Source organism: Lithobates pipiens, unplaced genomic scaffold, assembly GCF_037356315.1.
Source record: "Lithobates pipiens isolate NorthernLeopardFrog02 unplaced genomic scaffold, aLitPip1_a1.2 Scaffold_18, whole genome shotgun sequence".
NCBI lineage: Eukaryota > Metazoa > Chordata > Amphibia > Anura > Ranidae > Lithobates > Lithobates pipiens.
In genome coordinates, this window is record NW_027507758.1 from 607,649,243 (window position 1) to 607,721,331 (window position 72,089).

Below are 72,089 nucleotides of genomic sequence, written 5' to 3' on the forward strand. Positions count from 1 at the left end.
AAAGTGCTAACCACTACACCACTGTGCTTCTTAGTAGCCCATGCATTGCCTGGATTGCCCATTTGTAACCTTTTCTAGTTTTTAAAATTGGCAGGGTTGTCCCTTGGTAGCCCACTTATTGTCAGGATTGCCTGCTGCCTCCCACATATTGTAAAGTCAACACCATTTATTTAGTTTACCATATTTTTGCAATTGAATCCTTTACAGGCTTATCAACCCCTCAAAACTTGAATATTTTGGCCACACTCTCTATTGGTTACTTCACACAACACAAACCCTAACCAATCATTTTACCCCCCTTCCAACTTTCCCCAAAAAATTCCACCTACTCCCATTGTGCGCCTTCTTATACTTAGGAGATGTGAAAGTTCTGGGGTAACTATCTATCTGTGTTTCCACAACAGAAAATTCTCTGAGAAATGTAGTCATATTATTTTCCCCTAATTACATTTTATCTGAATAATAAAGGGACTTGAAAGAAGGTTCTATTTCACAGCTTTGTGAAGCTCTGATTATTTTTATGGACTTTGGTGGTCATTCTTCAAGAAAAAGTTGGAGACTATGGATGGTAGGCTACAATTCTCAGGTAAGTTGTGCCATTTGTTAAGGAAGAGCTTTCGGTTATTTTGTTTAGAAAAAAAAAAAAAGGGCAATCGTGACTTTTTTAATGGAAGTAACCATAACTTGAATACCTGTAATTGAATAATTTTATTAACTAGCCCCTTAACATAAGCGCTGACAAGAAGCAGAATGACCGTTCAGCCAATCTCTTGATTTTCAGACAACCATGACATGTTTATGGCATATAAGCTGAAAAAAGGACTCCAGAGTGAATCAGGAATTCCATATCTCTTTAAGTTCGGTGGATTTGGCAAATATTTTTGACTTGTTTGTCAACTTACCTAGACCAATAACCTAATGACCATTGAAATAATCACTCATTGTTGGGTTACTAACCTATTGAGAAACCGAGAGTTTTATTAAAAAATAAAATTTTGTTTCAGATACTAACCGGTCCTAATTATCTGGTTATAAACTCCATTTGCAGAGCTGATAATCAGAGGTATATTCCCAGCAGATGAAGGTGATGGTGGCATCTCTATCCCTTATTATGGGGGCAGTCCTGCTCCAGGCAGTGACCACAGGTAAGTGAATCTGTTCCATGACTACTATTCCTTTTCTAAGCCTCTTCTTTTATTCCTCTCTCCTTCTATTTATAAGTGTGTGTTTAATTCTTAGCCCTTGTACACACGGTCGGACATTCCGATGGACAATGTCCGATAGGACCGCGTTGTCGGATAATCCAACAGTGTGTGGGCTCCATCGGACTGTTTCCTTCGGAGTATTCGATGGACCAAGTTTTCCAGCTGGGCTATAAAATTTTCCGACAACATGATCCGATTGGACTTTGTCCGATCATGTGTAGAGAATTCCGATCGGACAAAGTGCCACGCATGCTCAGATCAAATTCCTAGACCAAAGCTATTGGCTACTAGCCTGAATGTAGTCCCGTCCTAACGAAATAACGTCATCACGTTAAGTACGATCGGATTTTCTGACTGTGTGTATGCAACAGTTTCGGACAAAATCCGTCGGACAAAATCCGACGGATTTGGTTGTCGGAATGTCTGACCGTGTGTACAAGGGCTTAGAAATGTATAATAAATGATGATTTTTTTTATTTTTTATTTATATCAGGAAAGAGGTCCACATGGACCACAGCATAACAGTGTAGTAAAAATATAACAAGCGTACAAGTATAGGTGCATGAACATGTGTTACATGACTTAATCATATTCGGTGTTATTTGCATCACGGTTCTTGTTAATATTTCGTCAGGGAAACATAGAAGATGTAATGGAATTGTGTGCCAGAGTTTTCCGTAGAGTGGCTCTAACAGGCCTCCTGCATAATCCCTTGTTTCCATTATGTCCTGTACATACGTTTGTAAATTCCGATGGAAAAGATTGAATTATATCAGACTTTTTCCATTGGAAACTCCAACTGAAAAAATTTGAGAGCTGGATCTAAAATTTTCCGACAAAATAATCCGATCTGACTTTTTCTGATCGTTTGTAGAGAATTCTGACGGACAAAGTGCCACGCATGCTCAGATCAAATTACGAGACCAAAGCGATTGGCTACTAGGCTTTATGTAGTCCCGTCGTACGTAACGAACGTCACCTCGTTCCGAAAGATCGGATTTTTTTCGACAACTTTGTCCGACCGTGTGTATGCAACACAAGTTTCGGACAAAATCCGTCAGAAAAAATCTGACCGATTTTGTGGTCGGAATGTCCGACCGTGTGTACAGGGCATAAGAGTTTAACCTGTTTTCTTGTGTGTGAAATGAAAAGAGTACTATAGTCCTATGGGCTCAATCCCTTTTCTTTTCTAGAAAAGATAGAAATAGTAGGAAATAGAGATATGTCAGACAATGGGTAGGGTCCCATTATATAGAAAGGCAAAGGGTAGTAAAGGAAAGGGTGTGAAAGGGGAGAGGTGGTTGGGGGGTGGGCTCACAAGCATGGATCTATAGGTCTTCTTAATTGAGTTATTTTCTTTCAAATATTTTGTTTCTCGTCAAGAGCATATTCTGCAGTTGACTTGTGTTTTCTTTTTTTTTTTTTATTAAAGCCTCAGGATTACCTTCTCTGAGAGCCTGGCCCTCTTCTGAGTATTTAAATATATTCCATAGTTTCCAGCTCTTGGAGTATGTTTCTTGTCTGTCTTGACTTGTGGGAATCAGGTCCTCCATTTTATTGATGTCATCTATTTATTTTTAAGCCAATGGTCAATGGTTGGTGGGTGTGGGATTTCCAATGTAGTGGAATACAGGCTTTCGTAGCATCTCAAAGATGACGTAACATTGATTTCTTGTAGATGCCTTTGGGAATGTCATTCGCGCGTAGGAGAAAAAATGCGGGGTTGTCTGGGATTATGCGGTCTGTAAGCTTTTGTGCTGCTCGGCGAACCTCTTTCCAGAAGTCTGAGATCTTGGGGCATGACCATAAAAATATGCAGCATGGTTCCTCACTCTTTTTGGCAGTGTCAACAGGGGTCAAAATCTTAGCGGGATGGTATAGAACCCCAGCTTTATTACATAAATTCTTCCATGAAAGATCCGAAACAGCACTAGGAGACAATCAGAGGTGATGGATCCACATAAGCCCCTGTACACACAGTCGGAGATTTCCACAACCAAATCCGTCGGATTTTGCCCTTCGGATTTTGTCCTTCAGATCTTGTCCGAAACTGTTGCATACACACGGTCGGGCCAAGTTGGCGAAAAATCCGATCTTTCAGAACGCGATGACGTAATTTCGTTACGATGGGACTACGTTCAGGCTAGTAGCCAATAGCTTTGATGTAGGAATTTGATCTGAGCATGCGTGGCACTTGGTCCGATCAAAATTCTCTACACATGATCGGAATATGTCCGACCGGCCCAGTTGGTCGGGAAATATTTCCAACATGTTGGAAAATTGGGTCCAACGGAGATTCGGACGGAATCAATCCGATGCATACCACACACAGTCGGATTATCTGACGACACGGTCCGATAAGACACATTCCGACGGATTCTTTGACCGTATGTACGCGGCATAAGAGTGCATGGAACCTGCAGAGAGGTAGAGAGAGCAGAGGGAAGAGCTCATTACCTTGCTGTTGCTCCTTCATTATCCAGTCACAGATGAGAGTCGGGAAGGTGACTAGGCTACATTGTATAACTGCAGAAAAGAAAAATCCGTAATCAATGCTGCTCTGGAAATGCTCTCTTTTCCCTAATCATCTGATGGCTATTGGGTGCCCACCTGAAACCATGTCCCTGCTCTACAGGATAGTGTCAAGAGGAATAAACGTCTTCATACCAATGATGTCACAAATGCTAAAACTTTTAAATTTAATAAGAACAGTTCACAGCATGACTTCCCACCTACCATCCACCCTCCCCAACGTGTTTTGTCCAAGGAAAGGACTGTACATATAAGCAGTGCCCATAGAGGGTGCACACAATCTCTTGTTCAGGGCATACATCAGGTGATGGTGTACACACCAAAGCAATGGAATACCGAACACTGTATAGTGTGTATAGCAAGGGGTGTCAAACATGTGAAACCAAATAGAAAAAAATAATACTATTAAGGTAACCTGATAACGGAGGGAATTAGTAACCTAGTCCGCTGCCTCACCACATTAATTGGTGTGAATCTAAGTACCTAAAGCATACTCAAATAAAAAAAATCAAGGAATAGACTATTGGGGGAAAAAGAAGCACTACTGAAGATCCAGGTAGTGGAACTTAAAGGGGTTGTAAACCCTTGTGTTTTTTCCCCTTAATGCGTCCTATGCATTAAGGTGAAAAAACTTCTGACACTGACCTGCACCCCAGCCCCTCCATTTTACTCACCTGAGCTCTTCGTTCCCTCGGCGGAGATGTGCTCTTCCTCTCTGTTTGGGATTCTCAGCTCTTGATTGGATAGATTGACAGCAGCACAGCCATTGGCTCCCGCTGCTGTCAATCAAATCCAATGACGGAGGGGGAGGGGCCGAGTCCGGTATTCTGTGTCTATGCACGCAATTGCTGGACTCGGGCGCCCGCCCACAAAGGTAACCCCAAGGGAGAACGCTTCTCCCCAGGGGTTTACTGATGTGGGGAGGAGCCACCAGTGCTGACGGGGGGACCCCAGAAGACTATGATGGGGGGCCACACTGTGCAAAACGAACTGCACAGTGGAGGTTAGGCTCAGTTCACACTACCGCGACTTAGGATCCGACTTGCCAGACCTCAAGGTGCCCCAAGTCGCTTGAAATTAGGAATTACATTATAGTCATTGAGAGCCGTCTTAATGTACACTACTGAAGTCGCTCCGACTTCAGAAAAAGTTCCTGTACTACTTCAAGGCGACTTCTAGGTGACTTGTACCCGTTGATTTCAATGGATGTCGCCTCCAATTCGGACCTCCATCGATATTGAAGTGACTTTACAGGAAAATAAATTTGTTTACCCAGGCGAACCCCTCCCAGAGAGCTGATTATTCTGTGATTGGCTACAGCCAAAGTCAGCTGGCCTGGCCTGTCTTGAAGTCGTGTTGTAAATCACTCAAAGTCGCATTGAAGTTGCGCTGAAGTTGCCTCCAAGTTGCCTTGCTAAGTCATGCTGTAAGTCGCGTTGCCCCAGTGTGAACCGGCACTAAGCACGATATGTTTGTTTTTAAAAATAAATAAATAAACAAAGGTTTACAATCACTTTAAAGAGGAAGTAAACCCTGATGCGTTTACTTCCTCTTTGATTCCCTGCAAAGGTAAAGCATAATGGACTACTATGCATCGCATAGTAGTCCATTATGTGTCACTTACCTGACACAGGAGCCAGCGAAGTCACCGCTGTCCCCTGTAGTCCGGAGCATCCATCTTCTCGGTGGGTCTCACTGCTCTGCCGCTGTCATTCGGCGAAGCCGCGATGACGTCACTCCCGCGCATGCGCACGGGAGCCGCCACTCGCGGCATATCGCCGTTGACAGCGGTGCCTGTCTTTCGGCAAATATCTCCTAAACCGTGTAGGTTTAGGAGATATTTCTTAGACCTACAGGTAAGCCTTAATCTAGGCTTACCTGTAGGTCAAAGTGGTTTGTAAGGGTTTACAACCACTTTAAAGCGATACTATGTGAAGGGGAAGAGAGGGGAGAATAGATCAAGCACTGTGCATGGCTGCATCTCTTCTCCCCTCTCTTCCTCTTTACACAACACTTGAGCAGCAACAGGGGCCAATGCAAATGTGCTGAGAAAGAAGTGGGGGGGGGTTAAGTCCCACTGTGTAAGTCTATGGAGCCCAGCTCAGGAGCCCATAGACCCTGAGGGGCTGATTTACTTAAGGCAAATCGACTATGCACTTTGCAAAAGCAGTTGCCCCAGAGCTTAGTAAACGAGCAGAATCTCTGCTGACATCCATCATCCAATCATGTGCAAGCAGCCATTTTTTTTTTCTTGCACGTGATTGGGTATTCTTTGTAAAGTGCAAAAAACTTTGCAAAGTGCACAGTCTATTTGCCCTTAGTAAATCAACCCCAGTGTGCCTCCATAGCAAACTGTTTGCTATGGGGATACAGGTAGAAGACGAGGAAACAGGAGTGCCTCCGCGGGACCTGAGAAGAGGAGGATTGGGACTTCTCTGTGCAATATCAGAGCAGGTGAGTATAACATGCTTGTTATTTTTAATTAGATATATTTTTTACTTTAGTAACACTTTAACTATCATTATCTTCTTTATTAATAATATAAAAGTAAAAATAACAAGTATATCAAATGTAGCAACCCAATACATACCTCCACCCTACACCATAAAAATGACAAGGCTGTAAAGATTCAACCTATTTGGAGACAGGTAATGATTACCTATATCAATAGACTCCTTAACCCTCATGAGTAATAAGGCAGGAGCTAAAAAGATATCTCATATACAGTATCTGCTTGATAACTGACTGTGAGTGATAGCTCTCAAAGTTGGTGAGCAGCATAAACAAAGCCAAATCAGAATATGAAGCTACAGGTTGCTAGAGATATAAACTTTTTTCAAAACTGACAATGGCTAATGAATAAATGTAGCATAAGATATGAGCAAGCCTATAGCAGAGAACATCAATAGCATGTAAAAAAACATCCTGATGATGACAAATGAGCATGATATATAGATGGATTGTATGCTCATAAGTCAAAAGATCCTAATCGGGGACTAAATGTAGACCACCCAAACAGGAGTCATTTTTGCATCCAGTCACTGATATTTATCATTTAAGGATATTTCTTTGGAATTTTGTGAACTAGTAATCCAGTTTCATAGCAGGGTAGAGCTGAGTGCCATATGAGGCTATTTTAGCCAGGCAGGATAGTATTTAAAATTGTTGAAAAGAAAATGAGTATTAAATGTATAGCAAGAAGCTGAGAGCATACAAGCAGGATAGCATGGACTGTTAGGCATGCTCTTCACCATGGAACACTGAGATACTGTTAGGCCGCGTACACACGGGCGGACTGTTCGCCCAACTTTGTCCGCTGAACAGTGTTTCGGCGGACAGTCCGATCGTGTGTGGGCTTCAGCGGACAGTTTCAGCGGACAGTCTGACGAACAAAGTTTTTCGGAATTCCCGTTAGACAGTCCGCTGAAACTTGGTTTGAGCGGACAGTCCGCTCGTGTGTAGGCTTGTTCGACAAACTAAGTTGCGCGCATGCTCAGAAAGGATTTACACGGCGAAGGTTGCATTGCAGTGTATTGGACGTCGAATTTCTCGTCCCGTCGTACGTGCCGTTCACGTCATCGCGCAAGTTTTCAGCGGACTGTTCGTTCGTCGTGTGTGGTCAAGTCCGTTCATGCTAATTTTGAACGGACTGTTTGTCAAACTGTTTGATGAACCTAGTTGGGCGGACAGTCCGCCCGTGTGTACGTGGCCTTAGGCCGCGTACACACGGGCGGACTGTTCGCCCAACTTTGTCCGCTGAACAGTGTTTCAGCGGACAGTCCGCTCGTGTGTGGGCTTCAGCGGACAGTTTCAGCGGACAGTCTGACGAACAAAGTTTTTCGGAATTTCCGTAAGGCCGCGTACACACGGGCGGACTGTTCGCCCAACCTTGTCCGCTGAACAGTGTTTGGGCGGACAGTCCGCTCGTGTGTGGGCTTTCAGCGGACAGTTTCAGCGGACAGTTGGACGGACAAAGTCTTTCGGAAATTCCGAAAAACTGTCCGCTGAAACTGTGTTTGAGCGAACAGTCCGCCCGTGTGTGGGCTTGTCCGCTGTACTTTCGAAATGAGCGGACTGTTCCCGCTCGGAAAGTCCGCCCATTTCGAGCGCGTGTACAGGTAGGCGGGGCCCGCGAAGGAGACGTCGCGGGCTCCGCCGCCTGGAATGGGCTTAAAGGGGAACCCCAACGCCGAAAAAAATCGGCGTGGGGGTTCCCCCAAAGTCCACACCAGACCCTTGTCCGAGCACGCTACCCGGCCGGCCAGGAAAGGGGGGCGAGCGAGCGCGCCCCCCCTCCTGAGCCGTACCAGGCCGCGTGCCCTCAACATGGGGGGTGCCTTGGGGAAGGGGGGGCCGCGCGGCCCCCCCACCCCAAAGCACCTTGTCCCCATGTTGATGAGGACAAGGGCCTCTTCCCGACAACCCTGGCCGTTGGTTGTCGGGGTCTGCGGGCGGGGGGCTTATCGGAATCCGGGAGCCCCCTTTAAGAAGGGGGCCCCCGGATACCGGCCCCCCACCCTATGCGCGGCCCCCCCTTCCCCAAGGCACCCCCCCATGTTGAGGGCACGCGGCCTGGTACGGCTCAGGAGGGGGGGCGCGCTCGCTCACCCCCCTTTCCTGGCCGGCCGGGTAGCGTGCTCGGACAAGGGTCTGGTGTGGACTTTGGGGGAACCCCCACGCCGATTTTTTTCAGCGTTGGGGTTCCCCTTTAAGCCCATTCCAGGCGGCGGAGCCCGCGACGTCTCCCTCGCGGGCCCCGCCTACCTGTACACGCGCTCGAAATGGGCGGATTTGCCTCCTCCTTACGTGGGCGAGTCCGTTCATTTCAAAAGTTGAGCGAACTGTTTGCCCAACCTTGTTCGTCAAACAGTCCGCTCGTGTGTGGGCAAGTCCGCTCATGCAAATTTTGAGCGGACTGTTTGCCGAAACTGTTTGACGAACAAGGTTGGGCAAACAGTCCGCGCGTGTGTACGCGGCCTAAGACTGTCCGCTGAAACTTGGTTTGAGCGGACAGTCCGCTCGTGTGTAGGCTTGTTCGACAAACTAAGTCTCGCGCATGCTCAGAAAGAATTTACACGGCGAAGGTTGCATTGCAGTGTATTGGACGTCAAATTTCTCGTCCCGTCGTACGTGCCGTTCACGTCATCGTGCAAGTTTTCAGCGGACTGTTCGTTCATCGTGTGTGGGCAAGTCCGTTCATGCTAATTTTGAACGGACTGTTTGTCAAACTGTTTGACGAACCTAGTTGGGCGGACAGTCCGCCCGTGTGTACGCGGCCTAAAAGTTCTGAACCTGGAAGCTCAACGCTCTTTATTGCACCAGTCCGACAACAAACTGTACTCTATCCAGCATATATATGGGCACAGAAGCAGAATGCTGGGGCATAAAGTAAAAAACTATGTTGCGGCCCCTTGTGATCCGCCCAGCGGCTTCGGATGACTCAGTCCTGGGGCGTAATATTATTATGTCAATGCGTTTAACTCCCATCATGATTGCAAGCTTTGTTGGGTACCCGATGTAGCCTTTAATGATGAGGCGGGCTAAATGCATTGACATAATGCTATGATGTCATCATATCCGGACAGTTTGACTATCTACACAGCTGCTGTATTAAAAATAGCAATTGAGCCTGTCTGGGCTTGTGTGGTATAATGCACAGAATGTAAACTAGGACTGAGGACCAAGGTACCAGCGGATTGGTTCTCTAATTCCTAATTTTTACTGACAGTCTACTGACTGGAATGGTACCAGCTGATTTGAGAAAAGCCAATGTAGCACCAATATTTAAAAAGGGCCCAAAATACATCCCAGGGAATTAGACACCAGTTAGCCTAACATCAATAGTATGTAAACTCTTGAAGGGGATTGAAAACTGTATCATTAGCAGTAATCAGCATGGATTCATGAAGAATCGTTCTTGCCAAACCAATCTACTAACCTTCTATGAGGAGGTGAGTTGCCATTTAGATAAAAGAAGGCCCGTGGATGTAGTTTATCTGGATTTTGCAAAAGCATTTGACACAGTTCCCCATAAATATTTACTGTACAAAGTAAGGTCCCTTGGCATGGACCATAGGGGGAGTACATGGATAGAAAACTGGCTACAAGGGCGAGTTCAGAGGATGGTGATAAATGGGGAATAATCGGAATGGTCAGGGGTGGGTAGTGGGGTCCCCCAGGGTTCTGTGCTGGGACCAATCCTATTTAATTTGTTCATAAATGACCTGGAGGATGGGGCAAACAGTTCAATCTCTGTATTTGCAGATTATACTAAGCTAAGCAGGGCAAAAACTTCTCCACAGGATGTGGAAACCTAGCAAGAAGAGCAAAGCAAACAGAATATTGGCATTCAAAAGGGGATCAACTCCAGAGATAAAACGATAATTCTCCTGCTCTACAATACTCTGGTCCGGCTGCACCTGGAGTATGCTGTCCAGTCCTGGGCACCAGTCCTCAGGAACGATGTACTGGAAATGGAGCGAGTACAAAGAAGGGCAGCAAAGCTAATAAAGGGTCTGGAGGATATTAGTTATGAGGAAAGGTTGGGAGCACTGAACTTATTCTCTCTGGAGAAGAGACCCTTGAGAGGGGATATGATTTCAATTTACAAATACCGTACTGGTCACTAGGGAATGGGCAAACGATTTTCTGATGTTCTGCAAACACCAAACAATATGCGGTGTTTGCGGCAAATTCGAAAGCCGCGGAACCCCTTTAAAGTCTATGGGACACAGCGGGGAGCAGTACAGTGTCACTATGGCGAAATGACACTGCTCTTGTGACAATATGTAAAAAAAAAAAAATTGTAAAGGAAATTATATTATTTTTAACCACTTAAGGACCGCCCGCCATCGGTATACGTCTACTTTGAAGAGGAATATCGTTGTTATGGCAGAGCTAGCTGCCGTAACCCCGGTATCCTTTTCTTCAGTGGGCGGTCCGCTTTCAGATAAAAGTGATCTTTGCATCGGATTTGCCGCAAGATCACTTTTATCGGTGTTAGCGGCAGTGGCGTTGGATCCTTCTCTTGGCTTGGTATGGAGACGAGTGAGGGGAAGATGGCCCCCACCCGTCTCCATACGATTGCAGGGCGGACGCAACGTCAAAGCGTCACTTCCGCCCATAACGCTTAAAGGGACATTTTTTTTTTTTCAAATGACAACATTTATATAGTTATATTGTCCCTGATCACCTCCACACCAGTTATATTGTCCCTGATCACCGCCACACCAGTTATATTGTCCCTGATCACCTCCACACCAGTTATATTGTCCCTGATCACCTCCACACCAGTTATATTGTCCCTGATCACCTCCACACCAGTTATATTGTCCCTGATCACCGCCACACCAGTTATATTGTCCCTGATCACCGCCACACCAGTTATATTGTCCCTGATCACCTCCACACCAGTTATATTGTCCCTGATCACCTCCACACCAGTTATATTGTCCATGATCACCGCCACACCAGTTATATTGTCCCTGATCACCTCCACACCAGTTATATTGTCCATGATCACCGCCACACCAGTTATATTGTCCCTGATCACCTCCACACCAGTTATATTGTCCCTGATCACCGCCACACCAGTTATATTGTCCCTGATCACCGCCACACCAGTTATATTGTCCCTGATCACCGCCACACCAGTTATATTGTCCCTGATCACCTCCACACCAGTTATATTGTCCCTGATCACCTCCACACCAGTTATATTGTCCCTGATCACCACCACACCAGTTATATTGTCCCTGATCACCTCCACACCAGTTATATTGTCCCTGATCACCTCAACACCAGTTACATTGTGGCTGATCACCTCCACACCAGTTATATTATCCCTGATCACCTTCTCACCAGTTATATTGTCCCTGATCACCGCCACACCAGTTATATTGTCCCTGATCACCTCCACACCAGTTATATTGTCCCTGATCACCTCCACACCAGTTATATTGTCCCTGATCACCTCCACACCAGTTATATTGTCCCTGATCACCGCCACACCAGTTATATTGTCCCTGATCACCGCCACACCAGTTATATTGTCCCTGATCACCACCACACCAGTTATATTGTCCCTGATCACCTCCACACCAGTTATATTGTCCCTGATCACCTCCACACCAGTTATATTGTCCCTGATCACCGCCACACCAGTTATATTGTCCCTGATCACCTCCACACCAGTTATATTGTCCCTGATCACCTCCACACCAGTTATATTGTCCATGATCACCGCCACACCAGTTATATTGTCCCTGATCACCTCCACACCAGTTATATTGTCCATGATCACCGCCACACCAGTTATATTGTCCCTGATCACCTCCACACCAGTTATATTGTCCCTGATCACCGCCACACCAGTTATATTGTCCCTGATCACCGCCACACCAGTTATATTGTCCCTGATCACCTCCACACCAGTTATATTGTCCCTGATCACCTCCACACCAGTTATATTGTCCCTGATCACCACCACACCAGTTATATTGTCCCTGATCACCTCCACACCAGTTATATTGTCCCTGATCACCTCAACACCAGTTACATTGTGGCTGATCACCTCCACACCAGTTATATTATCCCTGATCACCTTCTCATCAGTTATATTGTCCCTGATCATCTCAACACCAGTTGCATTGTGGCTGATCATGGATACACTAGTCCCACTGTCCCTGATCACCTCCACATCAATCATATTGTCCCTAATCACCGCCACACCAGTTACAGTGTTCCTGATCATCACTACACCAGTGCAGTATTACCTCTGCCTATTGCCCACCTTTACTGAGCCTGGCATGTTTATTGACCATGTTTCTATCTGAACTGATCCTTTACTTGCTTGCTGACCATGTCCTTGCCTGTGGCCTGTGGCTCTGCACTCGGTTTCTTCTGTCTGAAACCGGTGCATGCGCAGTAGCGGCAAGTGATACTGAATTTCATGGGATACTGTATTTATTGCTACACCGTAATTGCTTAATCCATTGAAGCCAATTTGAAATGGTACAGCAGGGATCATTCTACCATCCTTATACAGAGACCCGGAGCTGGGGAAAGAGCCACATGCTTTTGAGATCTACTTAAAAAGATATCTTTTGATCTGGTAAGCGGCAGCATTATTGGTGGTGGAGGATCTTTTCTGTCATACCCTGTCACTACTTCTTGGGTGCTTAAAGCGGGGCTCCACTGCCCTAAACGTTTTTTTTTTTTTTTTGGTACAATCACAAAGATTATGTCCTTAACATTTATAACTCACTTGTTGCATGTTTTCAGTCTTAAAGATGTCCGTTTTCTATAGCAATATCAACTTTTAAAAATTCTTGTAGCCGGGTCTCATCTTACCTGTGGGCATATGAAGCCCACAGGCATCCTCTTCCAGGATACAGTGCCCCTTCTCGACCAGGAGGCACTGCGCCTTGTATTCCCGATCTCGCACATGCGCAGTAACTGTAAAGAGGAGCGCCGTCAACAGCTAAGGTTGCCATCGCAACGGCGGTGGCGTCGGAAGTCCCGCCCCGTTGTGATGGCAACGGAGCTGTGCAAGTAAGAAATCACGCGATAACTCGTGTCAGCGCGCCGCCGCACTGTCTCCTGGGAACTATGACACAAGCTCCCAGGAGACAGTGCGGATTGAGGATATTATGAACTATCCACACTATCCCCGCCCATATCCGCACTATCCCCGCCCATAGCCGCGATCACCATAGATAGGAAATGGACAAGATAAAAAAAAAAAAGCTAATGCTGAAAAAAAAAAAAAGTTTTTAAAGGATGACATGTATTTAATCAGCTTGAGATATTATGTTAAAATCGCGTGGCGCTCCACTTTAAGTGTTATGTCACTATTGAATAGAGCGCTAAGGACCCTTCATTATAATATTCATCACTTGGTGGAATATTGAACACAGTTATTTTGAAAACCATTGGACTTTTTGGACAATAATATTCATTTCTTTTTATCATGGGTTCTTGCTATTATTTTGGCACTATTATTAATATTAATTTTAATAACTGAGTCACTTGTATACTTCTCAGTCTAGTTATTTGGTATCATACATGTTTCTTCAGCGCAGCAAATTTTTTTCCCATATATGACTCTATATAAGGGACATTTTTGTATTTAAAACATTTTTTTAATTCCTTAACAAGCCGCAAGTTAAAAAAAAGTAGTTATTGTCCTTATGTGGGGCTGCTGGGTACTGTCATGCTGTATAAATGTCCATCTGTCAACACAACTGTCTGTGTGAATGATGTGGACTGCGAATGTCACCAGATGTGCTGCAGCGAGTTTTGCGTCAACAAGTACCCGGACCCTGTGGGTGAGCCAACCTTAGGTAGGCCTGCCATGTGCCATACAGAGATAAGATGGTCTTAGGATGGAAATATGGTCACAGACTGACCACCGTACAGTATGTGATGATTTATCAAGAAGACATTTGGGGGTTTCAAATATTTTTCTAAATCCCAGAGCTAAAGTTAAGTGACTCCATGCCAAAAAAATGTTTCTGTTTATTCCAGCTGAAAAAAGTGGGCAGTGTCCTCTCTTCGGGCTGCCTGGCATTATAATGATGTTCAAATGTCCATCTGTCAACACAAACGCCTGTGTCAATGATGTGGACTGTGAAGGTACCCAGAAGTGCTGCAGCGAGTACTGTGTCAACAAATGCCGGGACCCCGTGGATGAGCTGAACTAAGCTTAGGTAGGTCTGCCATGTGCCAAACAAAGATAAAGATGGTTGTCTGATGGAGAGATGGTCATAGATGGATCCTTATGCCCTGTACACAGGAACGGAATTTCCGTGGGAAAAATCTTAGCCCTTGTACACACGGTCGGACATTCCGACAACCAAATCTGTCGGATTTTGTCCGAAACTGTTGCATACACGCGGTCGGACAAAGTTGTCAGAAAATCCGATCGTTCAGAACGTGATGACGTTATTTCGTTACGACTGGACTACGTTCAGGCTAGTAGCCAATAGCGTTGGTCTAGGAATTTGATCTGAGCATGCGTGGCACTTTGTCCGATCGGAATTCTCTACACATGATCGGAGTATGTCCGATCGGAGCATTTTGTCGGAAAATTTTACCAACAAGTTGGAAAACTTGGTCCGTCGGATACTCCGACGGAAACAGTCCGATGGAGACCACACACAGTCGGAATATCCGACAAAACGGTCCGATCGGACACATTCAGTCGGAATCTCCGACCGTGTGTACAAAGGCTTAGGTGTTTTTTCCAATGGAATTCCACTGAAGCTCGGCTTGCATACACATGGTCACACAAAAGTTCTCTGAACTTTCAACCGTCAAGAACGCAGTGACGTACAACACTATGACGAGCCGAGGAAATTAATTTCAATGCTTCCGAGCATGTGCCGAATTATTTCTGAGCATGCGTAGGAATTTTGCACGTCGGAATTGCTGCAGACAATCAGAATTTTTTCGACGGAAAAATAGAGAACCTGCTCTCAATCTTTTACTGGCAGAAATTCCGCCAGCAAAAGTCCGATGGAGCATACACACGGTCGGAATTTCCAACCACATTGGACTTTTGCTGCTGGAATTTCCGATCGTGTGTACGGGACATAAGGCTTGTAGAGTATATATTGTCTTTAGTAGGCTTGGACCTGACTGGTAGGCTAGCACTAAGAGAAAGGAACAGCATAGGACAGTGATGGCGAACCTTGGCAACCCAGATGTTTTGGAACTACATTTCCCATGATGCTCAAATACACTGCAGAGTGCATGCGTATCGTGGGAAATGTAGTTCCAAAACATCTGAGGTGCCAAGGTTCGCCATCACTGGCATCGGGCAATTCCTGAGCAGCAATGAGTTTTCTCTTATGGTGGACCTTACATAATCATTGTGTCTTTTTTTCAGTTAATTTTTTAGCTCGCCTCCTCCAGCATCAGTGCAGATAATGTACCTATCAGGTCACTGGTGCTATCACTGACAGGATGTTAGTGGACCCTATGGCCCACAAAGCTAAGGAAGCACACCATCTTTGAATGTAGGGAAGACTTCCAACTACCTTTGATCCCTAGAGGGGTCTTGCATAGCTTTCAGGGAACCCCAAGGCAGTAGCAAAATTAATGGGCAGAAGAGATTATCAAGCTTGGACAAGCCATTCACTTGAGGTGGGGGACTGATGAGTCAGTTACCAAATATCTATCTAGGATCTTTTCATGAGCCTGAACGATTGTTTTAACAACACATGAATGTGTATGTCCTGAGCAAATAAAGTTTACGGAAATCCATTCCAAATGAAAAATTTTCTCCTAAGATTGGTTGGCAATGTGATGTCCACAGAGGTGGTACAACCATTTCCTGATATGAAGGTTATTGGGTAGCCAGGGCTGTCTTTAATACTGATTGGACCCTGGGCAAAACTTTTCTTGCCCCCCCCCCCCCCCCCCCATGCAGTTTTGCTCTCCACCTCTGAGACATACAATAAATAGCAACTAGACTCAAAATCAGTTTACTGAATCAGATCAGGCAGCTATTGCCATTGGTTGCCAAAGGTGACAGTGTATCATTACCACTCACTGACTGGTTGCTAGAAGTTACAGCACACATTACAGCTCACTGATTAGTTGCTAGAGGTTACAGCACATGATTTCTGCTTGTTGAGATTACTGTACAGTAATTCTGCTCACTGATTCGTTGCTAGAGGTTACAGCACATCATCTCCTCACTCCAGGGGTCATGCTATACATATGGATGACACCTTTATTTATATATCTATGTTGCTATTTACATATGAATGCCGGTTATTTACATGTAGGTGGGTCATCTGTACGCAACAATAGGGCAGAGCTGGAGGGCATTAGTAGCAGCACTTCACACTGAGATATCAGGACACAGCAAGAGACAAGGAAATTTAAACTAGGATAGTTGGCAAGTATCAGCTGCTTTGGGCCCCACAACAATGACAGGGCCCAGGGCAGCTGCCCCTTTTGCCCTGCCTTAAAAATGGCCCTGTGGGTAGCCATAGGTGGAGATTGACCAAAACTAGTGCTCACAGAATCTGGTGCAGCTGTGCCAATCAACCAATCAGCATTTAACTTCAACTTGTTCAATAAAGCTTTGACAACAAACTGTAAGCCCTTATTCACGTTTGGTATTTATTTACTCAGAGTAACATCATCTTTTATATTTTTCAAAAATATTAGGTTTTATATTGTGTTTTTGTGCATTAAGATTAAAAAAAAAGTGTATACCGTGTGACATAAAAAATTTCAAAACACACCAATTTATTTTAAAGTCCCGGCTTTAAAAAAATATATAATACATGGAGGGTTCGAAGAAATTTTCTAGCCAAAAAAAAAACTGATTGTTGCAAAAAGTGCCAGAAACAGCCTGGTCTTCAAGTGGATATAGTAAAATGGTTTAAAAGTGGTATTGTACCCAAAAATGTAATAAATAGAAAGTCCACGGAGCTGCAGCGGAGGGACGGCATGACAGTTGCTATGACTGCATTGTCGCCGTCTTAAATAATAGTATTGGGCCGCTTTAAGAGTGCACCGGAAGGCGGGGCTGTGGGCGGAGCCGGCAGTTTTGCCGGGAAGCCAAGCGGAAGCCAGGGGCAGTAGGAGAGCGGAGGAGGATGAGATTCCCACCCACCCTCCCTTACTTTTATTGAGGGTTGTTTTGGGGGCTCGTTTACTGGGGGTGGGCAGTTTTTTGGGGTCAGTTGAAAAGGTCAAGTGGTGCAGGTGGAGAATATGTTGTACCCATCCATGGTGATGGGGGTGGTTGGATCTGTACTTCCTGGTTACATGGGGTTAACCGGGAAGGGTAAAAGGGGTAGGTCACTGCACTGGTTTGGGTATAGCCTCCAAGACAGGGGATTCCGTCTGGAGGTCAAGAGGTTAAAGATATGACTGATGTAATGTGCAGTGACCAGTAGGGTCTTGGGTATGCTATGACCCATGATACAGTATTAATGGAAAGTTGTTTGCATTTTAATAAAAGTTATTTATTGGAAAGTTTATATTTGATATATATATATATATATTTTGGTTAATAAATCAAGGCCTGTTGGCCATTTACTTCAAACATAGCCTGGTCTTGTCATTGGGGGGGATGGGTTTGAAGGGGGGGGGGGTTTGTGGTAAGGTTGGATATTGGGGGAAGTGTCAGTCAATACAGATGTCATGCAGCAATCATTAGTTAGTATGGCTGCATTCATTTTCTCTTTTTTAGGCTTTTTCCCCCCTCTGTTGTCTCCTGGTTATTTGGATGGTAACACACCACCTGTATTATGCCTTGTACACACGGTCGGACATTCTGATGGAAAAGGTCCGATCGGATTATATTGTCGGAAAATCCGATCGTACGTGGGCTCTATCGGACTTTTGAGAGCAGGATCTCAAATTCTCCGGCAAAAAAAATCTGAGAATCTGATCGGACTTTCTCCGATTGTGTGTAGAGAATTCCGATCAGACAAAGTGCCACGCATGCTCAGATCAAATTATGAGACCAAAGCTATTGGCTACTAGCCTCAACGTAGTCCCATCGTAACGAACAAACATCATCACGTTCCGAACGATTGGATTTTCCAACAACTTTGTCCGACCGTGTGTATGCAACACCAGTTTCGGACAAAATCTGTCAGAAAAAAATCCGACAGATTTTGTCGCCGGAATGTCTGACCATGTGTACAGGGCATTAGAGCGTCCCCACTCTAGATAAAGGGGCACATGAAGCACAGTAGACTGCAGCATTGACAGTCTGGGGGGGTGTTAGATGTATTAACAGTAATTGGTAAGCAGAAATATCTGTTGCCTGGGCCAGCACGTGGGTGTGCAAGTGGGCCAGCGCATGGGTGTGCAAGTGGGCCAGCGCGTGGGTGTGCAAGTGGGCCAGGGAGTAGGTGTGCGAGTGCGCGTGGGCCAGCGAGTAGGTGTGTGAGTGGGCCTGCGAGTGCGCGTAGGCCAGCGCGTGGGTGTGGGCCAGCGCGTGGGTGTGCAAGTGGTCCAGCGCGTGGGTGTGCAAGTGGCCCAGCGCGTGGGTGTGCAAGTGGGCCAGCGCGTGGGTGTGCAAGTGGGCCAGCGCGTGGGTGTGCAAGTGGGCCAGCGAGTAGGTGTGCGCGTGGGCCAGCGAGTAGGTGTGCGCGTGGGCCAGCGAGTAGGTGTGCACGTGGGCCAGCGAGTGCGCGTAGATCTGCTCGTGGGCCAGCACGTGGGCCAGGGAGTAGGTGTGCGAGTGCACGTGGGTCTGCTCGTGGGCCAGCGTGTGGGTGTGTGAGTGGGTCAGCACGTGGGTGTGCCAGTGGTGGCACCGCCCCCCCCTCCCATGTATTAACAGTAATTGGTAAGCAGAAATATAATAAATGTTTGCTTTTGGGTTTAATGCCAGTTTAATTTGTTCAATTTAAGGTCCTTGTAAAGGACATGGGGCCAGTTTTTGTACCTTGAGAAAAAGAGTTTAACCACTTGCTTACTGGGCACTTAAACCCCCCTCCTGCCCAGACCAATTTTTAGCTTTCAGCGCTGATGCACTTTGAATGACAATTGCGCGGGCATACAACACTGTACCCAAATGAAATTTTTATCATTTTTTTCCCACAAATAGAGCTTTCTTTTGGTGGTATTTAATTACAGCTCGGAGTTTTATTTTTTGCTAAACAAACAAAAAAAATGCAAAAAAAAAAAAAAAAATCATGTTTAATAGTTTGTTATAAAATTTTGCAAACAGGTAATTTTTCTCCTTCATTGAAGTGCGCTGATGAGGCGGCACTGATAAGCTGCACTGGTGGGCACTGATAGGCTGCACTGGTGGGCACTGATAGGCATAGTTAAGGCGGCACTAATAGGCACAGATAAGGTGGCACCGATAGGCACAGATAAGGCAATACTGATGGGCACAGATAAGGCGGCACTGATGGGCAAAGATGGGCACAGATAAGATGGCATGGATGGGTGGCACGGATGGGTGGCAGGGATAGGTGGCACTAAGGGGCACTGATAGGTACCACTGATAGATGGGACTGATGGGAACTGATAGGTGGCACTGATAGGTGGCTCTGATAGGTGGCACTGCTGGGCACTGATGGGCGGCACTGATGGGCACTAATGGGCACTGGTAGATGACACTGATGGGCACGGATATGTGGCACTGGGGTGCAGCACCGTTGTTGAGGCAGATTGTGGGTGGCACTGTGGGCACTGATGGGTGGCACTGTGGGCACTGATGTGTGGCACTGTGGGCACTGCTGGGTGGCACTGATGGGGGCACTTATTTGTTCCTGAGGGGGGCAGGTGGGCACTGGTAAGCTGGCCGTGATCGGGACTAATGTCCCGATCATGGCCGCGGTGATCGGCTCTTCTTTTTTCTCCTCGCGCTGTCAGCGCGAGGAGGAAAAATAGCCGATTACCGGCTCCGTTGTATCACATGATCAGCTGTCATTGGCTGACAGCTGATCACGTGGTAAGGGGTCGGGATCGACCCCTTGCTCGGATCCGTGATCAGGCGAGTCTCATAGACTCGCCGGATCACAGAGCGCGTCGTGCGTGCCCCTCAGAGGGCGCGCAGGCCGCTCGTGCACGGGACGACGTCAATAGACGTAGTCCCGGCAAAGGAGGTCCACGCTGTAGCCATCATTTGGCTATAGCGTGGATCTCTAGTGGTTAAGCACACATGGAAAGGCTTCTTTACAGTAAGTGTAGATAGACTTCCAGAGGAGCTAGCTTTTGACATTTGCTTTACAAAAGGGCTGGGGATGTGTTTCTAAATACAGAAAATATAACTGGCTAATACTGTTTATAAGTAGGCTGTTGATCTAGTGAGTGTCTGATTTGCTTTAGCAGACCACAAAGGAATTTTTCCCTATAAATATGAGAATGCTTTGCTTTCCTCTGGAATAAGACTACGGAAATTGCATGGACAAGACCAGTTTACACAAAATCAAAGGCACCAACATTCCTTTAGGGCCAGTTCACACTTGTGCGATGCGAGAACCCTGCGAATCCACTGCGGGTTCCCGCATCGCACCTGACGTGCACGGCAGTTCACACTGCTATATGCGAACTGCTGGGGAGTGTCATTATATGTTAACGACACCCCATTTCAGCTGGCGTATCGCACTGCGAACTGACAGTTCAGACATGAATGGGATCGCATATGTGTGAACACACATGCGATCTGATTCTGGTCCGAACAGAAAAAAAGGGTCCTGTGCGTGTTTTGGACCCAATGCGGTGCGATATCATCCAAACTATCTGTATGGCTGATATCGCACCGCACAGACATCGCATGTAATATGAACAGCAGTGGCGCTGCGAATTACATGCGATGTCTGGCATCGCACAAGTGTGAACCGGGCCTTATAAAGAACTAGAGGCAAATGGGGGGAATATGGGACTTTTCAGGTGCATGAACACTGACTGCTGGCTGGAAGCCAAACAGTGGGGACCTTGAGTGGAGAGTGAACAAGTTTTGCTTTTTGACTGCTGGTGATTGTTGGGTTGCATTTTTAGGTTCTTTTTGGGGCTTTTCCTTGTTGCTTTTAACACCTTTTTCTGACACTTTTTAAACAGCTTTTTTTTTTCTTTGCTCCCTTCAGCCGACTAATTAAAGGGAGTGGTTAATTGGTCACAGGTGCTTGAGGCCTATATAACCTTGTGTAGAAATCATTGTGAGCTTGCTGGAACTTAGACCAAGTGCAACTGGACTAAGTGGTGAGTTAAAAACAGGAGGTTATAACAGGGGTTGGTGGTGTGCGTGCGTGCGTGCGTGCGTGCGTGCGTGCGTGCGTGCGCGCGCACGTGGGCCAGCGAGTAGGTGTGTGCGTGGGTCTGCGAGTGCCAGTGGAGGCCCGTCCATAGGGGGTGACGCCCCCCCCCCCCCATGTAGTAAAAAAAAAAAAAATTTTTACTTTGTTTTTTTTTTTTTTTTTTTTAATTTCCCTCCCTATGTGCACGGGCGCAGTGCAATATAGGAAGCGCCACATCTATGCAATCACATGATTGCAGACGAGGTCCTTCATTTGCCCAAAAAGAGCGCTCTGTGGTGCAGCCGATCGTGCCACAGCTTCCAGTGCGATTGACTGGCTGAGCAAGTGCATAGACTTGAGCGGTGGGCGGTGCTTCCGACGTCACTCAAGAAAGTGACGTTGGCACGGCACTTCTCCCTTCTGCCCGCCTGAGAGGATCAGGTAAGGGGCTGCCGCATGGCAGCTTACGGAATCTTGATCGTTTATTCCGCCCAGCTGCCGTTACCCCCTCCACATCAATGTAACTTACGGTGGTCGCACTCGGCAGCATACCCCAACCCCCCCACCCCCTGCTAAACAAGATTTAAAGAAAGTGTTATCAGTGACTGGCAGCATACCCCCCCCCCCCAAAGAAGCTTTAAAAAAAGGGTTAATAACCCTTTTTATTTATTTTATCTTGTCTAGGAGGGCGGGGTGGGGGTTAATGCTGCCGACCACCGATATTAACCCTTTTTTAAATCTTGTTTGGGGGGGGGCAGGTATGGGGGTTAATGCTGATAACTTTTTTTTTTTTTTTTAATCTTGTTTGGGGGGGTATGCTGCCGACCACAGCAGCATACCCCCAAACAAGATTTAAAAAAAGGTTATTATCGGTGGTCGGCAGCATTAACCCCCATACCTGCCCCCCCAAACAAGATTTGCAGGTTGTAGATATGTGCAATCTGCAGAATGCTGTGCACAGTTTGCAGAATGTAGATGTGTGATTTACAGGTTGCAGAATGTAGATGTGTGATTTACAGGTTGCAGAAAAGGTGCCTGATGTGGTTATACACAAGATAGGCATGATTCATCTGCTTTAGTAGAGCCCTGTGTATAATATGCAGCCTGGTATATGATGTTGATTCGATAAGGGGTGTGGCTTGTGAGAAACGGGAGGGGCCAAATCTGAGGGGGCGTGGTCATGCACCCCCCATCCTAAAACTCCACTGGTGAGTGCATGTAGGTCTGTGCGTGGGCCAGCCAGTGCACATGGGCCAGCGAGTGCACGTAGGGCTGCTCGTGGGCCAGCGAGTAGGTATGCGAGTGCGCGTAGGTCTGTGCGTGGGCCCGCGAGTGCGCATAGGCCAGCAAGTGAGCCTGCACGTAGGTCTGGGTGCGGGCCTGTGAGTGCATGTAGGTCTGCTCATGGCTACACCCCCCCCCCCCCCATAGCAATAACTTAAAATACAATTGCATAATTAACATGTTAATTAAGGCAGCCTAGGTGACCAGACAGCCCGTCTCCGGAGGTCAATTTGATCAGCCCATCTATTGTTCAGAATTAACCAAGAATAGTCTTTGGGCAAATCCAAGAAAACCTTCTCACAAAGAGCACCGTTCCCCCAAATGCCAGGTCCCATGATCGATGGGCAAGAGGTTATCATTCAGTCCCCTCCAAAAGCCTCTGTCCTGGCTAGGTCTGTCACATTAGTTAATTTGGACAGGATATAATCCCCAATCCTCATTAAATTTTAATAGGTATGATGGCTGGCAGATGTGGAGAGGCCACTCTCTGTATATCTTGCGACATGTATGCGTTCCTTGATCATCGATGGAGGGTGAATATTGCTGTGCAAAATGTTTCCCTGGAAGCCCAGGTTCTGAATCTGGGGAAGCAACTGTGAGCACTGTGAAGTCCCTATCTACTAAAGGAGAGCTGGGACCGTATGCGGCAGGTGCCAGCACAGAGGCGGATGGAGACAAAGAGGTGCAGACATGGGCGTCCGCAGCAGGGGGCAAGGGGGGTCAAGTGCCCCCCCTGGAATCCCCAAGGTGTTGCCGCCGCCATGCTGCATCCTCCGCTCTCTCTTCTGGTTCACAGTGCTGGCTCTGTGTTCGGCGGCCGTCTGTAACACAGTCCCGCCCCCCCCAGACCTGCTCGTGTGATAGTAAAGAGAATCACGTTCCGCCTATCACATGAGCCGGTCTGGGGGGGCGGGACTGTGTTAGAGTGGCCGTCGAACACAGAGCCAGCGCTGTGATCCAGAGGAGTAGATGCCCATCCGTACCACAGTGCCTGGATAAGAGGATTGAGGGGGGCTACAGTGCTCTCCTCCACCACCACACTCTCCTGCCCCCCCCAGTGCTCTCTTCCCCCCCCCCAGTGCTCTCTTCCCCCCCCCCCAGTGCTCTCTTCCCCCCCCCCAGTGCCCCCCCCCCCAGTGCTCTCTCCCCCCCCCCCCCCCCCCAGTGCTCTCTTCCCCCCCCCCCCCCCCAGTGCTCTCTTCCCCCCCCCCCCCCAGTGCTCTCTTCCCCCCCCCCCCCCAGTGCTCTCTTCCCCCCCCCCAGTGCTCTCTTCCCCCCCCCCCCAGTGCTCTCTTCCCCCCCCCCCCAGTGCTCTCTTCCCCCCCCCCCCAAGTGCTCTCTTCCCCCCCCTCCCAAGTGCTCTCTTCCCCCCCCCCCCCCCCAAGTGCTCTCTTCCCCCCCCCCAAGTGCTCTCTTCCCCCCCCCCCCCAAGTGCTCTCTTCCCCCCCCCCCCAAGTGCTCTCTTCCCCCCCCCCCCCAAGTGCTCTCTTCCCCCCCCCCCCCAAGTGCTCTCTTCCCCCCCCCCCAAGTGCTCTCTTCCCCCCCCCCCAAGTGCTCTCTTCCCCCCCCCCCCAAGTGCTCTCTTCCCCCCCCCAGTGCTCTCTTCCCCCCCCCAGTGCTCTCTTCCCCCCCCCAGTGCTCTCTCCCCCCCCCCAGTGCTCTCTCCCCCCCCCCAGTGCTCTCTCCCCCCCCCCAGTGCTCTCTCCCCCCCCCCAGTGCTCTCTCCCCCCCCCCCCAGTGCTCTCTTCCCCCCCCCCCCCAGTGCTCTCTTCCCCCCCCCCCAGTGCTCTCTTCCCCCCCCCCCCCAGTGCTCTCTTCCCCCCCCCCCCCAGTGCTCTCTTCCCCCCCCCCCCCCCCCCAGTGCTCTCTTCCCCCCCCCCCCCCCAGTGCTCTCTTCCCCCCCCCCCCCCAGTGCTCTCTTCCCCCCCCCCCCAGTGCTCTCCTCCCACCACCGCACTCTCCTGCCCCCCCCCCCAGTGCTCTCCTCCACCACTGCACTCTCCTGCTCCCCCCAGTGCTCTCCTCCACCACCGCACTCTCCTGCTCCCCCCCAGTGCTCTCCTCCACCACCGCACTCTCCTGCCCCCCCCCCCAGTGCTCTCCTCCACCACCGCACTCTCCTGCTCCCCCCCAGTGCTCTCCTCCACCACCGCACTCTCCTGCTCCCCCCCAGTGCTCTCCTCCACCACCGCACTCTCCTGCTCCCCCCCCAGTGCTCTCCTCCACCACCGCACTCTCCTGCTCCCCCCCAGTGCTCTCCTCCACCACCGCACTCTTCCCCCCCCCCAGTGCTCTCCTCCACCACCGCACTCTTCCCCCCCCCCCCAGTGCTCTCCTCCACCACCGCACTCTTCCCCCCCCCCAGTGCTCTCCTCCACCACCGCACTCTTCCCCCCCCCCAGTGCTCTCCTCCACCACCGCACTCTTCCCCCCCCCCCCAGTGCTCTCCTCCACCACCGCACTCTTCCCCCCCCCAGTGCTCTCCTCCACCACCGCACTCTTCCCCCCCCCCCCCAGTGCTCTCCTCCACCACCGCACTCTCCTGCCCCCCCAGTGCTCTCCTCCACCACCGCACTCTCCTGCCCCCCCAGTGCTCTCCTCCACCACCGCACGCTCCTGCCCCCTCAGTGCTCTCCTCCCACCACCCGCACGCTCCTGCCCCTCAGTGCTCTCCTCCACCACCGCACGCTCCTGCCCCCCCAGTGCTCTCCTCCACCACCGCACGCTCCTGCCCCCCCCAGTGCTCTCCTCCACCACCGCACGCTCCTGCCCCCCCCAGTGCTCTCCTCCACCACCGCACGCTCCTGCCCCCCCCAGTGCTCTCCTCCACCACCGCACGCTCCTGCCCCCCCCAGTGCTCTCCTCCACCACCGCACGCTCCTGCCCCCCCCAGTGCTCTCCTCCACCACCGCACTCTCCTGCCCCCCCAGTGCTCTCCTCCACCACCGCACTCTTCCCCCCCCCCCCTCCACCACCGCACTCTTCCCCCTCCCCCCAGTGCTCTCCTCCACCACCACACTCTCCTGCCCCCCCTAGTGCTCTCCTCCACCTCCACACTCTCCTGCCCCACCCCCCAGTGCTCTCCTCCACCTCCACACTCTCCTGCCCCACCCCCCAGTGGTCTCCTCCACCACCACCACACTCTCCTGCCACGCTCTCCAGTGGTCTCCTCCACCACCACACTCTCCTGCCACGCTCTCCAGTGCTCTCCTCCACCACCACACTCTCCTGCCCCCCCCCCCCAGTGCTCTCCTCCACCACCACACTCTCCTGCCCCCCCGTGCTCTCCTCCACCACCGCACTCTCCTGCCCCCCCAGTGCTCTCCTGCCCCCCCCAGTGCTCTCCTGCCCCCCCCAGTGCTCTCCTCCACCACCACACTCTCCTGCCCCCCGTGCTCTCCTCCACCACCGCGCACTCCTCCTCCCCAGTGCTCTCCTCCACCACCGCGCACTCCTCCTCCCCAGTGCTCTCCTCCACCACCGCACTCTCTCCGCCCCCCCAGTGCCCCCCCAGTGCTCTCCAGTGCTCTCCTGCCCCCCTCCCGGTGCTCTCCTCCCACCACTGCACTCTCCTGCCCCCCTCCCGGTACTCTCCTCCACCACCGCACTCTCCTGCCCCCCTCCTGGTGCTCTCCTGCCCCCCTCCTGGTGCTCTCCTGCCCCCCTCCTGGTGCTCTCCTGCCCCCCTCCTGGTGCTCTCCTGCCCCCCTCCCGGTGCTCTCCTCCACCGCACTCTCCTGCCCCCCTCCCGGTGCTCTCCTCCACCACCGCACTCTCCTGCCCCCCTCCCGGTGCTCTCCTCCACCACCGCACGCTCCTGCCCCCCCAGTGCTCTCCTCCACCACCGCACGCTCCTGCCCCCCCCAGTGCTCTCCTCCACCACCGCACGCTCCTGCCCCCCCCAGTGCTCTCCTCCACCACCGCACGCTCCTGCCCCCCCCAGTGCTCTCCTCCACCACCGCACGCTCCTGCCCCCCCAGTGCTCTCCTCCACCACTGCACTCTCCTGCCCCCCCTAGTGCTCTCCTCCACCACTGCACTCTCCTGCCCCCCCTAGTGCTCTCCTCCACCTCCACACTCTCCTGCCCCCCCCCCCCAGTGGTCTCCTCCACCACCACCACTCTCCTGCCCCCCCCAGTGGTCTCCTCCACCACCACCACTCTCCTGCCCCCCCCAGTGGTCTCCTCCACCACCACCACTCTCCTGCCCCGCTCTCCAGTGGTCTCCTCCACCACCACACTCTCCTGCCACGCTCTCCAGTGGTCTCCTCCACCACCACACTCTCCTGCCACGCTCTCCAGTGGTCTCCTCCACCACCACACTCTCCTGCCACGCTCTCCAGTGGTCTCCTCCACCACCACACTCTCCTGCCACGCTCTCCAGTGGTCTCCTCCACCACCACACTCTCCTGCCCCCCCCCCAGTGCTCTCCTCCACCACCACTCTCCTGCCCCCCCGTGCTCTCCTCCACCAGTGCTCTCCTCCACCACCGCACTCTCTCCGCCCCCCCAGTGCCCCCCAGTGCTCTCCTCCACCACCGCACTCTCCTGCCCCCCTCTCGGTGCTCTCCTCCACCACCGCACTCTCCTGCCCCCCTCCCGGTGCTCTCCTCCACCACCGCACTCTCCTGCCCCCCTCCCGGTGCTCTCCTCCACCACCGCACTCTCCTGCCCCCCTCCCGGTGCTCTCCTCCACCACTCTCCTGCCCCCCCAGTGCTCTCCTCCACCACCACACTCTCCTGCCCCCCCGTGCTCTCCTCCTCCCCAGTGCTCTCTCCACCACCGCACTCTCCCCGCCTTACCCAGTGCTCTCCTCCACCACCGCACTCTTCCCGCCCCCCCCCCCAGTGGTCTCCTCCACCTCCACACTCTTCCTGCCCCCCCCAGTGCTCTTTCACCACCGCACTCTCCCCGCTCCCCCCCCCCAGTGTCCCCCAGTGCTCTCTTCTACCGCCGCACTCTTCCCCCCCCCCCCCCGTGCTCTCCTCCACCGCCGCACTCTTCCCCCCCAGTGCTCTCCTCCACCGCCGCACTCTTCCCCCCCCCCCCCAGTGCTCTCCTCCACCGCCGCACTCTTCTCCCCCCCCCCCCCCCCCCCAGTGCTCTCCTCCACCGCCGCACTCTTCCCCCCAGTGCTCTTTCACCACTGCACTCTCCCCGCCCCCCCCAGTGCTCTTTCACCACTGCACTCTCCCCGCCCCCCCCAGTGCTCTTTCACCACCGCACTCTCCCCGCCCCCCCCAGTGCTCTTTCACCACCGCACTCTCCCCGCCCCCCCCAGTGCTCTTTCACCACCGCACTCTCCCCGCCCCCCCCAGTGCTCTTTCACCACCACACTCTCCCCGCCCCCCCAGTGCTCTTTCACCACCGCACTCTCCCCCGCCCCCCCCAGTGCTCTTTCACCACCGCACTCTCCCCGCCCCCCCCAGTGCTCTTTCACCACCGCACTCTCCCCGCCCCCCCCAGTGCTCTTTCACCACCGCACTCTCCCCGCCCCCCAGTGCTCTTTCACCACCGCACTCTCCCCGCCCCCCAGTGCTCTTTCACCACCGCACTCTCCCCGCCCCCCCCCCAGTGCTCTTTCACCACCGCACTCTCCCCGCCCCCCCCCAGTGCTCTTTCACCACCGCACTCTCCCCGCCCCCCCCCAGTGCTCTTTCACCACCGCACTCTCCCGCCCCCCCCCCAGTGCTCTTTCACCACCGCACTCTCCTGCCCCCCCCCCGTGCTCTTTCACCACCGCACTCTCCTGCCCCCCCCCGTGCTCTTTCACCACCGCACTCTCCTGCCCCCCCCCGTGCTCTTTCACCACCGCACTCTCCTGCCCCCCCCCGTGCTCTTTCACCACCGCACTCTCCTGCCCCCCCCCGTGCTCTTTCACCACTGCACTCTCCTGCCCCCCCCCCCCCCCGTGCTCTCCTCCACCGCCACACTCTCCTGCCCCCCCCCCCTAGTGCTCTCCTCCACCGCCACACTCTCCTGCCCCCCCCCCCTAGTGCTCTCCTCCACCGCCACACTCTCCTGCCCCCCCCCTAGTGCTCTCCTCCACCGCCACGCTCTCCTCCACCGCCACACTCTCCTGCCCCCCCCTAGTGCTCTCCTCCACCGCCACACTCTCCTGCCCCCCCCTAGTGCTCTCCTCCACCGCCACACTCTCCTGCCCCCCCCTAGTGCTCTCCTCCACCGCCACACTCTCCTGCCCCCCCCCCTAGTGCTTCTGCCCCCCCCTAGTGCTCTCCTCCACCGCCACACTCTCCTGCCCCCCCAGTGCTCTCCTCCACCCCCCCAGTTTTCTCCTCCCCTGTTCTTGCTGCTCTCCCCATCCTTCTCTAGCCACCATCCCAGTGCTCTCCACTCCACCCAGTGCTTCCCCGTTCTCCTCCCCAGTGCTCTCCACTCCCTCCAGTGCTCCCCCCAGCGCTCTTCCCCTATTCTTTCTCCCCCCCCCCCCCCCAGTGCTCTTCAGCTCTCCCCATCACTCTCCAGCCCCCCCCCCAGTGCTCTCTACCCTCCGTGCGCTCCACCCCTGTTCTTTTTGGCTCCCCCCCAGCACTCTCCACTCCCCATCCCTGTACTCTCCACTCCCCCTGCATTTTGCCTCCACCCATGTGCTCTCCAGTCCCCCATGCTTTCCATCCCTGTTCTTTCTGGCCCCCACTGGTGCTCTCAAGCTCCCCCCTGCTCTTTGTACCCCCCCAGTACTCACCAGCCCCCGTGCTCTCCACCCCTGTATTTTTGCCCCCCCAGTGCTCTCCACCACCCCACACTCTTAGCCCCCCCAGTGCTCTCTGCCTACCGTACTCTCTATCCCTGTTCTTGTTGCCCCCCCCCCCCCCCCCAGTACTCTCAAGTTCCCCTCAGCGCTCGCCGCTCCCCACCCCTGTGATCTCCACTCCCCCTCGCTCTTTGCCCCCACCCATGTGCTCTCCAACCCTGCCAGTACTCTTTGATCCCCCTTCTCTCCAACTCCCACTCAGTGCTCTCCACGTCCCCAGGACCAGAGGGCAGGCTGACTGGGGCCAGAAAATGACAGCTGAAGGTGCAGGTGGCCAGGGACCACTCCATCTCACAGCAGACAGATCCTCTGGAAGGAGCACCGTCCCCATCCAAAACGAGAACAGACCCTGCCTGCTGCTGGCTGTCATGGATATCCTGCTGGCATGCAAGGTACTGTACCGAACATCAACAACACACCTTCCCACTGACAGGGACTGCAGACTGGGACATGGGGCACAGGAGGGGCTGCATTTGGTGGGCACAGGAGGGGCTGCATTTGGTGGGCACAGGAGGGGCTGCATTTGGTGGGCACAGTGAGGCTGATTTTGGTGGGCACTGGTGAGGCTGCATTGAGCTCTTGCATCAAGTCTGCAGTCTGTCCATCTCCTGTAGCATATCTGCAGTCTCTGAGGGAGTCTGAAGAGGAGTCAAGAGTGGGAGCAGCGCCGGGATGGGGGTCATGGGAGAAGTCAGACTTGTGTGGACTGTGGACAGGAGACTATAGGATAAAACCTCCAAGCTGGAGCCGACTGACTGAGCCCTGCACAGTGCACCTGAGAGGAGGTCAGTGAAAGCATCGCCAGGCCAGTCGGGGGTCACTGATGTAAGGGGGGAGTGAATACAATAATGTAAGGGGCACTGATATAAAGGGTTTCCTCCTTATATTAGTAACCCACCCCCTTACTTTAGAGTATTTCTGCAGAAGGTGCCCCCCCATGTTCTGAGTTTCTGGGGTCCCCTTGATGATTGATCACTTACCACTATTAACTGGAATGTCTCTGTCTCTGTCTCTGTCATGCTGTTATGAAATTTTTTCCAGGGCTGGTTTTTGAAAGCATGGGCGTCCGCAAGATTACTCAGGTGGCTGGGTACCATGCCCATATAGCCTAGAGAATGTACATCTTTTTACATTGCAATACATCTGTTGTTGCCATATTTTTATCTTGATGAAAACAGCCTATACAGTGACAGTATGAGATCAAAATATGGTCACAACAGATGTATTGCCATGTAAAAAGATGTACAGTCTCTAGGCTATATGGGCATGGAACACAGCCGCCTGAGTAACTTCCAATACAAAGTGAAGATGAATTATCTGTTATATAACACATGTATTATCAGTGGAAAGATTTTCATGAGATTGTTGAAAAGGGGCGGAGCATGAGTGGCCTTGAAATGATGCCCCCCCTTGGAAAATGTTCTGCGGACGCCCATGGGTGCAGGCACTAGCAGAGTAGATGGGTGACAGTCAAGAAGGGTAGAGGGGAAGTGCCAGGGATGCCGATCCAGGGTTGGAGAATCCCAATAAGTACACTCAATTGAGTGACATTGTTGAAACCAGTCAGGGACCAGCACTGCTGGAGCTGAGGGACTCTCCTAGCTGCTGGGGGGAAGAACTCCTCGTGTGTGGTGGGAAGGGAAAGACAGATTCTCTTGGTAGGGGACTCAATTCTTAGGATGGAGAGGGCAATCTGTAACAAATATCTGGCGCGCTGAACAGTATATTGTCTTCCAGGTGCTCATGTTCGGCACATCACGGATCTGGTGGATAGATTACTCGGAGGGCCTTGGGAAGACCCAGCTGTCATGGTGCAAGTTGGCACCAATGACAAAGTCAGAGGCAGATGGGGGTGTCCTAAAGAACGATTTTAGGGACTTATGCCGTGTACGCAGGATAGGACTTTTTGTCAGAAAAACCTTGGATGGTTTTTCTGACAGAATTCCGCTCAAGCTTGGTTGCATACATACGGTTACAAGTCCTCTGAGCTTTCGCACGTCAAGAATGCGGTGAGGTATGATGGCACTAGAAAAGGGAAGTTCCATACGTAGCATGCCACCCTTTGAGCTCCTTCTGCAAATCTCGTGTTAGTAGAAGTTTGAGAGATGGTTCGTGCTTTGCAGCCTCGTGCTTTTAAGATCATTACTGCTCTTCAGTTTGCTTGTGGGTTCGTATCTGTTCTTCAGTGCATGTAGTCAGTTTGCATCTGTTTCAGTGTGTATTATTATAGTATGTATTTGTTTTCAGTGCATTCTTGTCTGCTCGTTTCAGCTTGAGGAGCACATACAAGGAGTGTAATAAGGTCCTGTAGTCTGTGGTACTACAACAAAATGCGTTTCCCGAAAGACCAGACTGAAGTGAGGCCATCACTTTCCACACTTCCGTCCACTAGGTTTTCCATCCAGGGAGAAGTGGAGGAGCCCAGCTTGAGGCAGGTATAGTATTTTTCTACATATTTATTTTCCTAAAATTGATGTTGACTAGATGTTCTTGATGAGAAATGAATGATTGAACAAAAAGTGTCTTGCATATCAATAGACCGTAGTGGCCAAAAAATGTGTAGTGGACAAGAATGAAGAATGAAAAATGCTGGTCTTTTCTATTTGGTAACATTCAATTTGCAACAGTCATGATCTGAAAATTGTGTGATTGATGAAGCTAAAACTATGTCCCTTTTTTATACACAGGAAAGCCTCAGCCAGGATGAGGATCTGGAATGTGGCACACAGGAGGTGGCAGGAGGAAGTGGCAGGCAGGAGGTGGCCGGGCCCAGTAGACTGACCCAATCCCAGGTCCCACCCCTAATCCTTCCACACAGAAGGCCCAGGAAGGAGAGGAAAGTGGAGGAGGCAGCACTTGCCCTCATTCGGGATGCTCATGCGACCCTGAGAGAACCCCCAACTCCCCCCAGCGTTCAAGAGGGCTATGCCTGCATAGTAGCAGCAAAAATGCAGGAAATGGAGGAGGGTCAACGCCTCATCTGTAAGAATATCCTTTTACAGGCCCTAAATAAAGGGTTGCGTGGCCAACTGACAGAGAATACACGCCTTTCCGAGTTCATCCATCCTCCTCCACCTCTACCTCCTACCGCAACTCGACGAAGGAAGCATGCAAGTAAGACAAGAATGTGATGGCCTGGGCTTCAGTCTGGTCTGACAGAAGACGCAGGCTGTTGTAGTACCACAGCCTGGGGACATATGTGATCTGCTGATGCTCTTGCTGTCTTTCTCCAGCATTGCCTTCTCTCTTTCTGTTATGACCCAGAATAAATGGTAATTTTTGTTTTCAGCAAATACTTGCCTATGCGTTTTTATTAAAGGACAGTTTGAGTAGGCAGGTACATTTCAAAAATACAATGTCAAATTAACAAGGGACACCAACCTCCTTGAGGTTAAATACAAGATAATATCGTAACTTGACGCACACAAAAAAAAATGGAGATCACTAGATGGTGATGGCGAACCTTGGCACCACAGATGTTTTGGAACTACATTTCCCAAGATGCACTGGCACTCTGCAGTGTAGTTGAGCATCATGGGAAATGTAGTTCCAAAACATCTGGGGTGCCAAGGTTCGCCATCACTGAACAAAAGAATGACCTGCATTAAAAGATCCAAAAATGTACAGCGCAACGAATGTGCCATCTCCATTACGAACTTTAGTTTTACCAAACCGAGCGATTCCGTCTCGTACCCGATTCTGGGCATGCGTAGGTTTTTTTTTTTTTTGCATCGGAATTGCATACAGATGAACAGAATTTCCGATAAGCATTTTTTCAAAGGAAAAATTCCTAACCTGCTCTTTTCTGGCGGAATTCCAACAGAGCGCAGACACTTGGCATTTCTGACCAAAAGTTCACATCGGACTTTTGCTGGCGGAATTTCCAATCGTGTGTGTTTGCAGTATTAGCAAATAGGAAGGCCTGCAAAAAACAATGTTGAGGGATCATCGGCATTCAGACTTTATAACGAATGCAACAAATGTAGGGATGGCTAAGATAACATGAAAGACGCATAGTGGAGGAGAGCAAAAACAAATTCTTCAAAGAGGTTGTATACTCATATATATATATATATATATATATATATATATATATATATATATATATATATATATATATATATATATATATATATATATATATATATATATATATATATATATATATATATATATAATAAAAATTTCCCTCTACAGGAAAGCCTATAATAAGGCTTTCCTGTAGGTAAAACAAACTCCTAAACCTGTATGGTTTAGGAGATATTCCCCTCGGTATGCGCCGCACAAGCAGATTCTCGGCTGAAAGTCCAGCAGTGGCCGGGATGAAAACTTCCGTGCGGGAGTGACCGGAGCCGCGATACCTGGAAGAAACAGAGGAAGCATGTCGGCTCCCTCGGCGTGGATCAGGCCAGATGTCGGGGCCTCGTTCTAAGGTAAGTATTTCATAATGAGCTAGTATGCGGTGCATACTAGCTCATATGCATTTTGCTTTGCAGGTGGTAAAAAAAACATTAGCAGGTTTACTACCCCTTTAAGTATGTAAACAGTAAAAAAGACAGACCGTTTTTGCCCCATAAAGAATGAGTGCATCTGGTTACAAATGATGGGGGAGATGGCTTAGGTATTGAATTTATTTGTCTTTGCGAGGGAATCGGGGGGGGGGGGGGGGGGGGGGGCTTCAGTAACCAAAACTTCAATGTTTATCTTCGTGACACATCACAGGAAGCACCTCCATGGTTAACAGAGGACAGAATTAGACTTGTTAAACTTTTAACATTATAAATCACTGGGACCAGATGGCTTGCACCTGAGGGTACTTGGTCAAGTAATACCAGACCATTGTTCCTAATTTTTACTGACTGGAATGGTACCAGCTGATTGGAGAAAAGCCAATGTAGCACCAATATTTAAAAAGGGCCCAAAATACATCCCTGGGAATTACAGACCAGTTAGCTAACATCAATAGTATATAAACTCTTGGAGGGGGTGATAAGGGACTATATACAAGATTTTAGTAATGAGAACATTATCATTAGCAGTAATCGCATGGATTCATGAAGAATCGTTCTGCCAAACCAATCTATTAACCTTCTATGAGAAGGTGAGCTGCCGTCTAGATAAAGGAAGGCCCGTAGATGTGGTGTATCTGGATTTTGCAAAAGCATTTGACCCAGTTCCCCATAAACGTTTACTGTACAAAATAAGGTCCGTTGCATGGACCATAGGGTGAGTTCATTAATTAAACTGTCTACAAGGGCGAGTTCAGAGGGTGTTTATAAATGGGGAGTACTCAGAATGGTCAGGGGTGGGTAGTGGGGTCCCCCAGGCTTCTGTGCTGGGACCAATCCTATTTAATTTGTTCATAAATGACCTGGAGGATGGGGTAAACAGTTCAATCTCTGTATTTGCGGACAATACTAAGCAGGGCAATAACTTCTCTGCAGGATGTGGAAACCTTGCAAAAAGGTCTGAACAAATTAATGGGGTGGCAACTACTTGGCAAATGAAGTTCAATGTAGAAAAAAAAAAGTACAATAATGCATTTGGGTGACAAAAATATGAATGCAATCTATACACTGGGAAGAGAACCTCTGGGGAAATCTAGGATGGAAAAGGACCTGGGGTCCTAGTAGATAGGCTCAGCTGCTGCTACCAAAGAAAACAGAATATTAGCATTAAAAAGGGGATCGACTCCAGAGATAAAACGATAATTCTCCCGTCTACAAGACTCTGGTCCAGCACCACCTGGAGTATGCTGTCCATTTCTGGGGCAAAAAAAAAAGAAATCAATGTTTTTACCAAAAATATGTAGAAGAATACATAAACTAAACTTAGGAAAATAAATATATATATTTTTTAAATGTGGGATATTTATTAAAGGAAAAAAGTAAAAGATATTGTGTTTTTTTTTCAAAATTGCCGCTCTTCTGTTTATAGCACAAACAATAAAAACCGCAGAGGTGATCAAATACCACCAAAAGGAAAGCTTTGTGTAAAAAAAAAGGACGTCAATTTTGTTTGGGTACAACATCGCACGACTGCACAATTGTCAGTTAAAGCAACGGAGTGCCATATAGCAAAAAATGGCCTGGTCATTGAGCAGCCAAATCTTCTGGGGCGGAAGTGGTTAAAAGCATAATGTACAGTCCTATACCATTCATCATGAAAGTTATTCAACATGTTTCGCCTATTCAGGCTTCTTCAGGAAAATGTCTGGTGATACTACTGACAAAACTAAGCAGAAATAAATCAAAACAAAATCACATAAACATTGTTATAGCCACATAGTCAGGTTGAAAAAAGACACAAGTCCATTTAGTTCAACCACACATAATTTGTTTACTGTACATGTATGACAATAAAGACTCCGTCCACCTATCGAAAAATAGTCTCCCACAAGAGTATCCCTACCTCCAAATGATGAAGAGGCTAGGAGTTATCGCAACAAATGTAAAAATGAGATGTGTCTAGCTTTTGGGGCTATGGGGGGTAAAAATGCACCATTGTCCTAATGAGTTGGGGCACCATTCAAAATTAATTGCAGTGTAGCACAGTAATGCATGTTACTGCAACTCGGAAGATTATATGGGCCCTTAAAGTGATTGTAAAGGTTTGGGTTTTTTCCCATAAAAATAACAAACGTTATACTTACCTGCTCTGTTGCAGTGGATTTGCACAGAGCAGTCCAGATCCTCCTCTCGGGTCCCTTTTCTGTGACCCTGGCCCCTCCCTCCTGTTCAGTGCCCCCACAGAAATCAGCTTGCTATGGGGGTGTAGTGTCACATTATGCTGCCTATCACAGGATGCTGCGGAAGTGACGTTTCCGCAATAAATTGCGTACTGCGCATGCGCCATGCGTTCCAAACGATAGCGCCGTGCGTTCCAACATATTGTTCGGCAATACAGTTAAGCAAAAGCATCACAGAATGTTACGGAAGTGACGTTTAACTTCTGCACCAGCGAAACCATCACATAATGTTACGGAAGTGACTGTGCAGACAACACAAACTCTGGCCGTTAAAACACCAATACTTCCCTTGTTACCTCGTATCAGTTTTTAAATAACCATGCTGAGCTACGTGTGCTGTTAGGTTATGGAGTGCTGGGACTTGTAGTGCCTATGCTGAGCTACGTGCGGTCTTCGGTTATGGAGTGCTGGGACTTGTAGTGCCTATGCTGAGCTACGTGCGGTCTTCGGTTATGGAGTGCTGGGACTTGTAGTGCCTATGCTGAGCTACGTGCAGTCTTAGGTTCTGCATTGATGGTACTTGTAGTGCCCATCCTGAGCTACGTGCGGAGTGTTGGGACTTGTAGTGCCTATGCTGAGCTACGTGCGGTCTTCGGTTATGGAGTGCTGGGACTTGTAGTGCCTATGCTGAGCTACGTGCAGGCTTAGGTTCTGCATTGATGGTACTTGTAGTGCCCATCCTGAGCTACGTGCGGTCTTATGTTATGGAGTGCTGGGACTTGTAGTGCCTATGCTGAGCTACGTGCAGTCTTATGTTATGGAGTGCTGGGACTTGTAGTGCCTATGCTGAGCTACGTGCGGTATTCGGTTATGGAGTTCTGGGACTTGTAGTGCCTATGCTGAGCTACGTGCAGTCTTAGGTTCTGCATTGCTGGAACTTGTAGTGCCTATCCTGAGCTACGTGTGCTGTTAGGTTCTGGATTGCTGGGACTTGTAGTGCCTATGCTGAGCTACGTGCCGTCTTAGGTTATGGAGTGCTGGGGCTTGTAGTGCCTATCCTGAGCTACGTGTGGTGTTAGGTTCTGCATTGCTGGGACTTGTAGTGCCTATCCTGAGCTACGTGTGCTGTTAGGTTCTGGATTGCTGAGACTTGTAGTGCCTATGCTGAGCTATGTGCGGTCTTAGCTGGGACTTGTAGTGTCTCCAGAACTGACAGCTGTCCCTATAAACCCTAAAACAACCTGGAGTGTTAGGTTCTGCAATGCTGGGACCTGTAGTGCCTCTAGAGATGCTGTCCTTGTACAGACCAATACAATCCAGGGAAAGCAGTGCAGATTATCCTGCCATGCTGGGACTTGTAGTCCCTCTAGAGCTCTCAGCTGCCCTAATACAACGGCAGGGCAACCTGTGGTGTTAGGTCCTGCTATGCTGGGACTTGTATTACCCCTAGAGCTTGAAATTATATATCATCTACAGAACACATAGGATGAAATGGCACCCCCCCGAACCTGAACGTTTAAATTTGCATTCATTGTGTTTGCACATAAATTGTGATTACATAGCATTTATTAAACACACACAATGTATTACAAATAAACATCTGATCCGTGTATCGCTGCATATATACTACAAACACCTGGTGTTACCATTTCATTTATCACAGTACCATGGTTGTTTTGGTGTCAGGATGTTTGAAGCCCATAAATTTACTTATTATATTGTAAGATAAAATTAAATAGTTCACCTCACCATAATGCAGAATCAGCTTGGAGACCTGAGCGTCTCACTTGCCACTCTCACCTGCCACCAGATGCCATCAGGTGGCCCTCTTTATGTCAGGTGTTTACAGTGGATTCCCTCATTACATTAGGTGTCCCCCCCTCTTCATCACCGGTAGCAACGCCACTGTTGATTTTGTCTCTGAACCATTTACAGAAGAGTGGCTCATGGAGGCCGAGCCTGGGTTCCGGGTTTCTTGTTTCTTCCTCACAACAGCTGGTCTTCTGTAAAATAGTGGCGGGAGGAAACTGTTAACGAATGTTGGCTGCGCACCTCTAGCGGAGGTTGAGAGAAATCATTCAAACTCCAAATTCATGGGACAAAACCCCGTTAGACCAATTATAATGTCTAAATACCAGTAATGTGGGACAGTTGGCAACTATGCAAGAGCTTCATTTTTTTTCCCATTTATGACTTACAGCTCTGGGGTTCTTGGTGTGAAACATGATTAGCATGCTATATGCATGGAGTTTGCATATTCTCACTGAACTTGCATTGCTTATCTCTGGGTACACCACTGTTCAAAGACATGCTAGTAAGATAGTTTTCCCAAATCTACCCTGTGTTTGGGGGTCCACAATTTAAAATGTCCATAGCATCCATATCCCTTTGTCTATCCCCTGTCTGTAGCATGTACGTCCTATGATTGGCTGAGAGCTGTCAATGTGTTGGCAGTGCCATGCGCACCGCACTTAGGTTGCTGTGTACTCATATTTATGGCAGATGCATGTTGTGTGGTTGACTAACAATACAAGACTGAACAAATGTTGCTTTGCTTTCGAAAGGAGGGTCTGTTTAGATGTAAAATTATAATTGTAAAAGCTTTTTGGTTCAATCACATAAGCTTCTCAACATAGTTTACAGACACCATAGTTTGTCTCTCCACCATTGACATCGAATCAGCCTAAGGATATGGAGTGGTTTGTATCTTGAACAACTTTTTTACTTCTTCAGTTCTTGATCGGCCTCTTTGGGGCACCATTCTATTCACTGACACCAATAATGGAGGCCTAAGTTTAGTAAACTGGCCCATTGTTTGGGTACCCCTGTCCTAGATGAACGACAACATTCAGACAGTATGTATTGGAGTACTTTATTTTTAGTTATTACAGGCAGTAACGCAAAATACTTTTCTTTATTTTTGCATTTTACAGTCAAAAGTAAGTAACAGTAAGCAGGCGGATGTACAGTCTTGTCTGATATTGCTCACAAACTTCTAGTGAGCAACGATAGTTGAATCCCCTTTCACAGGATCAGATTCGCCTGTCCATTTTCTGGCAGGTACAATTGGCCCAACCATTCATTTCTATGGGAAGGTGAATGTCATGTGTCTGTTGATACCCGCCGGGCATCCGTTTCAACAAGATCCACTAAAAACAGACAAATGGCAATACATTCACCATCCGTCCAGCATGTCAGACGAAAAAAGGACAGTTGGTCCTTTTTCATCCAATCTCCCCATAGAGAAGAGCGGGTATGAAGTGATATGATGGGAGGAGGGGTGTTGTGGATGGATACATTTGATGGAGGTATGTAGTAGATTGGGTGAGATTGAGGCTTGTAGTGGACAGGGAGAACCCCCAACTGCAATAGATTGAAGCCTCTATCAGCTAGCAGACACAATAGGTCTTAATTTACAATGGGACTGCATCCGACCGGCATACAATGGGAAAGACATTTGTCTAGTGTATCCTAATAGAACAGTCATCAGTAAAGAATACATGTCCCAGCTAGGTCATCGACATGAATCACGGTTCTTGATTTCCAGAGTCTGTATGTCTAAGGTTTTCCCAAGTCACCCATCTCCCAGAGAAGTGGGTAAGAGGCTTGATCCTTAACTTTGGCCAAATTACCTGTCCTGGGTAGGTCTGTCACAATGATGGTGCCTTTAACACAAAATGTTGATATTATGCACACAAATGGAACACCGTTTTTGGTTAACCACATAATTTATACATTTACTGAGGTTGGTTGAATTGGCACATGGATTCCCATGTGAGCAGTAACGCCACTTCAAGGCTTCAACCCTTGTTACTGACCATTCACTCAACTTTCACCCACAGCCACACACCAGTCTCTCTCTCTCTCAGTCAGTCTCAGTCTCTCTCAGTCAGTCTCTCTCTCAGTCAGTCTCAGTCTCTCTCTTAGTCAGTCTCAGTCTCTCTCTTAGTCAGTCTCAGTCTCTCTCTTAGTCAGTCTCAGTCTCTCTCTTAGTCAGTCTCAGTCTCTCTCTTAGTCAGTCTCAGTCTCTCTCAGTCAGTCTCAGTCTCTCTCTCAGTCTCTCTCAGTCAGTCTCAGTCTCTCTCTCAGTCTCTCTCAGTCAGTCTCAGTCTCTCTCTCAGTCAGTCTCAGTCTCTCTCTCAGTCAGTCTCAGTCTCTCTCTCAGTCTCTCTCAGTCAGTCTCTCTCAGTCACAGTCTCAGTCAGTCTCTCTCAGTCACAGTCTCAGTCAGTCTCAGTCAGTCTCAGTCTCAGTCAGTCTCAGTCAGTCTCAGTCAGTCTCAGTCTCAGTCAGTCTCAGTCTCTCTCAGTCTCAGTCTCACACTCTGTCTCAGTCTCACACTCTGTCTCAGTCTCACACTCTGTCTCAGTCTCACACTCTGTCTCAGTCTCACACTCAGTCTCTCTCTCACACTCAGTCTCTCTCTCACACTCAGTCTCTCTCTCACACTCAGTCACACTCAGTCTCTCTCTCACACTCAGTCTCTCTCTCTCACTCAGTCTCTCTCTCTCTCTCAGTCTCTCTCACACTCAGTCTCTCTCTCACACTCAGTCTCTCTCTCACACTCAGTCTCTCTCTCTCACTCAGTCTCTCTCTCTCTCTCAGTCTCTCTCACACTCAGTCTCTCTCTCACACTCAGTCTCTCTCTCACACTCAGTCTCTCTCTCTCTCTCAGTCTCTCTCACACTCAGTCTCTCTCTCTCTCTCTCAGTCTCTCTCTCACACACACAGAGACAAACACACACCAACACAGTGACACTTTTTACATACCTCCACACTTCATTTCCGAATCCTGTGATAAAGTTACGTCTCCCCTAAAATAAAGGAGTAAAAACATTAAAGCACACATAGCATGTTACTTTACAGTGCAACGTAAATTTGTACAAGAACCGTTTAGTTAGTGATAAACATGTTTCCAGCTTTGCAACTGTATTTGTAAAATTTGACTAACCGATCGTTCATGCTATGCGTTCTATTACTGATCTTTATACTGCAATAGGGCACAAGCAATTTCCAGTCTTCCATTGGGCTTCATGTGAGTGCATGTTCAAGAATAGACTAGTCATGGTTTAAAATAAAGACACATATAATCAGAAACATGTGCACATATGTATGATGGGCATTTTCGAGAAGAAGCACACTTACCCCCAGTTGTTCTCCAAGATAGAATAATAGGAAGTTTCATTTCCCATTGGGTCTATCACCACAAGGACCTGCTCTGACACGATGACAATCTAAAAAATAATTTTTAAAAATAAAAACAAAAACACACAACTTAGACGGTGTTTATATTTATAATTCACAGATGGCCCAATTAGACAAGTCATGAACCTTAAATATCAAATGAAGTTTAGAATTTTGCAAATATCTGCCTTGGAAAATGCATTTTTGCTTAACAAATCTTAAAACTTCCTATTCTTATCTTAAGTGTTGCGGCTTGTGTAATGAGAGCCATTAAAAAATATAATCAGCATTAAAGAAAAAGGATATAAGTATAAGTATATATACACATAACAATTGTAAATAATGTGCAAAAAAGTCAAGAAAGCTAAATCAAATTTAATAGGATAAATACCACTAAAATCCAGTGTACGTCAAGGTTAACTGGGCACATCCAAACATCTTCTATTGGAAACACTGTCTGAGGAATAGGTGTAAAGCAAAGTTAATAAATTTGGCTACATTTTTTAATATATATTCCTATTATAATAGATAATTTTACACCCAGCAATCAACGGATAATTATAGTTGTAAAAATTGACCAACCTTTCCAAGTCTGTGGAATTCTCCTTTAAACAATGCTGTAGCGATCACTGCAGAGAGCTGGTGAACAGGTTCCTGTTGGAAGATAATAAAACGTTATGCAAGCACAATAATGCAAATAATTGACAAACACTTTTATAAACATTATTAAGTCTTGCCTGATGCGTTGCAATCAGATGATGAAGGTAGGCATCAATCACCTTTATTATGAAAAAATATATGTACACATTTTAAAAAAATGTATATTTTGAAAACAATCTTGCATGTATGTTTTTTAAACAGTGCAACCTATTACCTCATCACTTAGCCACTCTATCCCACGCAGCCTATGGAAAGAGGACACATACAGCCTGTATGGTCCCACAACAGCTTGCACCGAGTCATCATCTTCAGCAGCCCATAACACTTTAACTGTTTAAAAACAAAAAAACGGTTGATACAAGTTTAAGCAGGCCATACACGGTGCAATATTGAACAAATTTTCTTTTCGAAATCAGAAAGCTTGCTTTTTTCTGATCCGATGATGCCACCATTGATTTTCAATATTCGGCTGACCAAGCCTTCATATTGCTACAGAATATCGTGGCCTGTAATTTTATTTTCTCTCCGTGAAGTTTATTTTCTTGCACATGCAGATCTTTCTAATTACATTTTTCGCACGATTCCCCCATCATTGATGAGAAAATATTGTTTTTCTTTATTCCAACATCTCCGATTCTTCAAATTTCTAATCACGAAAATCGTCTGTTGCTGCAGCCCACTAACAGTGCGAAATTCATATGAAAAGTCTTAGATACGATTTTACCAAGAAAATTCTTTTGAAATTCTAACCATGTATGGCCAGGATTGACGGAAGAAATAGATATGTCTATATCAGAATCATACCTATTGCTGGTAAGGCCTCAATCTGTAGAGTTTAGTCATTATAATATTGAAAACAAGAGCTGGCAAGAGCAGCCACCATATTAAAATAACAAAACTGGGTGTAAAATAAAAAAAAATATAAAAAGCCATACCAACAGGGCATGTCCAAATATAAAGAGCATACCAACAGGGCATGGCCAAATAAGAAAACTGGGTAACAAAGAAAAAAAAAAAGGAGGCCATACCAACAGGGCATGGCCAAACACTTTAAACAAGGCCAAAATGACCAACAGGGTCATCGTAGCCAAATAAGAACCCAGTGACTGCTACCTCTGTCATCTATGGTTTGCAGGACATTTAGGCATGGTTCTGGCGAAAGCTTCCAAATGAAAATTTTTACGTTATTTACGGTTATTATATTTGTAAAGAATAGAAGTCATATAGTACATGAAGGAAGAACAGACTCAGATAAAAAACAGAACAAGGCAAATCATATGCAAAGCAGCTGTATAAAAGACTTTAGAATAGTTAATTTGCTCGTACCTCAATAGGGATATCCTTGGACAAGACACTGCAGAGGTTCTCTTCGGGAGACATGCCAACAGCTCTTCGATATGGCTTTAAATGGTCTAGATTAGTCATCTTATTTAAAGGTACCCCCTGTAAATTTGATAATCCAACCACCTTGCCACACATATCCCCAATAATGAAAGGGCCTAAAAAGTCGCATTCCATTCTTCCTCCTTTTCTTCCACGTTTCCTCGCATTATACAACAGGACCTCATCGCCAAGTTTATAAGATAAACCCTTGTTTTTCTTCAAAACTTTCTTTTCATAAGCCAACTTCTGCTTATCCTGCGTCTTTTCAATATTTTTCAGTACAACCTCTTTCACCTTGTCCATAGATGCTCTCTTTTCTGCCACAAACACGTCATAGCTCCCTTCCTCAGGCATAATAATATTTGAAAGCTGAAAGGACAGACAAGTTATAATAAGACAAAGAATGTTTGATATAGTATCAAAATAAATAAAACAGACATTGACAGTCAAAATGTTTTGCAACTACAAATATTCAATAGTAGAAGACTGAAATGATTATAAATACAGATTTATTTCTAGAAGAGCTATGCAAACAGTTTGCGCTAGATAAAACATGTATAATAATAATAAAAACTCACAGGCAGGTCAACTGGAGCGTGGCGTCCAAATATACATCCCAATTGGTTTGCTGGTCGTTTACAAGTTTCCTGAGAGCTCTAGAATGATAAAACAAAACAAGTTAAACACATTTTTTAATTTTTGGTTTTCCAGATGTTTTTATTGAGATTCAACACAAACCAATAGATAGACATACAGAGAAAAAGAAAAAAGAAAAAAAAAATTAGCCACAGACAGACAATCTGGGCACACTCAGGTCTAACACATACATCAAATTTGCACACATACAAAGGAGCATACCAAAAAACATACATACATACATATATATATATATAGTGCGATAATTTAACACAAGGCACAAAGGAGGAAAAGTGCAGGCACATTAGAACTAAGGCAGATCTACAAGAAAAAAATAAAAATAAATAAAAAAGACTCAGACAAATGAAATCTCCAGGGCACGGCCCAGTAAAGGCTGATAAGTATAAATTATCTGTGCTGTGGGAGAGTCAACGGTCTAGCCAGCCATTTACCCCAGATCTTATGGAACGTTTTATTCCATTGCCGGAGCTCAAAAGAAAGTTTATAGAGCGGGATAACATCGTCAATAGGGATGAGCCGAACACCCCCCGGTTCGGTTCGCACCAGAACTTGCGAACGACCCCCGCGTTCGGTACGAACGTTAGAACCCCATTGAAGTCTATGGGACTCGAACGTTCGAATTGGAAAGTGCTAATTTTAACGGCTAATATGCAAGATACTGTCCTAAAAAGGGTTTGGCGACCTGCCTCCTGCCTCAGGGGACATGGGTCACTGCAAAAAAAAGTTTTAAAAACTACCGTTTTGGCGGGAGCACTGATTTTAATGACGATTAAAGTGAAAAAAAAAGTGAAATATTCCTTTAAATATGGTGCCTGCGGGGTGTCTGTAGTATGCCTGTGAAGTGCCACGTGTTTCCCGTGTTTAGAACAGTCCCTGCACAAAATGACATTAAACGGAAATAACACCATTTAAAACTGCTTGCGGTTTTAATGTTATATCTGGTTCCTGCAATATGGTTGAAAATCATTGAGAAACATGGCATGGGTAGCCCTCCCTGCCCATTACCAGCCTATTTGGGTCTTGTACGCATATTAAGGGGAACCCCGTACCCATATTAAAAAAAGGAAATGCGTGTGGCCCCCAGGCCCTATATACTCAGAACAGCAGTATACAGGCGGTGCAAACAAGACAGGGACTGTGTAGGTTTGTTGTGTTAAGTTGAATCTGTTTGTCATTTTCAACCGGTACATTTTTAAAGTGTAGCTCCAGTCAAAAAAACTATCTTTAAGCTTTTTGGAAAACATAGGGAAGGGTTATCACCCCTGTATAATTTGTTTTGTCGTCCATCTTTTTTCATCTCACTTGCTGCTGTCTCCTTGCGTTTGCAAGTAGGAGATGTTTGTAAGTTGGATGTTTGAAAGTAGGGGCCTGCCCTATATTATAGCGGTATGTACTGGGTACAGAGCACGCAGACAGCACACACTCCTAACACTACTGACTGCAAGCTCTATTATTAACCACTTGTTAGCCCAATGTTTGCATAAAGTGAAAGATGAAGTTATGCTGAGTAAATAGATATCAAACATGTCACTCTTCAAAATTGCACATGCCCGTGGAATGGCGCCAAACGTCGCTACTTAAAAAATCCCCATAGGCAACGCTTTAAATATTTTTTTACTGGTTACATGTTTTGAGTTGCAGAGGAGGTCTAGGACTAGAATTATTGCTCTCGCTCTAACATTCTCGGCGATACCTCACATGTGTGGCACATGCGAGCACATGGGGACATGGGCGCTTTAATTTTTATTTTATTTTTTTATTGTTCATTTTACTTTATTTATTTTAGTTTGACATTTTTTTTCCCAAAAATATATTTTTGATCACTTTTATTCCTATTACAAGAAATGTAAACATCCCTTGTAATAGGAATATGGGGTGACAGGTCCTCTTTACAGTGAAATCTGGGGGGTCAATATGACCCCACATCTCACCTCTAGGCTGGGAAGCCTGAAATAAAAAATAAAAAAAAGATTCTGGCTTTGATCGTACTGGCGAGTTGGTAGAAGCACCGGAGGGCGGTGAGGGGTGGGGGGCGTCTATGGCTGGGTATTTCAGGGTATCACCGAGTATGGCTGGGTATCTCTGAGTATGGCTGGGTATGGCAATTTATGGCAGGGTATTACAGAGTATTGGTGGGGTATTGGCGGGGTACTACAGAGTAATAGCAGGGTACTGCACTGCAGAGTAATGGCAGGGTACTGCACTGCAGAGTAATGGCGGGGTACTGCACTGCAGAGTAATGGCGGGGTACTGCACTGCAGAGTAATGGCGGGGTACTGCAGAGTAATGGCGGGGTACTGCACTGCAGAGTAATGGCAGGGTACTGCACTGCAGAGTAATGGCGGGGTACTGCAGAGTAATGGCGGGGTACTGCACTGCAGAGTAATGGCAGGGTACTGCACTGCAGAGTAATGGCGGGGTACTGCAGAGTAATGGCGGGGTACTGCACTGCAGAGTAATGGCAGGGTACTGCACTGCAGAGCAATGGCGGGGTACTGCACTGCAGAGTAATGGCAGGGTACTGCACTGCAGAGTAATGGCGGGGTACTGCACTGCAGAGTAATGGCGGGGTACTACAGAGTAATGGCAGGGTACTGCACTGCAGAGTAATGACAGGGTACTGCACTGCAGAGTAATGGCGGGGTACTGCACTGCAGAGTAATGGCGGGGTACTGCAGAGTAATGGCGGGGTACTGCACTGCAGAGTAATGGCAGGGTACTGCACTGCAGAGTAATGGCGGGGTACTGCACTGCAGAGTAATGGCGGGTACTACAGAGTAATGGCGGGTACTACAGAGTAATGGCAGGGTACTGCACTGCAGAGTAATGGCGGGGTACTGCACTGCAGAGTAATGGCGGGGTACTGCAGAGTAATGGCGGGGTACTGCAGAGTAATGGCAGGGTACTGCAGAGTATGCACTGGTATTGCAGAGTATTGGCAGGGAATTGAGGGGTTGAATTCGGTGAGCAGCGATGTGGGCACTGCAGATGCAGCCCACATCGCTGCTGACACCGATCTCTTTCCCCTCCGCTGTACCGATCGGTACAGAAAGGGGAGGTAGGAACAGGCGTCATAACATGACGCCGGTTTGTTTCCAAGTGATCACTCCGTCATTTGACGGAGCAATCACGTGGTAAACGGCCGCTATGAGCGGCCGTTTACCGTGATGCGCCGGGTCCTATGGACCCGGCGGTCACGGATGCTCTCGAGTGCGCACACCTCGGGGCACGCGAGAGCAGAATTCTGGGAGGCCGTTAATTAACGGCCTCTCTGAGTTAAACAACCGCCCTGAAGCCGTTAATCGGCAATGGGGAGTTGTTAAGTGGTTAAAGCTAGATCACTAGCTATATAGGTGAGGTGAATATAGTGGTGTATACTGCAGTCAGGGCACAGACAACAACCACTACACAGCAGCAAGATAGGAAATCAGCCAAAAACGATTGGTGTGTACTGTGTTAAGGGTACACAGAACACCCACTGCTTCAGATGCAAAGTAACACACTACAGGAGGCCGCCTTAAAGGCGGCCTTATATAGTGTGGGGCGTGCACTACACAGCCTGAGCTATGATTGGCCACAGGCAGGATGCCTGTGGCCAATCATGGCTCTCCTCGCTGCCGGCGCTGCGATTGGCCAAGCATGCGGGGTCACAGTGCATGCTTGGCCAATCATCGGGCAGCAATGCACTGCGCCAACGCAGTGCATTGTGGTCCGCGCGCGCGTCACTCGAATTTTGACGCGAACGGCCAAAACGTTCGGAATTCGCCGAACGCACGAACGGCCAATGTTCGAGTCGAACGTACGTTCGACTCGAACACGAAGCTCATCCCTAATCGTCAATGAGTTTCAAGCAGAGGGACTTTAGAGAGTACTATACACCCTTTCAGGATAATAGAATGGCTTAACATAGAAATAAAGTATGCCGAACAGTCTCTTGGCTTGAGTGGAAATATGCAAGTCCCCAAAAATGAATAATGTTTGGGAGGCCTAGCGCTGAGGAGACAAATGCACCCACTTCCTCCCTAAAATCTGGAACTATTGGCCACAACCAAAAACAGTGTAAGGCCCCTTTCACACATGCGGACGGTATGTCCGTATTTCATCAATCCGTTTGCGGATGAAATACGGACATACATGCATCCCTATGGGACACCGGCTATTGTCCCCCTCCGCAAAAGTCCGATTCTGCAGACGGAGGAAAATCCTATTTTTCTATCCGTCTGCAGAGCGGATCGGATGAGCACGGACACACGGTCCGTGCTCATCCGATCCCCATAGAGGAGAGCTGACAGGGCGGTCCCCGCACAATGTGCGGAGACCGCCCTGTCCGCAGCCGGCTCAGTGGGGACAACGGAGCGATCACCGCTGAGCGAGCGGATCATTACTGATCCACCCCCGTGTGAAAGGGGCTGAAGAAGCCGGCCTCAGCCGCGAAAGCAGCTAGCCGAGGGCAGGAGTCCCATTTTATATAGTCTAGCCTGAGTGAGGCGAGTCTGATGGAATACTTTAATCTGTATAATTCAGTCCCGGGAGGCAATGACAGAGCTTTTAAATGTATCCCTAAACTCTGACCAGTCCTCATTGTCTAGTGAAATATCTAGGGAAGTCCATTTCACCTGAGTATTTTGAAACCTATGGTTAATGTCAGTCATCGGGGCAGCGTAGTATGTAGAGATCAGTTTATTGGGGTCTGGCTGTATGAGCAGCTTTTCCAGAGGGGGCAGGTCTGTGTGATCATCCTAAAAGCCAAACTGGGCTTGAATAGCATGTCAAAGTTGATAATAGTCAAATAGGTAGTACCTCGGCAGGTCAAAGTCTAAAAGGAATGCAACTTACCGCTTGATGTTATCATTTGTTTTTTCATCCAGCCCGTTAGTCTGTGGGTGATAGGCTGCCGTCACACTCCTTTTAATTCCAAGAAGGCAGCACATCCTGTCGTTGAGCTAAAAAAAAAAAAAAAAAAACACCCATAATTATTTTTTTTTTTTCATAAGGTAGCAATAAAAACAAAAAAACAGCTAAGATAATACAATTGAAATTACACATACTTGATTAACAAATTCTTTGCCCTGGTCGGAAAGAATTCGTTGGGGACAGCCATGTTGATAGATCATGGAGCAAAGACGCTGACCCACCTCAACAGCTGATTTCGATTTTAGAGGATAAGCCTCCACCCACTTAGAATAGTAATCCGTGGCAGTCAGGATATATTGATACCCATCCGCTGTTTTGGGTAAAGGGCCTATAAGGTCAATGCCGACCAGCTCCCAGACAGCAGACACCTGTAATGAAAGATTTAGGATTAAATGTGTTTTATACATACATACATACATACATACATACATACATACATAACACAGAATACATTTACCTTAATACACTGCAATGCCTTTGGAGCTGCCAAAGGCTTTCCAATCCTCTGACACTGGTCACATTCCTGGATCTGTTTAAAAAATAAAATAGAGCAGTTGGTAAAGACGTGTAAAGCCCTCTTTAAAAATGATAGAAGAAAAAACATTAAACCAATTTGTGTGTACCCAGCGCTCAATATCCCTGCTCATGCCTTTCCAGATGAATCTTGACGACATGGCCATCCTGGTCTTCAAAATTCCTGAGTGACCGCCCATAGGAGTAGAATGGAATTCTTCAAAGATTCTCCTAGCTTCTTCCCTGGATCGAACAACAATTTTCCCCTCAAAGTAGACCTCGTCTCCTGTAATGAAAGGTAACAATGAACAGCTCATTCATAAAAAAAGCTATAGTCCAGAATTAAGTTGATGGTATTTTGTGATAATAACCTTGTATTGTACATTGGGAGGCGTACTTCTTAAGACGGTACTTCTGTGATTTCGTATATCCAGATGGATATTCTCCCGCTGACAGAAAGTTGAAAAGGTCTTGCGACTTCTCCATACCTATAAATGTAGAAGAGTGTGAGCTCAAATTCAACAAACGATAGACAATACTTACCGTCTGGGAGTTCAGATAAATCAGGCACTGCTAGGCAAAAGATGGTATCAATGCGAAGCCTGTGAGGGAACAATATAATGTTAAGACTGTGAGCTCAGTTAAAAAAATACTCCACCAAGATATGCTAAATACTCACTGTCTGGGTATCTGTAAAGACTGGAAACTGCTAGGCAATAGAGGTTATTAAATGGAAATCCTGTGAGGGAACAATATAAGGTTATGACATTGAGCTAAGAAAAAGACTTTGCCACGCTGTGGAATATATGCGTTATTAGGTTACTCAAATCATAACAACAATTACTGTATAGTATGTTCTATTCAGTGTAGTCTATTATATATAACCCTGTGTTATAAGAAAATAGACATTCCTGTACAAGACACACTGCACAGTCTATTACACAAAGTGCATTGGATAAAAAGCAGAGGATATGTAAAGCTCTTGTATTTCTTTGGATATTTATTTGTAAAGAAACATGTCATGTTTACCACCTCTGTGAAGTTTGTTTTGCACAGAGTGGCCCCTATCCTCCTCTTCACGGATCCCTCATTGATGTTATTTGCTCCTCTTGTACTACGGTCCCTCAGCAGCGCTCCTGGCTCCTTCTGTTTTCTCCATTGGAGGGCGTTCTCCCTTGGGGCACTGGCGCGCACCCATGTTCTGCTGCTGCTGCAAGCTCTGTGTCCGCGGGGCGCTCTGTCCCCACGGGACCCGATGTCTATCGGTGTCCCGCGATCGTGTAACAGAGCTGCCTGTGTATATAATATGTTCTGAGCAGTCTGGTCAATTTTAGCCCACCCCCCCCCCACAGTTAGAATCACTCCCTAGGACACACTTAACCCCTTCTTCGCCCCTACTGTTAAACACTTCCCTGCCAGTGTAATTTACACAGTAATAAGTGCATTTTTATAGCATTGATCTTTGTATAAATGACAATTGTCCCAAAATATATATTTTTATTTATTTTCACTTCCGTTGCATTCTGTGATAGGCAGCGAAATATGGCACCACACCACCACCTAATGCCCCCGCCTAGAGCACACACAGGCACAAGAGGCAGATTCAACTCCTCACCGCTATGTCGCCGCCCTGCGCCTGACACCTAACAGCTAAGAGAAGACTCTTCGGCGCGAAAAGTTTATGTTTTCCTTGGTTATTAGCCTGACGGTCGAGCGCACAGTCCTGTAGGGCATTTTGAGCTACCTTCAGTTATGTGCCTTCACGGCCCTCAATGGCGGCCATGTTTTCGGAGACCAGTTCATGAGCACATTGAAGGTTACTCGTCCCTCTGATGGGAAGACAGGTTTGGAGCGTTGCATGTCCCTCTGAAAACTTAGCTTGCATTGTTCTTCTATCTAGACTAGAGACACCTATTTCAAATAAACTTTATTGATCATCAGTTTACTGAGCATAATTGCTAACAATTTAAAGTAGGTCCCTGGATCCCTCTGCTCTTAAAGCGGTTGTATAGTTTTCTGTTTTACTTTTACCTACAGGTAAGCCTTATTATAGGCTTACTTGTAGGTGAAAAAAATATTCCCCTCGCAATGAGCCGCTGACTGCAGCAGTGCATGCGCACAGGGGATTTTCAGCTGAAAGCCCGGCAGGTAGTGGTCCCCCATCACATACTGTCCGCCCTGTACAGCGCTTTACGGGGGACAAGGAGAAGCCGAACATCTCCAAAGATAAACGGTGCCTGCGCACTGTGTCCAGGTTCAAGACCCACCATCCAAGTGGATATAGAGTTAGTATGAATAAGAGCAGAGTGAAGCGAGGCCGTGCCCGAAGCGTGGCGAGCCCGCAAGGGGCCCTGTTACTGTGAGCAACCATATGTCCACTTGGATGGCAGGGCTTCAACCTGGACCCACTGCGCAGGCGCCGCTCTTCTTTGGAGACTTTTGGAGTCTCCTTGTCTTCTGTACTGTGCAAGCGCTGCACCTGCACAGTACGGGCCGGACACTATTCGATAGGCGGACACTTTGTGGCAGAACACCGGACCCTGCCAGAAAGAAATCGTGGGAGTGACGATATTGTGGCTCTGGCCACTCACAGCGCCGGAGCCGCAATAGCCGGAAGACATGCCAAGGGAACATGTCAGCTCCCTTAGCGTGGATCGGGCAAGATGTCGGGGCCTCGTTCTAAGGTAGGTATTTCATAATGAGCTAGTATGCGGTGCATACTAGCTCATTATGCCTTTTCCATTGCAGGTCTACAAAAAAAAAAAAAATGTCAGCGGTTTTACTTACGCTTTAAAGTGGAGTTCCAGCCTAAATTAAAATGCCTGCAATTATTGAAGAACTCACCCCATTCATATTTGGATACTTTTTGTTTTGTCATTTACTACCTTATCTTGAGTCTAAAGGCTGTACTCCCATTGTTCCGTCAGAATTAGCGAGCCGTCAGATTAGGTAACGGAAGTGACATTCCGTCAGTTGCGCATGCGTCCACCACTACCAGGTTTGCTCATCTGAGAGAACACCTGCAGTAAGAAGGCAGCGGATATCTTAGTACACCCAGCTACATCTTGAATTCTGCAGTAATTTTTAGAAATAAATTGAGTGTATATAAATAACTATAGTGTATTGAAAACCTGTGATGCTGTTTAGATGTTACATTTTGAAAGGCTAAAGGTTTAGCGCTGAGCAGTGCAGGGTGTACCAACATGGCCTCCGCCACCTTCTTACTGTTTTGATTTAGCTTCTTTCAAAATGTAACAACCAAACACGCTCAGTTTATTGCGTTTCCTAATCTGACGGGTTACCGATTCTGATGAAACACGGTCCAACCTCGCCACGGCAAGGCATGTAATTTCTGCTTGTCCAATGGCTCCTGGGAAAGCAGTGTCATCGATCCCAGGAGTCAATGGGCATGCCCCCGCTGTTAGCATCACATGCAGTGTCATCGATCCCAGGAGTCAATGGGCATGCCCCCGCTGTTAGCATCACATGCAGTGTCATCGATCCCAGGAGTCAATGGGCATGCCCCCGCTGTTAGCATCACATTCTTTCACAATCAGAAATGACGCAATGCTAGGCGGAGATAGCTGCCAGTTTTGAAATGAGAATTCAGTCTTTGTTTAGATTGGTACTGTGTGGCAGCAAAGGTATCTTTAGCGACTGGCAGTGTCGGTGGCATCAGGAACAATAGGAGCAGCATCTCAAATCAGAGGTTATTTTATTGCACTGACCAAGAAAACTGATGGGGCACTGCATATTAAAACTGATGGGGCACTGCATATTAAAACCGATGGGACAATTTGTTCCCACTGCACATGCGCAAGAAAGTCGCAGTGGGCTTCAGATGCCCACTAATGAAATAGGAAGAGGTAGACCGGGCGCTATACCTTTAAATATAGTGATGTGACCAAATATTAGTAGAAGGTAAAAAACCAAAATATTTCAGCAATAAACAGTGAACAAAATATATTAATAATAAATGGTGAAATAAATATAAAGTGAAATATGATATAATATACATATATATATATCACTTATAACAGGTAACATATATTAGATTGACACATCATAGTAAATGGACATAGGGGAGGTATATCAGAGGTAATCCAAAGCATGGTTACCTGCTCTCTCTCTGGCGCTCTCCGCTGTTTGAAAATTTAAACGTCACTTCCGTAACATTATGTGATGGTTTCGCTGGTGCAGAAGTTAAACGTCACTTCCGTAACATTCTGTGATGCTTTTGCTTAACTGTATTGCCGAAAATATGTTGGAACGCACGGCGCTATCGTTTGGAACGCACGGCGCATGCGCAGTACGCAATTTCTTGCGGACACGTCACTTCCGCAGCATCCTGTGATAGGCAGCATAATGTGACACTACAGGGGCACCTGAGCCAAGTCACAGCTCCTTATGTCCATTCAGACATGGAGCCCCGGCCCAGCCCCGACCCCTCTCTCTCTCCTGATTGGCTAGCTGACTTTGATTGACAGCAGCGGGAGCCAAGTGCACCGCTGCTGTGTCTCAGCCAATCAGGAGGGAGAATCTCGGATGGTTGAGACACTCGTGGACATCGCTGGACAGAGAGGGACCTCAGTTAAGTATTAGGGGCTGCTGCACACAGAAGGCTTTTATCTTAATGAATAGAATGCATTAAAGCGGGAGTCTGCGTTTTTTTTTTTTTTAAAAGCCAGCAGCTACAAATACTGCAGCTGCTGACTTTTAAAATAGTGACACTGACCCGCCCAGCGCGCCTGCGATGTCGGCACCCGAAGCCGATCTCTCGATCGTCTCTCGGGTGCTGCCGCCGCCATCTTGGGTATGGGAATCAGGAAGTGGAGCCTTTCGGCTTCATTTCCCGGTTTCCTACTGCGCATGCGCGAGTCGCGCTGCGCAATACGTATATTCCCCGCTGTCTCTGGTATCTGTGTGTTTCCTAGCAGGCAGCGGGGGACTTTCGGAAAGGGGCGTCGATTCTGCGGAAAGGGGCGTGCCTTCTGCAGAATCTACGCCGGAAGTGGGTGCAGATACCTGTACTGTACAGGTACCTGCACCCCCTTCCCCCCTGAAAGGGGCCAATTGTGGCGCCGGAGGGGGGGGAGGGTTCAAATGAGCGGAAGGTCCATTTTAGGGTGGACCTCCGCTTTAAGATAAAAAAAACCTTCTTACTTTACAACCCCTTTAAGGATCTGAGGGTGTAGGTTTTTATTTTTTTTATTTAGTTTTAACATGATGAACAGATGTCTTTTTATCCACTTACCTATAACTGATTGCCGTATGTTACTGTACATAACACTGGGTATATCACTGTAATGATTTTTCTCTTTCTTGCAGTTCCCCCAGAATCCTCTGGGTGGATGAACCCAGTCTGATCAGATCAAAATGATCGCTAATCTCCTCCAAATACATCCTTTGCTGGCACTCTGCTAGAGATGAAGAGAATTAATAAAACTCAGATTGGCCTAGTTCCTACCTTATGTGTATTATTTATATTATATATATATATATATTTATTTGTATGAGTATTATTCATATGCAGTATCTCAGAAAAGTGAGTACACCCCTCACATTTTTTGTAAATATTTTATTATATCTTTTCATGTGACAACACTGAAGAAATGACACTTTGCTACAATATAAAGTAGTGAGTGTACAGCTTGTATAACAGTGTAAATTTGCTGTCCCCTCAAAATAACTCAACACACAGCCATTAATGTCTAAACCGCTGGCAACAAAAGTCAGAGTAAGGAGGCTTTCAGCAAGCATCCAGGTCTCCTCACCACTGATAGCAAAACAACCATCACGTGACCAGTGACGCAACAAGCGCACCATTCCTTTCATACAGTATATTACAGTGTTGTAATTCACTAGTTAATGGTTTCAGCCCCCACCCCCCATTTGCTATTAGTCCATTCACTTTAATTACAATTTTTTACCACTTTACTGCCCTAGTTTGGTTAGGGTTATATTTCATGCTCTGAGGTTTGCACATAGTAGCGCATAAGTACCTATAAGTTAGATATTTTAAATCATGAGTAAGTTGCACACTACAGTACCAAAAAAGAAGACCTCCCACACTAAAGAAAAGGTCATCTTGCACCCAGGATCATAGAAAAGGGTAGTTAGAAGAGGGGCTGGGACAAAAACAAGGGGGGGGAGGGAAGGTAAGGGAGAGACGGGAGCAAAACACAAGAAACCAACGGTGAGGGAGGAGGAAACAGCAAATGGAGAGGGTCTACTCATCCCGTACCAGGTCATGTGCAAATTTCGGAGGTTATAGGAGAAACATATGCAACATTTTATATAAGAGAAGATCCACATTCGCCATAGCCTCCCATAAGGACACATCAGGTGGGGCAGAGGACGACCATTTCATCAGAATTTCTTTTTTGGCATAGTAAGGATATAGGATATTAGACGTTTAAAATGTTGAGAGCATAGCACATCAAATGGCATTCCCAATAGGGCTAAGGAGGGGTGGGCGATAAGGTAAGCTGTAACCTAAGATTTATTTCCTTCACAAATATCATTCCAATATGACACAATAGGGCATTCCCATACAGGCCTCATGGTTGAGCCACCATGGTCTCTCCCCTCCTTCCTCCCACTGAGTGTGGGAGGGCGACGGTCAGGGCAGGACTTACCATTGGGCTTGACTGGGCTCAAGCCCATGGGCCCTACCAAATAGGGGGCCCCGCCGAGATACATAGCCGAGTGTACTCGGCTCGGCTCCGCTCACAGTCACGTCCAGTCCCATCCTATGATGGACATAACACAGGGACTGGGCGTGAAAGTGAGCCAAGCCGAGTACACTCGGATACTCTCTGCTCCACTCGGGGACTGCGACAGGACCCGAGAGCCACCGAGATGCGCCTTTTTTAAACTTCAAGGCTACAAATGACACTGGGGCAAGGCTGCAAATGACAAGGCTACACTGACAAGGCAATGACACTGGACAAGGCTGCAGATGGATGGGCAAGGCTGCCGATGGACACTGATAAGGGTGCATTTATGGGCATGTAAATGTAAGTTTTTTTCCTTAAACTTCCCTCCTAAAAGTGTTTTTCCTTAAAATCCCATCCTAAACTTCGGGTGCGTGTTATACGCCGACAAATCCGATAATGTATAGAAGGTAGGGCCCGAAAGTGACTCAAGCCCAGGGGCCCCCACCACCCTAAGTCCTGCCCTGGCGACGGTAAAGCCTTGGGATACATATAGTTGCCTACAGGTGGCGGAAAAGTTTCTTTTTGTTGTTCAGTTTTCCGTTTTCGTTTTTGACCTGTTTCTTCTCCCCCATTTCCCGATGTGGGGTAACCAGTGATTATGGATGTGTAGGTCATAAGATGTTAAAACTCTTCCCAAAATGTTCTCTGTACTGTGATACAGATTTATGATATGTTGCTCAATCCTTTAACCTTCTAACTGTCTTGTAAACTTCAATAAAAATCATTGAAACAGAAGGACATTCCCAAAACATGTTTAAGTAGGATCTTGGCTGGTGTCTCCAACACGTACAGAGCTCAGGGAACATTCTGTGAAGCCTAGAGGGAGTATAATATACTCAATAAAGGAATCTCTACCTCCTACAGGTGCTGGTTCTTGTTCCACGCAATTTCATTTCCTGTACCCCCTATCCCGACGTACGTTTCGTCTCAATGACGTCTTCAGGGGGTGACATTTTTCTATAACCACTGTATATTTACATTGTTGGAAATTGACATTTCATTGTCGGCTCTCCTATTTTTTTAACCACTTCCCGTCCAGCCTATAGCAAAATGATGGTCAGGTGGTGGTTCCGTTATCCTGACTGGATGTCATATGACATCTTTCAGGATAAGGAGCCAGTATGTGCCCGTGGGGGCACTCAGTGCAGCGATCGGTGGTGCTGTGTGTCAGTCAGACACCGATCTCAGTAAAGAGCCTCTGATGGAGGCTCGTTACCACTTGATCAGCTGTGTCCAATCACAGCTGATCACGGTGTTAACAGGAAGAACTGCGTATCAGCTTTTCCTCTATCGTGTCTGACAGACGCGACTAGAGCAGAGCTGATCAGCTGCTCTCCTAACAGGGGGGATCTGTGCTGATTATCAGTGCAGACCCCCCCAGAATTCCCACATAGGACCACCAGGGATGCCATCAGGACCACCAGGGATGCCCACCACTGATGCCCACCAGGTATGCCACCCATAGCCACCAGGGATACCACAAATGTGCCCACAAATTATGCCATCAGTAATGCCTGCCAGTGCCTCCCGATCAGTGATGCCTATTAGTGCCATCTATCAGTGTCCATCCATGCCCATCAGTGCCACCTATCAGTGCACATCAGTGCCGCTTATCAGTGCCACCCATAAGTACCCATCAGTGCAGCCTTTCTGTGCCCATGAGTTTCACCTATCAGTGCCACCTATGAGTGCCCATCAGTCCTGCATATTAGTGCCCATCAGTGCCACCTCATTGGTGCCACATCAGTGCCACCTTATCAGTGCCTGTCAGTGAAGGAGAAAAATTAGTCACTAAGGATCACATTATGCGTAACTACCTCCTCCCAGCCACATACAACTCCTTGGGTTTCTAGGAAATTAAAACCACCCCTTGAAGACTGCTGCTAAGTGTAATCATCTACATCCATGCTGACACAATCCTCCTCCTCCTTCTCTTCTTCCTGTGTGTTTGGCAGGCCCGCAGGAATGCTATCTGAATAAAGGGGACCTTGAGAGGAAAGGAAGTCCTCTCCCCTCTGTTCTGCCTCAGGTCCATGATTCCACAAAACGTGTGCTCCAGCAGGACGACTAGAGGGACAGTGTCACTGATGCATGCATTGTCACTGCTCACCATCCTTGTGGCCTCCTCAAATGGTGACAGGACAGTGCATGCATCCTTAATCAGTAGCTCCTCTGACCCTGTCCTGGTGTCCTACTCACACAGGTACTCATTGATGGCCCTCTGCTGTGTGTGCAGCCGCTGCAGCATTGCCAACGTTGAGTTCCACCTGGTGAGCATGTCTCAAATGAGGCGGTCGTTGGGCAGGTTGCATTCCCTTTGAATGTCAGCCAGCCGAGCACTGGCATTGTATGACTGGTGGAAATGACCACAGACTTTTCTGGCCTGCCTCAGGAGATCTTATAAGCCTGGGTACCTGGTCAAGAACCGTTGCACCACCAAATTCAGGATGTGTGCCAAACATGGAACATGAGTCAAGTGTCCCTGTTGGATGGCGGAGAGAAGGTTGGCGCCATTGTCACATACAACCATTCCTGGCTGAAGCTGGCGTGGCATCAACCACCTTTGAGCCTGCCCCTGCAGAGCTGACAGATTCTCTGTCCCAGTATGGCTCCTGTCCCCTAGGCAGACCAACTATTTTTTTTTTTTTTGCATAATTGTCACACTTAAATGATTCAGATCATTAAACAAATTTTAATATTACACAAAGATAAGCTGAGTAAATACAAAATGCAGCTTTTAAAGAATGATTGCATTTATTAAGGGAAAAAAGCTGTCCAAACCTGCCTGGCTCTAAGTTAAAAAGTATTCCCCCCCTGCTAAATTATGAATGAAGTGTGATTAACCAAATTTTTTCAAAAGCTGAGTTAAAATTCACTTGCCACACCCAGGCCTGATTACTACCAGACCTGTTGAATCAAGAAATCACTTAAATAGAAGTTATATAACAAAGTGAAGCTTCTATTTTCATTTTGGCATAGAGTTCCCCGGGGAATCCTGCTGACAACAAATGAGTCATGGTTGTTAAGGACACCATGGCCTCCCGTGCATATAGAAAATTAATGTTGAAGATACAAAACAAATTTTGGAATTTTTGGTATTTGTTTTGAATGTTCGGAAGGGCATTACATTTTGTTTTTTAAAATGAATGAATTGTATAGCTCTACCTATGCGAACTGAATAGCCTCAGGGTGCTTTTTGCTGGTGTCCATCTGCAGTATATCGCGGTCCTTTACCCCGTGGAGTCCTGACACGCTTACAAACATATACACGTATTTGGCCAATTTTTTTCCAACAGGATCTAATTAACCTACCAGCATGTCTTTGGTGTGTGGGAGGAAACCGGAGTACCCAGAGGAAACCCACGCAGACACAGACAGAACATGCAAACTCCAGGCAGATGGTGTCGTGGTCAGGGTTTTAATCAGCGACTCTATTGCTGCTAGGTGAAAGTGCTAACCACTACCCCACTGTGCTTCCTGGAGGTCCCCCCCCCCCACCTCAATCAATACCAGGCCCTTCAGATCTGTTATGGATCTTGAGAACCTCAAGCCAAAATGTAAAAAATAAATGACATGGGGTCCCCTCCAAAATCCATACCATACCCTTATCCAAGCGTGCAGCTCAGCAGGCCAGGAAAAGGGGGGGTGAGCGAGCGCCCCCTCTCCTAAAACATACCAGGCCACATGCACTCTATGTAGGGGTGCTTAGGGGCAGAGTGTCTCCCCCAAAGCATCTTGTCGTCATGTTGACAAGGGGACAGGGGCCTCTTTCCCACAACCTTGGGCAGTGGTTGTGGGGGTCTGTGGGAAGAGGGCTTATTAGAACCCTACACATTTACCAAAAAAAGAACCAAAATTAAAATCCTTTATTAAAAAAAAACTAAACAAAAACAATGTCCCCCAATGTAAATCAATCACAACGGATGAGTCATCGGTCGCAAGGAGATGGTGGTCGGCAGGCCTCCCCGCTCCTTATCAGCCAGCTATTCTTAAATTTGAAAGGATTCAATACTTTTGATTCAAATTCTTTGAATCCATTGGAAAAAATTCTAATACAATAGAAAAGAAATAAACTAAAAAAAACAAAACAATTGTTACTAATGCAGTGAATATAAATTAGTAAATTAAAGTGGATGTAAACCCTCCCATACTGTATACCCAGTGAAGTGAACAGCCTTAGATGATACACAGAGATGAAACAAATCTTCCTACATCTCTGCTTTGAAGAGAGATAACAAAACACAGATATACAGTATGTGCTCAGCTCGATTCTCACGAATCGAGTTTACATCCACTTTAAACGAATTGATCTGAAATGAAACAAAACATTTTTTTTTGTTCTGCACATTTCTAGAAGTATGTCACCAGCACATCAAGGAGATCCAGAATTGGTCCAAAGCTTTATTTAGCGATCACGTCATAATTACAATAGTGACATTTCGGAAGCCACCCAGGACCTATTTATCAGGCATGTGAGGGTTCCTATGTGGCTGCAAAACATCACTATTGTAGCTTTGATGAGATCACTAAATAAAGCTTTGGCCCTGTTCTGGTGATCCTTGGTGTGCATGTGACATAACTCTTGCATTGAATGTCTTCAGTTCCCAGCCAGTTTCAGAAACTTGTGCTTTGGAAATATTGTGCTGCAGCCATGATACTGGCACAGTTTTCAGTTCATCAGGTGATCTGCTGAAAGTGATCTGGGCGGATGACCACTTGTGGTGCTTGGAAGGACCTTTACCGCTAAAACCCATGGTGGTTTCTGGGCTCTCCCACTCCTTTATGGAGCTAGAGACTATGGCAAGTGGTCTGGATGGCTTTCCACCGGGGAGATGGAGGAACATCTGAGATGGCAAGTGATTAAACAGATCTACTGTATATCCAGCATCTTGGAATGAGAGATATAGTAAAGTAATTGTGTGTATTGTTTGGTGTACAATCTAATATCACCATAAATAGAAGAATCACACACATACAATTTGAATCTCTCTATGAGATGTCACGCGGGATAGCATCTGTGATGGAATTCTAATGCCACGTACACACGACCGGACTTCCCGGCAGAAAAGGTCAGACGGTCTTCCAGACGGAGTTCCGACCTTACGGACTTGCCCACATGCGAACGGACCAAAGTCCGTTCCTTTTGAACGTGATGACGTACGACGGGACTAGAAAAGGAAGTTCAATAGCCAGTAGCCAATAGCTGCCCTTGCGCCGTATTCGGTCCATCGGACCAGCATATAGACGAACGGTTTTCCCGATAGAAATTGATTCCGTCAGAAACATCTTTTATTTCTAGGTCCGTCTGAATTTTTGAAGAAAAAAAGTCAGATGAATCCCACACACGATCGGAATATTGGACGGAATGACCTTTTCTGCCGGAAAGTCCGGTCGCATGTACGTGGCATTCGACTGCAATAGTCCTGCATTTGAGCATGGAGGCTTGGTACATAGGAACATGATTTTAGAGGCTTTGAATGGATACATCGAGAAAAATATAATATTGTTAAAAGCTGATCATTTATAGAAGAAAAAAAAAGGAGGCTGTGAGAGTTGAGGTAGCGACATTGTTTAGGAGCGATCAGCAGGTAAAGAACACAACCAGCCTGGAGAGATTTACTAAAGACGTGTGATTCTAATGTGAAAAACAAAGTTAAACAAAACAATATTAAGCAATAATCCAAGACCTGGATACTATTTTCTGTTCAAACAGGAATATGAACGCTGAATATGATAACATTAAAAAGGAGAATGATGAGTTAATGGAAGAAATTACAGGGGGCCATATATGCAGATATAGAAGAAGATGATCTGTCAAGAATTCCAAAGATACAGAGAGATATCAGAAGGTGGAAGACCTTCAAGAATTCTAGAATACCATAGATACAGAGATAATAGGAGGCGGAGGTCTTTCAAGAATGCCATAGATGCAGACATGGCAGAGGGTGGGGGGTCCTTCAAGAACATTAGGGATACAGATGGGGGGGTTGGCAATTTGTTGACTGGGGGCTCCTACATCTGTTCCCGAAATGATGTCATACCCTGGGAAGTCAACACAGTTGCTGGCTATTTAAGCCAAGGGATACAAGGAAGGTTTTTTCCTTTCCATTGGGTGGAGAGAATGACAGACCCCAATGTTGATCTTTTGTTTGGAGATCTTTTACTCTCAATGAGCCAGGTATATTTGGTATAGGATTTTTTCTGCAATTGCCTGTGCCTGGCTTATGTGTATTTACTTGGTGATTTTTATTCACATTTATAGTTGCCTTTCATTGCTGGGATGGAAAATTTCGAGATGCATATGAAATGTTATACCCATAGGAGCTACTGGATGGGGAGAGGGGAAGGCAACAGTGTAACAAAAATGATATGCAGAATTTATACTATATATCAGGAGACTGGCACCACCAGGTCATGTCAGGACCAAACAGGTGTCAGAACTCTAAGCCCTTGTACACACGGTCGGACATTCCGACGGAAAATGTCCGATCGGACCATGTTGTCAGATAATCCGACCGTGTGTGGGCTCCATCGGACTGTTTCCGTTGGAATATCCAACCGACAAAGTTTTAGAGCTGGGCTATAAAATTTTCTGACAACAAGATCCGATCGGACTTTGTACTATCGTTTGTAGAGAATTCCGATCGGACAAAGTGCCACGCATGCTCAGATCAAATTCCTAGATTAAAGCTATTGGCTACTAGCCTGAACGCAGTCCCGTCGTAACGAAATAACGTCATCACGTGCTGAACGATCGGATTTTCCGACAACTTTGTCCGACCGTGGGTATGCAACACCAGTTTTGTTGTCGGAATGTCTGACCGTTTGTACAAGGGCTTACAGCACATATACATACAGTATCTCACAAAAGCAAGTGCACATTTTGTAAATATTTTATTATATCTTTTCATGTGACAACACTAAAGAAATGACACTTTGCTACAATGTAAAGTAGTGAGTGTACAGCTTGTATAACAGTGTAAATTTGCTGTGTCCTCAAAATAACTCAACACTCAAGCCATTGATGTTTAAACCGCTGGCAACAAAAGTGAGTACACCCCTAACTGAAAATGTCCAAATTGGGCCCAATTAGCCATTTTCCCTCCCCGGTGTCATGCGACTCATTAATGTTACAAGGTCGCAGGCATGTTAAATTTGGTGTTATTGCTCTCACTCTCTCATACTGGTCACTGGAAGATCAACATGACACCTCATGGCAAAGAACTCCTTGAGGATCTGAAAATAAAAATGGTTGTTCTACATAAAGATGGCCTGGGCTATAAAAAGATTGACTGATAGAATGCTAGACTGGTTTCCAGGTGTGGAACTGCCAACTGCTTTGAACAACAATTCCATTCTGTTGTAAGTAGCAATTCGTAGGTAGCATTAACAGAAACAGACTAACGTGTGTCCAGCTCAGGTGGAAGCAGGGATAAGCAATCGGAAATCATTTTGCCTTCCGGACCCAGATATTGGTCGAGTGGACCTGGTCCCTGCACTCGGCCTTTTTAATACCTAGGGTCCACTCATGTCTAATATCCTAGAACCTTTTCCAAAACCCTGAAAACTGCATATCTGCATGGTTTGTGAGCATTAAGGAATTCTCAAATAGAATCATCACACCATCATTGATGGTGTGTTTCCACTTCCTGCTGGGGTACATACAGTATGGGTAGTTGTACCTATATTCAAATGCAACCTTCTGTATAATCCTCTGGAGGCAGGATAAATGTGTCAGTTCTGGTGATTTACCCTTCCCTAGAGGGATGCATGACTTTGAGGACTTACGAATTAAGCTGTTAAGCTGTTGTAAGCTGTATTCAGTGCTGTGGCCTGTGCCCCGGTACATGGCGGGTCAGGTTAGTCCTACTTTGGAGTTTCCCCAGTCCCACTCGACTGAAATGAATCAGAGGACCCCCCACTCACTGACCTCCTCTTCCAGTGATTTATGCTCAAACATTTTTCACCTTGGATCCCTCTCCTAATCACTCTCCACTGCCTTCTACTCCTCCGGCACGCTAGCTATGGGTGTCGCAGCAGCTGCCGGCTTCTCAGGCACATTGGCGATAGGAAAAACAGCAACTGCTGGCCTCTCTGGTCTCTGCTCTCTTCAATGGGCAGGTGCAGGCACTTCTCCAACCTTATTGGAGAACTTCTACCCATTGCCACCAGTGTAGCCAACCACCTTTGATCCAAGCCCCGAAGACCGGCAGAATCTTTAGGGGACTCACATCTTGCTGTGGCTGGATGAGAGACTTCCAGCACCTGCAAAATCTCACAGGACTCTTTTTCAAATCACACAATAAATACATCCAAAGGCTATGATTGATTTTAGGTATCGGTAATTGGTATCAATGAGTACTTGAGAAAAATGATCCGTACTCGTATTCAGTCTTAAAAAATGTATATCTGCATCCCTACTCCATATTGTAAGTAGTGTCCTAGTCAACCCTCAAGCAAGTTACTTGGCAACAAATCCAGCATAGGCTTCCAACAGTGCCTGCAGTGGCTCCACACCTTGATCAATACTATAATTTTCTGGCAGTGTCCACACACAATCGCTATATGCTCCGAACCCTTAACAGTGCCCAGAGCCCAGCATCCCTAATGCACCAGGTGGACACCTGTGTCCATGAGATGCTCTCCTTGTAGTTAAGCCAACTGATTGGGTTACCTCCAAAAGGTTGCACTCACTGCCAGGAGCACTGTTTGGTAACCAAAAAAAATCTATAATGTCTCCAGTCAAGTCAACATGTGTAACAGTATCTTCTTTACGGACTTCCACCCTTACATGTGCAGCTATGATGTCCGCCAGGGATGAGCTTCGTGTTCGAGTCGAACGTACGTTCGACTGGAACATTGGCTGTTCGTCCGTTCGGCGAAGTCCGAACATTTTGGTCCGTTCGCGTCAAATTCGTGTGGCACTCACGGCCCACAATGCACTGCGATGGTGCAGTGCATTGCTGGCTCATGATTGGCCAAGCATGCACTGTGACCCCGCATGCTTGGCCAATCGCAGCGACAGCAGCGAGGAGAGCCATGATTGGCCACAGGCAGGATGCCTGTGGCCAATTATAGCTCAGGCTGTGTAGTGCACGCCCCACACTATATAAGGCCGCCATCGCGGCGGCCTCGTGTAGTGTGTTGGCGTCTGAAGCAGTGGGTGTTCTGTGTACCTTCAACACAGTACACACCGATCGTTTTCGGCCGCTTTTCTATCTTGCTGTTGTGTAGTGGTTATTGTCTGCGTGCCCTGACCGCAGTATACACCGCTATATTCACCTCACCTATATAGCTAGTGATCTATCTTTAATAATAGAGCTTGCAGTCAGTAGTGTTAGGAGATAGTGCGTGCTGTCTGCGTGCTCTGTACCCAGTACATACCGCTATATCCACCTACATAGCTGTTCTCTATTTGAGCCCACTTGCCATCTGCAGGAGTTATTGGAAGTTGTGTGTGCCTCCAGCACAGCACAGTATACATCTGTATATACCCCTTTATCTCTGGTGTTCTATAATAAAGGCATCTGCAGGAGTTAGTGGGTGTTGTGTGCCTCCAGCACAATATACACTACCCAACTGCTGTTTTACCCAACTCCCTTCAGGCCATTACCATGTCTGGAAGGCCAGCAAGGAGAGGCAGACAGGCGCGAGCCGATAAAAGAGGGCAAGCAGGCTCTGTGTCTAGAGACAACAGTGCTGGTCGTGGACGCGGTGCATTGTCATCAGCACGTGGCCATGGGACATGCTTGTCCTTCTTTTTGGCAGCTGGACATGTTGAACCGCAACATGCCAATGACTTGGTAGAGTGGATGACCAAGCCCTCTTCATCCTCCTCATCCTCTCTCACCCAGTCTCAGGGTAGTAGCAAAGCAGCTGCCAATGCATCGTCTTCCCTCCTCTAAATGTCATCATCAGTGACTCCTTCCCTAGACCCACCACGTCCTCCTGAGGAGTCTCCTGAACTCTTTGAGCACAGTGTTGGGTACATGCTCCAGGAGGATGCCCAGTGTTTTGTGGGCTCTGATGATGACACTCAGCTAGAGGAAGGCAGTAGCGTGAGCGCAGAGAGAGGGGATGCTCAATAAGGACAGCAATCTGGCAGTCATGTTCCACAAGCTGCAGCATACTGCCAGGTTTGCTACAGCGATGAAGAGGGAGGGGATGATGAGGGCACTGACTCCACGTGGGTGCCTGGAAGGAGGGAGGAGGAGGAGGAGGAGGCACATGTCCAACGAGGCAGGATGCCCTCCGGGGGCCAGCTTAGGGGCAGCACACCGACTGAATCACACCGCAGAGCTCCGCCTGTGCAGAGCGCTGCCTCTGCGCGTTATTCTAAAAGTTCTTTGGTGTGGGCCTTTTTTGAGACGAGTGCATCAGATCGCACAGCTGCTATTTGCAACATATGTCTCAAGCGTATCTCACGTGGCCAAAACATCAGCCGCTTGGGAACCACATGCTTGACCAGACATATGTTGACCTGCCATGCAGCTCGTTGGCAAGCGTACCTCAAAGACCCACACCAAAGAACAAAGCGGACCTCTCCTTGCTCCTCATCAGCTGGCATCTCCAACACCACTAGACCTTCAGTCCTCTCTGAAACCTGCTCTGAGAGGAATGAAGATGTAGAATTAGGTGTGTCACAGCCAAGTGCTTCCGGGAACTCTGCTAGCGGTACACCCACGTCCGATTATAGCAGGCAAATGTCCCTGCCCCAGCTGCTGGACCGGCGGAAGAAGTTCACTCCCAGCCATCCACATGCCCAGCGGTTGAATACTAGATTGGCTAAATTGCTAGCACTTCAACTGCTGCCTTTTCAGTTGGTAGACTCGGCGCCCTTCCGTGAGTTTGTACAATGTGCGGTTCCTCAGTGGCAGGTCCCCAAACGCCACTTTTTCTCACGGAAGGCGATTCCAGCTCTCTACCGGCATGTGGAAGGCAATGTCCTTGCCTCGCTGGACAGGGCGGTCAGCGGTAAGGTGCATATTACCGCTGACTCATGGTCCAGCAGGCATGGACAGGGACGTTACCTGTCTTTCATGGCCCATTGGGTCACTCTTCTGGCAGCTGGGAAGGATGCAGGACAAGGTGCAGTAGTGTTGGAGGTTGTTCCGCCACCACGCCTCCAAAATGCTACTATTGGTTGTGACACACCTCTCTCCTCTACCCCCTCCTCTTCTTCTTCCTCCATGGCCTCTTCCAGTGCTCTGTCCTCAGAACCAGCGGTGCTCCGTAGGCGTTCCAGGGGCTACGCAAGTACGCAGGCAAAACGATGTCATGCCGTGCTTGCGCTGGTTTGTTTGGGGGACAGGAGCCACACTGGGGCGGATGTTTTGTCAGCTCTGCAGGGGCAGGCCGAGAGGTGGTTGACGCCACGCCAGCTTAAGCCAGGAATGGTGGTTTGCGACAATGGCACCAACCTCCTCTCCGCCCTCCGACAGGGACAACTGACCCATGTGCCCTGTGTAGCTCATGTCCTTAACCTGGTGGTGCAGCGGTTCTTGGGCAGGTACCCCGGCTTACAGGATGTCCTGAAGCAGGCCAGGAAAGTCTGTGTGCATTTCCGCAGATCATTTAATGCCTGTGCTCGGCTGGCTGAGCTCCAAAAGGAGTTGAACCTGCCCAAGAACCGCCTTATATGTGACATGCCCACCAGATGGAACTCAACATTGGCCATGCTGCAGCGGCTGCACACGCAGCAGAGGGCCATCAATGAGTACCTGTGCGACTACGGCACCAGGACAGGGTCAGGGGAGCTCGGTTTTTTCTCACCACGCCAGTGGGGCATGATCAGGGATGCATGCACTGTCCTGTCACCGTTTGAGGAGGCCACAAGGATGGTGAGCAGTGACAGTGCATGCATCAGTGACACTGTACCTCTTGTCCACCTCTTGGAGCATACGCTGCGTGGAATAATGGACGGGGCACTTGAGGCAGAACAGAGGCAGGAAGAGGAGGACTTCCTTGCCTCTCAAGGCCCCCTTTATCCAGACAGTGTTCCTGCTGTGCCACCCATCACACAGGAAGAGGATGAGGAGGAGGAAGAGGAGGAGGAGGATGATTGTGTCAGCATGGAGGTGGAGGCTGGCACTCAGCATCAGCATCAGCAGCAGCAGTTTTGTAGGGATGATTTACAGTCCCAAGAAACACGTGGACTTGTACGTGGCTGGGAGGAGGTAGCTGCGGATCATGTTGTCCTTAGTGACCCAGAGGACTCCGGACCGAATGCCTCAGCTAACCTACGCTGCATGGCCTCCCTGATCCAGCAAAGCCTGCGGAAGGATCCTCGTATTCTTCGGATCAAGGAGAGGGACCATTACTGGCTGGCCACTCTCCTTGATCCACGGTACAAGGGTAAGGTTGCCGACCTTATCTTGCCATCGCAGAGGGAGCAGAGGATGAGACATCTCCGGGAGGCCTTGCAGAAAGGTCTGTGCAACGCGTTCCCAGAGACTGGGAGGTTACAAACTCCTGGTCCTGGACAACGTGTTGCTGAGGCATCGGTCAGAAGGAGCGGTGGAGAAGGTGGCTGTCTGATTGATGCTTTCAGACAATTTTTTAGTCCGCAGCCCCAAGGTATGATCGGTTCCAGCATCGCCAGCGTCTGATTTACATGGTGCAGGAATACCTAGGGGCAAGGTCAGACTTGGACACCTTTCCCACCAAAAATCCTCTGGCTTACTGGGTCTTGAGGATGGATCACTGGCCAGAGCTTGCACAGTATGCAATTGAGCTACTGGCCTGTCCTGCATCCAGCGTTCTTTCGGAACGCACCTTCAGTGCTGCTGGTGGCTTTGTTACCGATCACAGGGTGCGCCTGTCCACCGAATCAGTTGATCGACTGACCTTCATCAAGATGAATCAGTCTTGGATCACCCACAGCTACCAAGCACCTGAAGCTGATGTAACCGAATATTTTTTTTTTGAAATACCACATCCCTTCAAGACTGCCTATGCTGATGCTGAGTGACTGTCCTGTTATGTTGATTGTCTATCCTCTTCCTCCTCCGCTGATATGTTGGAAGAACATTTCTGGTTCTGCTTGATGCCATCAGCCCAATTTTTCTGCCCCTGTTTAACAGGGGCGTTTAAGTACAATTGTTGATGTAATGCTTTGCAGCAGGGCTAATTCCTGCATTAAAACTAGAGTATATGGCAGAGGTTGCAGTGTGGTGGCACCAGCACCAGTGCCTAAGGCCCAATTTTTCTGCCCCCGTTTAACAGGGGCGTTTAAGTACAATTTTTGATGCAATGCTTTGCAGCAGGGCTAATTCCTGCAATCAAACAAGAGTATATGGGAGAGGTTGCAGTGTGGTGGCACCAGCACCAGTGCCTAAGGCCCAATTTTTCTGCCCCTGTTTAACAGGGGCGTTTAAGTACAATTTTTGATGCAATGCTTTGCAGCAGGGCTAATTCCTGCAATAAAACTAGAGTATATGGAAGAGGTTGCAGTGTGGTGGCACCAGCAGCAGTGCCTAAGGCCAAATTTTTCTGCCCCTGTTTAACAGGGACATGTAATTACAATTCTTGATATAATATTTCACAGGAGGGCCCCTTCCTGTGCCCACCCAGAGTAATGGTGAGGACTTATAGTGTTGTGGCACCAGCACCACAACCACCAAATGTCAATTTCTCTACCACTGTTCAACAATGGCATGAATTACAATTCTTGATATAATCGTTCACAGCAGGGCGCTCCAGCGCCCACCAAGAGTCACTTTCAGGGCAATGTTGTGGCAAAACCAACACCTTGTTCCGCCATTTCTGCAGAGCATATAGGGCAGGCCCCTACTTTCAAACATCCAATTTACAAACATCTCCTACTTGCAAACGGAAGGAGACAACAGCAAGTGAGATGAAAAAAGATGGACGAGAAAACAAATTATACAGGGGTGATAACCCTTCCCTATGTTTTCCAAAAAGCTTAAAAATAGATTTTTTGACTGGAGCTACACTTTAAAAATGTACCAGTTGAAAATTACAAACAGATTCAACTTAACACAACAAACCTACACAGTCCCTGTCTTGTTTGCACCGCCTGTATACTGCTGTTCTGAGTATATAGGGCCTGGGGGCCACACGCATTTCCTTTTTTTAATATGGGTAGAGGGTTCCCCTTAATATGCGTACAAGACCCAAATAGGCTGGTAATGGGCAGGGAGGGCTACCCATGCCATTTTTCTCAATTATTTTCAACCATATTGCAGGAACCAGATATAACATTAAAACCGCAAGCAGTTTTAAATGGTGTTATTTCCGTTTAATGTCATTTTGTGCAGGGACTGTTTTAAACACGGGAAACACGTGGCACTTCACAGGCATACTACAGACACCCCCCAGGCACCATATTTAAAGGAATATTTCACTTTTTTTTCCACTTTAATCGTCATTAAAATCAGTGCTCCCGCCAAAACAGCCATTTTTAAAAACATTTTAGGCATTGACCCATGTCCCCTGGGGCAGGAGCCAGGTCCCCAAACCCTTTTTAGGACAGTATCTTGCATATTAGCCGTTAAAATTAGCACTTTTCATTTCGAACGTTCGAGTCCCATAGACTTCAATGGGGTTCTAACGTTCGTTCGAATTTGGGGTCCGTTCGAAAGTTCTGGTGCGAACCGAACCGGGGGGTGTTCGGCTCATCCCTAATGTCCGCCATGGTCATTTGAATTCCCCCCCCCCCGCTCTAAAAACTTCTAGAGGCAGACAGCCGGTGAAGCCCTGAACAGTTGAGACCAAACAATTGCCTCTCAAAAACTACATTTTCCTAGCAGCCCAACTAGGAGAGTGTTAAACATGTATATGCCATAGACAAGTGTGCTCTATAACCATGCGACAACTTTGGTACAAGGATTTATGTGTACTGTATATGGTTATATGATGTGTATTTAATGCATTGTGTTTTTTTTGTGCAATTTGTATTCATATGGTTGCATTCCAGATGTTTGGATTGTTTATTCACTTTATGTACTACTACTATATATCGAGAGTGTAACGAAACTTCCCACACGAGTGTGCTTTTATCATATACCGCTTCCTCCCAGTCTCAATATAGATTTCAGATATTCCACCCGCTCACAACAACAAACAAGACAATACTCATTTGGTTGCTGAACATGGACTGAACTGATTTATTTGAGATGACACACAAATATATACAGTAGGCTGACAATACAAACTGTAACCAGAAACCTAATTAACATGAACTAGTTATCTAATCATTTACCCAGAGTAGGTGACTCAGATATGACCTTTCAGGGTAGACTTACCGTCTCCTCACTCCCAACTTACAATACACATAAGTAAAAACACATCCTCCAATAGTTTGCTAGGAGACAAGGGTGTGTTAATGAGCACAATAAACTATTGAGTGAAAGACCTGGGCTTTCCAGATCTCATTAATCAGCATTCCTTTCACATACATCTGTCCACTGAGTCCCAAGCTAGTAGAGACCATCATGGCCTCCTTAATAATGTTCTTTTGCATTAAATAATAAAATATCTTCCTAAATGCTTGTAGCTCCCTCAAATGCTAGGGCCCATAGTCGGTAATGAAGGGCTAGCATTCAATCCCCTCCAAAAGCCTCTGTCCCGGGTGAGTCTGTCACACTGAGTGTAAAATTATCAACCACATATCTAGGTTATTTTGTCCTGAGGAAGCGGGATTCACCAGAGAAATGTGTTGACAGAGGGAATACTGCTTTACAATTGTGATTTGTTCTGTATCATGCCTTTTGTTTCATAATGCATTGTATTTCTGGTATAGATATAGATGTTTTTTGATACACCCATACAAGGTTGTGTTTTACACACTGTTATTAATGCTGTGGATATATGTTATTTTCTTTAATTAC

The 72,089-nt window shown here is 47.5% G+C and overlaps 1 long non-coding RNA gene across 1 annotated transcript; it reads left to right on the top strand.

The window, feature by feature from the left end:
- The first annotated feature begins 21,404 nt into the window (after positions 1-21,404).
- On the top strand, positions 21,405-32,786 carry LOC143990341 (uncharacterized). Its single transcript, XR_013277268.1, has 3 exons — positions 21,405-21,428; positions 31,792-31,955; positions 32,208-32,786. It is a non-coding gene; the product is annotated as an uncharacterized LOC143990341 (long non-coding RNA).
- Positions 32,787-72,089: the final 39,303 nt, after the last annotated feature.